Source organism: Triticum aestivum, chromosome 1D (genome assembly GCF_018294505.1).
Source record: "Triticum aestivum cultivar Chinese Spring chromosome 1D, IWGSC CS RefSeq v2.1, whole genome shotgun sequence".
NCBI lineage: Eukaryota > Viridiplantae > Streptophyta > Magnoliopsida > Poales > Poaceae > Triticum > Triticum aestivum.
Genome location: NC_057796.1, coordinates 89,447,865 through 89,519,953, shown reverse-complemented (window position 1 = coordinate 89,519,953; position 72,089 = coordinate 89,447,865).

Genomic DNA, 72,089 nt, shown 5'->3' with positions numbered 1-72,089 from the left:
TGTAGGGCACACCCGTCGGGACGACGTAGCGCAGACTAGTCCAATGGAGGAGCTGGCCCACGACCTCCTCGCCACCGACAACCGTTCATGTGGGTCGTTGGGGCCAACAACCGGGCGCAGCTCCAGCACCGCCTCTGAACACGGCGACCGCAGTGAGCGACACGCTCATATCGTCGCTAGACACGGTCGGTTCAGTGTGCCGAGGGTGGCGTTAGTGCTGTGGCACGACCAACGGTATGTTTGGTTTGTGCCCAAGGTTGCCCCATCAAAGCATTAGGTAGCCAAAATTTTGGTTGAGGTATTGGTTGCCCATGATTTGGCCGTCATTGGCAAGAAAAATGAACTAGAGTTGGCTAGAGTTCATTGGCATGCCAAAGAAATGGCAACCATCCAAACAAACACCAATCTTTGGGTCATGACCAAAATTTTGGTTGAGGTACTGGTTGCCCATGATTTGGCCGACATTGGCAAGAAAAATGAACTAGAGTTGGCTAGAGTTCATTGGCATGCCAAAAAATGGCAACCATCCAAACAAAGACCAATCTTTGGGTCATGACCAAAATTTTGGTAAGGTGCACTTTGGCCACAATCCAAACACACCCCAACACCCGGCTCGTCGAGGATGCACGGGGCGCCGCGACGCGTCCGCGGAGTAGTGTAGCGCGACCAACTGCATCCTCTGGACCTGAGACCATGCCGGGTCATCTTGCTTTTTCAATGACATGCGGGGATTGCATGTGAGCAAAGGGCATCTCCAACGTTGCCACGACCGCAGCTGACTACCCTGGCACACCAAAACCCTCGTCCCTCACGCCGTCGCACGGTGCGTTCCCAGCCGGCGCCAGCTGCCCGCATTCATGCCGTCCGTTCGTATGTCATCGTTAAGAGGCTCGGTGCCTGAGGAACCAACTCCGGCGACTTAATGACGCACCCGGACGCTTGGCCTCACCGGAATGCGCTACTTAAAGCGGCAACGCCCAGCTAACCTCCACACCATAGCGCATCGTCCTCCTACCTGGCACCACATCCGCCATGACCGCAAGCGCAAATGCTCTGTGGGAGAGCTTGTCTTCGGGGATGAAGCTCGAGGTCGCCGCCCTCGCTCAAGTCGCCGCACAAGCGGTGGCCACGCTGGCGGCCGACGACGGGAGCACCGTCAGCCACGCTTCCTACTTGCCGCCATCCATGGATAAGACGATCGAATAATGGCAGAAGGAAGGGTGAAGGCAAATGGAGGAGGGAGGAAGAGCGTGCGACAACAGTTCCAAATCGAGAGGGAAAGGCGAAGAGTCGGTGGACGGTTGCCAGTTTGCCACGGTACACGAAGAGGCACCCCGGCCTACACGTCCTTTCGGAAATTGTACAAAAGGACTCGCAGTCTTCTCACTGACATGTTGGAACGGGACCACATGTCAACGAAACATGGTGTGTAATTTCTCATGCAAAATGCGATCTGGCCGCGTTAGCCCGAGGTGCCGCATTAGTTATCGACCTTTATTTTTAACATACAATCTGAGTGGATAGCTCCTGTGGTCATCACACGTGAGCGGATATATAGGTGGGCTAGGTGGGCAGGCGGCAACAATCTAAGTGCTAAAAGAGTTGATCTGGAAAAAAGAGTTGATCCAATGCTTGGTTTTGTTTGGATTTTCCAACTATGACCATTGGATAGAGTGGATCAATGGCTTACGTTCAAAGTTATTCTCATTCTATAGAATGGTATAGGAACGTGGAGAGATTTGGTTGATTTTATATCGCTGAATAATATAAAATATTATGAGTGCACACGCTCCACCCCGAGGTTTGTAGCTCCTTCTCGGCCGTCGGGAATCTATGTTCTTCCACTCTTTCATTTAAGACATGAGCTTTGTTCATCTTGTTGCCGACACGCGGGACATCTATATGCCTCCATTTTACAAAATCATACTATATGCCTCCATGCCACGCGGGACATCTAGCATCAAGGTGGCGTGTCATGCAAGAAAATGGAGATATGCAGTGCGTGAGTGAGTCATGCACTTCGATGGCACCTAGTACTACGCAATATTTTTTCTCCTCGATGGCACGTGAATAGTGCACGTACTCAATGACAGGGCACGGGATGGTAGCCATGGACATGGTCGGCCCTTTTTGAAGAGAGTACTAATAAATAACTTTGATGTGTCCCGTCAACTCATAGAACGACGAGAAGCTTGCTTACTACGCCTTCTCCCTCGCCAACGCGTGCACGGTGGCTCGCAGCACGAGGGGAGACTTTTTCTTACAAGCTGTGGACGTGCAGCAGTTCATTTGGTGTCAGATTGCCAAAAGTATTACTGTAGTACCATAATTATTGTTCGACTTCCGGAAGAGGAGAAGAGCCAAGCGCAAGGTCACCTACTAACCTAGTACAGTACTACTATAGCCAAAGCTGGTCCACCTTTTTAGAGCATGGTTAATTAATATAGGCGGCTCTTGCAGCGGCACATCATTTAGAGCAAGTACTCTCTTCGTAGGAACAAAGGAAGTGAAACAAAAGTTGGAGTGGATGCTAGATTGCCAATTAAAACATGATTACATAGGAAAAAAATCCTATAGCATTCTATCCTATGAATCAAACGACCAATGTAGGAAAATTATGAGGGGGGTCTCTCCAACAGTGTTCCTTGGCTCGCACCTAGCATCACGGTGGTCGAACTTGGAGTCATTCATCTGGTACACGTGGCATCTCAGATCTGGACACAAGGTGACGCGACCTCTCACTTCCTCCGCCATTTGAAGCGGCGCGCCGGTGGAGGGCTAGCATACTCCAATATTAGGTTGGCTCTATGTGATGTGGCAACTTCATATACTAGCCGGATGCTGGCATACTACTACGGTACTCACACACCAAGAAGTGACTCGAAAACCATTCATAAATTGAGTCTATGACATGCATTCGCAACTGAAATGTACCATTCATTAAATACAACAAGTCATCAACACACAACGACAACGAGGATACATGTTGGATTATAGATTATTTCCAACAAAACATTCTAGCAAATACTAAAGTTTTCATCACACAACAAATAACAAGCAATGAAATGAACTTCAACTCAACCAATCCTCGGTGTTGGAAACACTTGCTTTGAACCATAGGTGCTCTGGGAAGGGCCAGCTATTGTCAATATCAAGAGCAACGCAGGACTGATCATCCAGGCTGAAGCGGCATATATCAGGACCAGGGTAGGGAACCACCGAAATGTCCGAGGTATAGATACAATTGCTTCTCATAAATGGTCGTAACGTTGTGTCAACAGCAGTTGGATTGCCTTTCACCATCATTGGATAGTTTTGTCCAAGGAAGAGCGAGTTTGCTCCAAGATTATCAATACTGAACCAGGGAGAAGGTGTTGGCACTAGCACACTAGTATCCGTCCTGAATACCATGCAACGGGTGTTGGAATAGGTCAGGAGAGGGCGACCATGGGAGACAACACATGCTTCCTCAGTAGTAACAGTCTGAGTGCACTGTATACAGACAAGAAGAGGTGATCCATCGGAATTAGTTGTCAGGCCCACTGAGTATATAAGTTCTGCTCCTCCTCATGCTCGTGATCATCACCATCGTCATCTCCCCCTTGCTTATAAATTTTTTCAAGTATAGGTGGTGGAATGTTCACAGGACCTTGGAAACACAAGAAGAAGGTTAATTAGTAAAGGGAAACTTGCTAACCCGCATGCATGTGGATGAAACAATTATAATTATGGTGGAAGACAAACATACCGAAACTATGAGGATCCCATGCAAAAACAGTGCCACGAGTGGTGGCAGCAAACACAAGATCCTCGTATTCAATTGCATCACCGTACACATCCGTGTATAGAAACTGATTTTTGAGCAATATCCATCCAGTCGAACCACGAAGGACGGCAACAAGCTTGTCGAAGATAGCAACAACTTGATAGTTCTTGTAATTCCAAGAGCGGTTGGGAACTCGACAAATTGCTATCTTCAGTAGACGACAGTCACCATGATCGTATTTGAACGTACGTAGATCATCTGTGTGCTCAACCTCAGGGCACTTTGAGATTTTTGGAAGTGGAATCCGCTGACGAGTGTACACATTCACAAGTTCCCACTCGCAATTGTACCCAATATAAACAACCCAATCTCCATTTGCGCCATCCCAGGACTTACCCTTAAGCGATGGCATCTTGACATCACACGTATCATTATCAAGCGGCATCAACTTGCAAGGCGAGGCCTCTGTCGTCCGCGCCCATGCGAACAGGCTTATAGCGAAGAAGATAAGGGAGATCAAACCGCTCCTGGCCCTTGGGTTCCTTGTAATGATGTTATTAGTTGAGTCGAGAATGGGCTTGAACGAACCTGCCATGCTAGCCGAGGTGATGACGTCGCACCGATCAATGAGTTCCCCCACCACGTCATCTTTCAGATCGGGGCAAGAATAACGGGGTCGTTTCCGGCTTGTTCCCTCCATGGAGAAGACGATCGAACAATGGCAGAAGGAAGGGTGAAGGCAAATGGAGGAGGGAGGAAGAGCGTGCGACAGCAGTTCCAAATCGAGAGGGAAAGGCGAAGAGTCGGTGGACGGTTGCCAGTTTGCCACGGTACACGAAGAGGCGCCCCGGCCTACACGTCCTTTCGGAAATTGTACAAAAGGACTCGCCGTCGTCTCACTGACATGTTGGAACGGGACCACATGTCAACGAAACATCGTGTGTAATTTCTCGTGCAAAATGCGATCTGGCCGCGTTGGCCCGAGGTGCCGCATTATTTCTCGACTTTATTTTTTTAATGGCGTGCCGTTCAGTTTTGAAGCACGACTAACTGGTACTGTTTGCAGAGAAAATATAAACTACTCTACCACTACTCCACCTCTAGTACTAGTAGTATAAAAAAGATATATAGGCTGGAGCTTCAGAGCTTTCTTGCTAAGGGCTGCCCACTTGCTTCTCACACTATCACCCTCTCTCCAGATCTAAAAAAGACGGCCTCTCTCTCCCTCCTCACCGGTGGTCACAGATCCGCCGGGGAAGAAAAGGACGTGCAGTGTTGACGCACTCGTCGTCGGCGAGCGAGGTCACGCACTGACGACAAGGCCGTCCTCTCAGACCTAGCGCCCGCGCGGGATGGCCTCCGTCCCCAAGCTCGCTGTCGTAGTGCGTGTGGAGGACGATGACCACGAGCGAAGCCACTTCCCGCCGACCCTCAGGTATGCTACCTCTTTTCGAACCATACCCTTGTTCTATTGCCCCATCTGCCATGTCGCTGCATGTGGATCTTTTTCCACTCCACCATCTTCCCAATTTGCTATCCTCTGCTCTGCTGGTCACGCAGACGAAAACCTTAATTTGCACTATTAAAGGAAACCCTACTTCATGCAGACTAATCCATGTCTGGGTTGAATAAGGAAAGGAAGGGAGACTGTACTGTCCAAGAGAGTAGGCATCGAACCCGCATCTAGGTTGAGAAGGGGAAAATCAGTAGCTAAGGAACGAGTCTCGTGTCTCTTGGTTGAAGAAGGGTAGAAAGGCATGACAACGCAATAGAGAATGACCAGGTCGATCGGTTTGTTGTCCTCACATAGGAAAAAGGTGGCTAAACATAACAAAAATGGGACGTAATCCACATATGCTGCCTGGATATTTGTTGCTCTGGGCAACCATACCTCCCTCACCACTCTATGCGTCCGTGGAGGTACATCGTACTGGTGCGCCCACTGTCCGAATGGGCCTCGCATGCTCTTAGTCTAACTTTTTTGCTGTTAGTATAACGCCAGCAGTCAAGTCAAGCAATGCTACTGCTAAAGTGATGCCACATTTAACTAATGCCGCACTCAGTCTAATGCCACCGATAAATTTAAGCAATGCCATTTAATGTCACTGGATTATTTCAGGGTTAGCTGTTGATTGTGGATGTATTAAAGATTTTTCAACTAAGGCATTCTAATGATGTTGCACAGCCAGTATACCAACGATGAAACTTGTTACTACCTTCAGATTTTTGCACTGTTAATGCTTATAGATTACATACCTCACTTTCATGAGATAAGTTAATTTTTTTGTACAGTGTCACCAAAATGCCAAGGCGCTGATGTCATTTTATTTTGGTTAAACTGCACAAAAAATTATGAAGACAAGAGGAAAGGTTAAGAGTGGGCACCTCCTCCTCCGGCTGTTCTCTTGATTCGTTCGATCAAGTTTTTATGTTTGATCGATTATCAAGATTGGGATAGCAATTTTTAAGGTCCCCCCGAGTTCGAAATGATATTTACCTTGGAGGTACATGGTTTGCAATTTTTTATACTGTCATTAGTTAATAATGCTAGTTACCTTCAGACTTTTGTATTTGGTTTAATGCTCATGCACAGCTAGTATACCAATGCTGAAACGTGTTACCTTTACATTTTGTATTGTTAATTCTTATAGAAATCTTCCAGTGCCAGAGTTTATTGAAATCTGTTCAGTAAAACCATTGTACTGTACCCTGTAATAAAATAACTACTCTACTGTTGCACTAGCCACTGGATTAGTGTATATTTGTAGTATTCGAAATTTCGAATGGTGTTGCATTAGCGTATGGACATAAATAAAGGGTGGCAAGCTTTCCCAGATATGTGCTCAAGAAAACTACTACCTGTTTTTCTAAATACTAGTAGACGTTTGGGTACTTTAAACTGAACCGCAAAAACCTCTTATATTAAGGAACAGAGGGTGTAGAGTTCACTCAAATTATCCCGGTAAAGCTAGTCACACCTTTGTTAAAATTAATGTTCATTATGTTATCGGAGGAGGTCTGTAAGTTTGTCTCTAATGCCTGTCGACTACATACCTGACATCATGATGTAATGTTAAGTCATTTCCTTTTGTACAGTGTCACTGAATTGTCAAGGCGGTGATGGCATTTTATTTTAGTTGAACTGCACAAAATATGCTTAAAAGAAGAGGAAAGGTCAGGAATCGATCATTCTTTCAGAAAGAACTATATATGCCTTTCTGACATCAGCCTCTGTTGCCTTATTTATTCCTTCAAAAAGGTGGTTAGAAACAGTCTTGCTACCTTTTCCCATTAAGAAATTGGAATGCTTATATTTGTGAGTCTATGCTTCAACTAGTGCCACTTTTATAGTAATCACACTTTCAATATCTATGCAAACAGGGATGCTCGAGTTTAGTGGAACTGCACAAAAAGTCCAACTGGTTCAACATTAGGAGCATGTTTTCTCCCAAACCTTTATATCCAATTGGTGGCACTATGAGCTGTTCATTAAGAAGGTACATGGTTTGCTACTATCTTGCTACTCTTTTTGTACTGTCATTAGATAGTAATACTAGTGGTTTGCATGTGAATTTATTGGCAGGGTGGACCTACATTGGAGGTGCAGGACATGATTCAATGACTGGATGCTCAATTTCGGTTGTATCGATTTCACCTCTTCCATCACTGCGAACATGGATATCCTTGGTCTGATGAAGAATAGGCGCTATATTTCTGCTCTGAACAAGCAAATCAATTCAGTATGAAATTGTCCAGGGCAAAACATGACTGTATCAAATTGTCCAGTGCAAAACATGACAGATCTAAGCGGAAGAGACATGTTTAAACCGAAAATACAAGGTGGGGTATATGTTTACTAGCTGCTTGATATTTGTGCAGACAGAGATGTCTGCCCGTTGCTATTTAGCAAACACACAAAGTGACCGCAATTTTGGTTGAACTGCACAAGAGAATAGTATAGTCACTGCATGCAGTGCCATTTGAAAATAGACACAGAAAGATTGGATAGTCACTTCATGGACTGCAGAAAAGTAGTACTGTACTATTTATTGGCCAACACTAGGTGCTTCATTGCTTTGGTCTGATTATACAATGGGCATCATTTTGCCTAAGTTAAAGTTTGTATTCCGAAAATAGTCTCGCCGTGTGATCAAGAGAAGACCAAATCATATTGCAGTGGATGTTCCTCCATCATGTGTGGTTCATTCCCATGGTTCCAGCTGTTGGTGAAACCACTTACGTTTGCAAGAGGAATTGTAGACTTCACAAACAAATTTGTCATTCAGTCTGTACTGAATGTTGGCCAAGAGAAGCATCCATGTTAGTAGGAAGAACATATGTTTTTTCTAGATCTTTGCTTTTGGAGCTACATATTTGTATATGATCTGTGAATCATTGAGATGCATTAACATGTTGATCTTATGTATGGGAATCGTACTAGTTGGTTTTAGTTGTGGCTGATCTTTGCTTTTGGAGCTACATATTTGTATATGATCTGTGAATCATTGAGATGCATTAACAGTTCCTTATATCTGTTCGCTCAGTGTTTACAAGTTACCGATCGATCACTAGCTAGCCTACTAATGCGCTCCTGGCTGTTTTAGTTGCGACGCAAGATCCGAAGTGGCAGTTTTTTGAATAAAAATGCCTACCTCTGAAGAAACTGACAAGCTGCTCTGAAGAAAATGCCATGCGAATCTGAAGAAACTGCTAGCAAAAACGTTCGCAAATGCCTTATCTCCCAGCTAAAGTTCATCAATTAATGCCCTCGGCTGCGACTCGTTGCATGCTGCTCCGCGTACTGGCTGCGAGCGATTTTGAGTGCCCGCATGCAGCCGGCCGTAATTAAGGCAGCTAACTGATGCGAAAAAAGATGCGCTTTAATTGTTGCGGGCCTTTTAAATCCGTGGAATCATTATTGACAAGGAGGGAGATGATTCGAGTGCACTCGTTTGACCGTAATGCCGGCGTGCGACCCAGCACGGACGGGACGGGACGGCACAGTCAGAATTTCAGTTTCTCTAGTTTTCCACGGCAAGCTGGCGCGCTAAGCCATGCCTGCTTCATTATGCATTGAATTCCGATGACCGTCGCGCTACCTTCCGCTTATAAGTACTGTTTCTCGGCCTTCTATGGTGGCACCGTGACCCAACTCGCCCTATCCTCATAAGCCCCCACCGGCCCGACGTTGCTCGCCACTTATCCTCGCTCTCGCCACGTCCGCCATGCCCCCGCCCGTCCGCGATAGGCGTGGCCGGAGGCGGTCACCGCCGGAACTAGTGTTCGGTTTTTCACCGGAAGGCAGACGGAGGGAGGAGGCATTCTATCGGTCTTTAGATGGCAATGCGGAGATCGAGGACTTGTTGGAGCGCGACCGCCTGGCGGAGGAGCAGGAGTTGTTGGAGCGCGACCGCTTGGCGGATGAGCAGCGTATCGCCGATTTGCGCCGCCAGCGGGACATGGAGCAGCAGCGCACCGACGCTCTGAGTCGCGAGCAGAGCGCCCGCACGTGGGCCGACTACGTGGAGGCCGGCGCCCGGCAAATAGCCCTGGAGGCTGTCGGGCACGCACGCGTTCGCGACGCCGATTTTTACTACCAGCTCGTCAAGTGGGTTTCCCGCTTAGAAGCCGAAGCTTCGGTGGACCACGCCGGCATGGAAAGGGCCAACGCGCGCGAGCAACGCGCCCTATCGCACCTCTGGCAAGTCCGAGGCGAGGCGGAGGACGCCGGTGCCGGCGTTTAGCGTGTACCGCAGATGGCGGCCGGCATCGTCTAGTTAGCTAAGAGTAAGTTAGTACTTGTACGCTACTAGAGTATTAGTGGAAGTAGATAGTTAACTTGGCTATGATGGTTGTCAACGTGGAAGTTCAGTACTCTATATGTGGATCAGACCTGTTACTTTGCTCTGAATGTTGAACTTTCCGTTTGAACATATGGAATGGGCTGTTATTTTTTTAAATGGGTTGTATTTGTCCTCCACGGGTTTAGAGGCTGACTTGTGGGCCTACCAAGTTGACGCGTACACAACCAGGAGATGATTGTACGTGGAGAGGATGACAGCAGGGACCCGCCAAGGTCATGGCAGTACGCAAGCAAAGTGCCTCCTTATTTCAATCCAATAAAAAATGGCTCCTCGTAATGGATTTCTGACATCTGGGTCCCATGCCAATGTCAACATAGTCAATAAATGAGAGAGTTGCACAACGAGCGGCTGACATCAGGGACCCAGCAGCTCGCCCAGTTATTTTTGTTTTGGGTTAATTTGATAAATGCCACTCCAAATCTGGTGTTTCTAAGAAATGCCATTGCAATTTCCAAACTTTGAAATATGCCATTTCATGCCATCCCCAGTGGCATTTTTCGAAGTCTGGAGTGGCGTTTTTCAAAGTTCGCAAATTGCAGTGGCGTTTTCCAAAGTTTGCAAAAATTGCAGTGGCATTTTTCAAAGTTTGGAAATTGCAGTGGCATTTTTATGAATCGCCATATTTGTTGTGGCATTTATCTAATTTGTTTTTGAGATGTAAGCAGGGTGTCAACTGGGCTGTGCGGGGCACTCTGGCATGTCTAGACAGCCTTCTCTTTTATGTTTGCCACAGACCAGCCCAGTAGTTTTTTTTCTTTCTGAAAATGGCTAGCCCAGTTTTTTTGTGATTTGCCAAGTAAGTCGCTTTGTCAGGCCTATTGGGCTGCAAATCTTTCAAGACGAGGAGAGCTTCATTCGATTGGACGAGAAAATGGCCTGTTAGTAATGAGAAATGGGCTGTACATTTTTAAAACACATCAAACCGGCAATTACTTTCAAATTTCTTTTTTTCAGTTCAAGATTTTAAATTGCATTAATTTTTATGCGTGGACAATTTGTTGGATTTTATATTGATAGACATTTATTTTTAAAATCAGTTTGAATGTGACTCGAAATTTCGGGATTAAAAACAGTTCGGACCGCACCGAAATATGTAACATTTCGTATAATTTTTTAACCGTGGCCACAATATGGGCTCCAAAAAAACCTTCAGAATTAGCAAATGGGTTGTGAATTATTAGAAATAATGGTAGATGGGTTGTATGTTGTTTTCCACAGATTTGAGGCTTTCCTAAAAAAAAGGTTGACGCACAAGCAGTGACTGTTGGATGTCCATCCAACGGCCGTCGTGCTTCTTCAATCTCTCCTCTTCCTGCTCCAGCCGCTCAAACAAGCGTCAGCGGGACTGCCTGCTCCCTCCTCCCCGCAGCCGGCTGTGCTGCCGCGCAGGCTTCACCGCCCCACCGTACTCCCATCGCTGGCCTAGCCATCCCTCTACTCACCCACACCTGTTGTTATTCTCCGGCGACGGCAGACGAACCAGTAAACCCTCGTATAGTCGTACTCCCCTCCGCGTGGGAAACAACTGCCGAGTCTTCCCTGCCTCCGTGTCGTTCCCTTCCTAGGCCTCGCCGTCGTCCACCGCCCTGGTGCTCCCGGCGCGGCCTGGTCAACGTGGTCAACGACCGACATGCATCTGAAGTGGACTGTACGTGGAGAGGCTGACAGCTGGGTCCACGGCCGCACGCAAGGAAATGCCTCCTTATTACGCGCAAAATAATGATTCCTCCACCTGACATCTGGGACCCACCGAAAGGGCCTCTGTATTTCACGAAAAAAACGTTACCGCCGCTGACAGCTCGGACCCACCAGCTATATCTTCGCACGCAAGGAAGTGCGTCCTTATTACGCACAAAAAAAATGAATACTCCCCCTGCTAGCTGGGACCCAGTATAGTGGCAGGCTGACTTGTGGGCCTACTAAGTTGACGGGGACGGAGGGCTTTGTCAACTTAGTCAATATGCACGATTCTAGCTCCAGTGACCGTATGATGTCCATCCAACGGCCGTAGTGCTTCTTCAACCTCTGGTCTTGTTGCTCCAGCCGCCCAAAGCAGCGCCGGTCGTGCCGCATGCTCCTGCCTCCCGTGGCCGGCTGTGCTGCCGCGGAGAACTCACCGCCCCCTACTATTCCCACCGCTGGCCAGGCCCTGCGGCGACGGCAGCCTCACACCGCAGCCGAACCAGTGAACCCTCGTACTCCTCTCCGCGCGGGCTTCCACTGCCGCGTCTTCCCCGGCTCCGCGTCATCCCCTTCCTAGGCCTCGCCATCGTCCACCGCCCTGGTGCTCTCGGCGCGGCGTGGTCAACGTGGTCAAGGAACGGCTTCCATCGGACGTGGACTGTACATGGAGAGGCTGACAGGTGGGTCCACAACCGCAGCAAGGAAGTGCCTCCTTATTACGCGCAAAATAATTATTCCTCCACCTGACAGCGGGGACCCACCGGACGGGCCACCGTATTTCGCGAAAAAAAAGTTTCCCCCTGACTGCGGGGACCCACCAGCTACATCTTCGCACGCAAGGAAGTGCGTCCGGGCAAAAAAAATGATTCGCCCCCCTGACTGCTGGGACCCACCAGCTACATCTTCGCAGGCAAGGAAGTGCCTGACAGTCGGGACCCACCTGGTCGAAGCGTACGTAGCATTGTCATTCTGGTCGCGAACGTGTACGTACATACTGGTCGATGTAGAGGCGCGCACGTGTCGTAGTAGAGGCGCGCACGTAGCATGTACACGTACGTACAGCGGCCAGTGTGCAAGAAAGAAAATACGGCCACGTACGTACATACGGGCAGGGTCTCGAACGCCTACTCGCGCATACGTACGGCCAGGGCTCGTGTACATGGCTGGGTCGGAACGGAGAAACAGCGTCGTCGTCGTGTTCATGGGGAGCCAACCGGCTGGGTCGGAACGGAATGCGTCGTCGTGTTCATCGGGAGGGCTTGGACGGAACAGCCGATGGAAACGAGGCCTGGCGTACCGCAGAACGGAGGAAACGGCCTTGTGTTCGACCGGCCACGTTTGAAACGGGATCCTGTTCATCGGGAGGGGTCTGGCGTACCGCAAAACGGAGGAAACGGACCTCCTACGGTCGAAACGGGGGTCCTGTTGATCGGGAGGGGTGTGGCGTACCGCAAAACGGAGGAAACGGACTTGTGTTGGAGCGCTACGGTCGAAACGGGGGTCCTGTTCATCGGGAGGGGTGTGGCGTACCGCAAAACGGGACTCCACGGGATACTGTTCATCTCCACCGTCGACCCCCTCCAGCCTCCATGGGCTACTGTTCATCCACCGTCGACCTCCTCCAGCCTCCACCTGCGACTGTTCATCCACGGGCTCCTGTTCATCCAGCCTCCACCACGCGCTACTCCACCGGCTACTGTTCAACTAACCCTCTCCACGGGCTCCTGTTCAACCACCCCTCCACGGGCTACTGTTCATCCAGCCCTCCACCGTCTACTGTTCATTCTGCCCTCCATGGGGTGGTCCTGTTCATCCTGCCCTCCACGGGGTCCTGTTCATCCAGCCCCAACCGGCTCGATCGATCGGGGTCCTATTCATCCAGAGGCAACACCACGGGGTCCTGTTCATCCACCCCCACCGGGAACTGTTCATCCAAACCCCCCCAGCAACGCTCACTGTTCATCCAGAGGCAGCATCGATCGGCTTCAGTTAGTAGCGGTAGCGAAGGAATCGCTCGATCGGGTTCAGTTAACAGCCATCGATCGATCGCTCAGGTTCAGTAACGCGTAGCCTGCAGTGCAATCACTCGGGTTTGTTAGAGCCCAACGCCTCGCTCGGGTTCAGTTAGAGCCCAATGCCTCACACCCACGCGCGTGCGTGTACGAGAGAAACGCGCATCGCTCGGCCCCGACCACCCACCATAACCGGGAACACCCCGATATTTTCCTCGCCCTCGCTTCTACCACGGTTTTTTCCATCATGGACGGCCGAAAGAATGTCATGCAGCCGCGTCTCCGGCCCGCCCGGGACGAAAAGCCCATTTTCTGTCATGATCTTTTGTCATAGAAGTAGGACCCCACCACATCTATGATGATACTGGGTTTTGTCACAATTATCGTCATAGAAGTGTCATAAGTATGACAGAAAAAAATTCATTCGGCCCAAAATGTCACGGATGTGTCTTTTTTTTTAGTGATGCATTTTTGAACTTTTTGGTAACTTGTTGCCAAAGGGGGAGAAAAATGTATAGATCATAAGCTTCGAGAGAGAGTGTTGCTTTTTTATCTCTCTTGCTATTTTGGTTGAAAACTTTATTGTGTGCTTGTGTGAGATACTACTTTATGTCCTTGTGAGATACTTGTTTGATCATCTGTTTGATCATATGCTACCCTTAATGCTTGTTGGATGATATTATCTTTATATCCTCTTATGATCATTCACTTTGCTTGGTGATGAGTGCATGTGGTTTAATTTCTATCATTTTGAGCGCTCCACCAAGATGTATGTGACATGGAAGAGTAACCCCTGATCCTAATCGATTGTGCATTTGCATTCAAAAGCAAATTTTAAATAATGCACAAATTTAGGGGGAGCTCTTGCTTATCACATACTTCTCAAAGCGACGATGTTTTTCAATCTTATTTATCATTTGTCGAAGCTTTGATCTATATGTTGTCATCAATTACCAAAAAGGGGGAGATTGAAAGTGCAACTATCCCTGGGTGGTTTTGGTAATTCCTAACAACATATAGCTCATTGAGCTAATGCTATTCCAAGATGAATATTTTAGGAAAGCTTAATGATTGGCTTGGCATTGATTAGAAAGTGGACCCTTCAAAATACTAAGGACAAAGATTGGCTCAAGCTCAAAGCACAAGACTCTCCATTTTCTATTTTAGTGATCCAAGATCACATTGAGTCTATAGGAAAAGCCAATACTATTAAGAAGGGATGAGGTGTTGCTTAATGAGGTTCTTGCTCAAAATGCTTAGTGATATGCACCAAAACCCTCCACTACTTTCTCATATCCACATATGTCCCAAACCAAAAAGTCCAACTCGGCCCCACCGAAATTTCATATCCGGAGCCACCGAGTTCAGCTGACATAGCCACTGCCAGAAACCATAGTCTTTTCGATCTCACCGGTAGGGATCTCGGTCTCACCGAGATGGGATTGTAATCTCTCTGTTTCCCTTCGTAACGTTTCGGTTAAACCGAGATGAGTGATCGGTCCCACCGAGATTGCACTGCAAACACTCCGTTTCCTTTTCATAACGTTTTGGTCCAACCGAGATGAGCGAATCGGTCCCACCGAGTTTGCCCGACCAACTCTCTGTTAGTCTATTACCAAAATCGGTCTCACCGAGTTTGCATAATCGGACTCACCGAGATTACGTTATGCCCTAACCCTAATGATATCGGTCCCACCGAGTTGACGTGTCGGTCCCACCGAAACACCTAACGGTCACATTATGAACCAAATCGGTCTGACCGAGTTCTTTGAATCGGTCCCACCGAGTTTGGTGATTTGTGTGTAACGGTTAGATTTTGTGTGGAGGCTATATATACCCCTCCACCCACTCTTCATTCGTGGAGAGAGCCATCAGAACATGCCTACACTTCCAACACATATTTTCTGAGAGAGAACCACCTACACTTGTGTTGAGGTCAAGATATTCCATTCCAACCACATGAATCTTGATCTCTAGCCTTCCCCAAGTTGCTTTCCACTCAAATCTTCTTTCCACCAAATCCAAATCCTATGAGAGAGAGTTGAGTGTTGGGGAGACTATCATTTGAAACACAAGAGCAAGAAGTTCATCATCAACACACCATTTATTACTTCTTGGAGAGTGGTGTCTCCTAGATTGGCTAGGTGTCACTTGGGAGCCTCCGTCAAGATTGTGGAGCTGAACCAAGGAGTTTGTAAGGGCAAGGAGATCGCCTACTTCGTGAAGATCTACCCTAGTGAGGCAAGTCCTTTGTGGGAGACGGCCATGGTGGGATAGACAAGGTTGCTTCTTCGTGGACCCTTCATGGATGGAGCCTTCCGTGGACTCGCGCAACCGTTACCCTTCGTGGGTTGAAGTCTCCATCATAGTGGATGTATGATAGCACCACCTATCGGAACCACGGATAAAAAATCTCCATGTCAACATTGCGTTTGCTCCCTCAAACGCATCCCTTTACCTTCATATGCAATTGTTTTACATTCCGCTGCTATACTCTTAGAATTGCATGTGTAGGTTGATTGCTTGACTTGTGCTAAGTTGCTAAAATCTGCCAATAACTAAAATTGGGAAAAAGCTAAATTTTTATTTGGTCAAGTAGTCTAATCCCCCCCTCTAGAGATACTTTCGATCCTACACGGAAGTACCGCTCCTATGCATTTCTGCGCATAATGGTTGGATTTAAGGGGACCCTATTTAAGGAGGTGCTTCTCCCACCTCCCACCTACCTCTTGCCTCCCTCTCTCCTCTATTAATGCCATTGAAGCTCTCTTGCTCGATCTCTCTCTCTAGCCACTCAAACTTGTTGATTTGCTAGGGATTGAAGGAGGAGACCTAGATCTACACTTCCACCAAAGGATATTTGATTCCCCCATACTTTCTTGTGTGAATTTTGTTACTCTTGGGTGCTTGGTCGCCCTAGACGGAAGAGGTCACTTCAGAGCCACATTCCATTTTGGTGAAGCTTCGGGGTTTCGTTGGGAGCATCCAATTAAGTTGTGGAGAGAGCCCCAACCTTGTTGGTAAAGGTCCGGTCACCGCCTTCAAGGGAACCAGTAGTCGAATCACGGCATCTCGCATCGTGTGAGGGCGTGAGGAGAATACGGTGGCCCTAGTGGCTTCTTGGGGAGCATTGTGCCTCAAAACCGCTCCAACAGAGACGTACTTCCCCTCAAAAGGAAGGAACTTCGGTAACACATCCTCGTCTTCACCGGCTCCACTCTTGGTTATCTTGTACCTTTACTTGTGCAAGCTTATCTTGTGTTGTATCCCTTGCTTGCTTGTGCTCTTGTTGTTGTTGCATCATATAGGTTGCTCACCTAGTTGCATATCTAGACAACCTACTTTGATGCAAAGTTTAAATTGGTAAACAAAAGCTAAAAATTGTTAGTTGCCTATTCACCCCCCCTCTAGTCAACTATATCGATCCTACCAATTGGTATCAGAGCCTCGTCTCTTTATTAAGGACTTTGCCATTCGTAGAGTATGGTTGACACCGTAGACGGTGAGGAGGAGCACCCCGGTGTGATTCCGTCCTTGCCTACTGCCGATGGGGGAACCTCGGTCTCACGCGAGGAGTTCAATGTGGCTTTGGACACATTGAAAACCTCCATGACGGCCAAGGTCAAAGGCATGCATAAGAACTTTCTTGATGGTCTTAAATTATCCACCGCACCGTTGGAAGTGGCCGATCCCACTAACAAGGTGACGGATGCTAACTCCGACAAGGGGGGAGCTACTAATGACAAAGTTCCTTTATCTAGTGGTAGAAGTGGAAATGTCATATTTGCCCATGTGGAACCTCCGCTTACTTATGGTGGACCGATTCCTTCCACTCATTTGAATCATGCCGGTTCTCCCCCTAAGATTGTGAAAAATGAGGATTTTGATGCTTGGGTATTGATACGTCTCCAACGTATCTATAATTTTTTATTGTTCCATGCTATTATATTATCTGTTTTGGATGTTCAATGTGCTTTATTATATACTTTTATATTATTTTGGGGACTAACCTATTAACCGGAGGCCCTGCCCGAATTGCTGTTTTTTTGCCTATTTCAGTGTTTCGAAGGAAAGGGATATCAAACGGAGTGCAAACGGAATGAAACCTTCGGGAACGTGATTTTTGGAACAAACGTGATCCAGAGGACTTGGAGTGGACGTCAAGCAATCAACGAGGAGGCCACGAGGCAGGGAGGCGCGCCTGCCCCCTGGGCACGCCCCCACCCTCGTGGGCCCCTCGTGGCTCTCCTGACCGACTTCTTTCGCCTATATATACTCATATACCCTGGAAACATCATAACAGAGGACAAAACCCAATTTCCACCGTCACAACTCTCTGTACCCGTGAGATACCATCTTGGGGCCTTTTCCGGCGCTCCGCCGGAGGGGCATTGATCACGGAGGGCTTCTACATCAACACCATAGCCTCTCCGATGATGTGTGAGTAGTTTACTTCAGACCTTCGGGTCCATAGTTATTATCTAGATGGCTTCTTCTATCTCTTTGGATCTTAATACAAAGTTCTCCTCGATTCTCTTGGAGATCTATTCGATGTAATCTTCTTTTGCGGTGTGTTTGTCGAGATCCGATGAATTGTGGGTTTATGATCAAGATTATCTATGAACAATATTTGAATCTCCTCTGAATTCTTTTATGTATGATTTGTTATCTTTGCAAGTCTCTTCGAATTATCAGTTTGGTTTGGCCTACTAGATTGATCTTTCTTGCAATGGAAGAAGTGCTTAGCTTTGGGTTCAATCATGCGGGGCTCGATCCCAGTGACAGAAGGGGAAACGACACGTATTGTATTGTTGCCATCGAGGATAAAAAGATGGGGTTTATATCATATTGCTTGAGTTTATCCCTCTACATCATGTCATCTTGCCTAATGTGTTACTCTGTTCTTATGAACTTAATACTCTAGATGCATGCTGGATAGTGGTCCATGTGTGAAGTAATAGTAGTAGATGCAGGCAGGAGTCGGTCTACTTGTCACGGACGTGATGCCTATATACATGATCATGCCTAGATATTCTCATAACTATGCTCAATTCTATCAATTGCTCGATAGTAATTTGTTCACCCACCGTAATACTTATTCTCTTGAGAGAAACCACTAGTGAAACCTATGGCCATGAGTCTAATCTAGATCATATTAATCTCGCTTTATTTTATTTTGCTTTCTTTACTTTTAGTCTTCATCATAAAAATACCAAAAATATTATCTTATCATCTCTATCAGATCTCACTTTTGCAAGTGGCCGTGAAGGGATTGACAACCCCTTTATCACGTTGGTTGCAAGGTTCTTATCTGTTTGTGTAGGTGCGTGGGACTTGAATGTGGTCTCCTATTGGATTGATACCTAGGTTCTCAAAAACTGAGGGAAATACTTACGCTACTTTACTACATCACCCTTTCCTCTTCAAGGGAAAACCAACGCAGTGCTCAAGAGGTAGCAGGTATATCGCTTTAAGTGTCATTTAAACCATGTTAATACTAATCTTTGGAGAATCACTGAAGAAGGTTTCTATCCGCATGATCGAAGCAACTTCACCCCTAGAGAAGCCGCGGATAACCAATTCAACGAGAATGCTCTCTTCATCATCCAAGATGCTATTCCGCCAGAAGACATTGCGCATGTCCGTCCTTTCACCATGGCCAAGGAAGCATGGCACCATGTGGTTTCCATCTACAAGGGAAGCGCAAGCATTCAATGCTCCAACTATGAAGTGGTACAAGATGAAGCTGGCGAGTTTGCAATGAATGAAGATGAAGAACCTCGTGTGCTTTACCGGAGATTAAACACTCTCGCGGTCTCACTCCGAGATCATGGGAGCAAGGATACGGATGACAATTGGATCAAGCACAAGTTTCTCAAGGCTATGATGCCTTACCACAAGGCCATGTCCCCCGTCATCCGTCAAAGGCCGGACTTCCACACCTTGTCCTCAAGTGAAGTGTTGGATGAGTTTGTGGAGATGAGGATCTTGGACAAGACCGCCGACAATGCGGTGTTGCATTCTCAAAGAGCAAAGAAGCCCAACCTTGCTTTGAAGGCCAAGGCAAGTGTGGAAGAAGAGGATGAAGAGGAAGAAGAGGAATAAGAGGAGAGCAACTCAGAAGATATAAAGTATGATTATCATGAGCACCTGGCTCTCGCTTCACGGCAATTTTGGAGCAAGAAGAACACAAGGCCCAACTTCAACAAGAGTAAGTCAAGTGGCACGAAGGGCAAGCAATGTGTGAGAACTTGCTATAATTGTGGCAATGTGAGCCACTTTGTTGCGGAATGCCCATATGAGAAGAGGGAAGACAATGGTGGCAAGCTCATCTGAAAAGACAAGGCCAAGTCCTTCCCCAACAAGAGCAACTTCATCAAGAAGACGCCTCCCAAGGGGTTGGTGACACAAGAAGAGTACAATGAGGATGATGATGATGAAGACGGTGAGTTAGTTGCCATGGCCTCCGTTGCCATTGCGACAACTCCTCGTGTGTCACTCCTCAAATCACCCAATGAGAACATCACCGCCAAGTGCCTCATGGCTAAAGCCACCAACAAGGTAACCCCCAACATCAAAACCACCATCATCACTAATCCTTCTTTGACGGATTGCATTGATGAAAACGAGGGGTCTAATGAGGAGGTAACTGAATTTGAGTCATTCATGAGTAAGCTTAAGGGTAAATCCAAGAAGCACTTTGTTGCTCTCTTGGAACAACTTGGTGAAGCCAATGACATGATCGAGCCTCACGAAGAAACCATCTCTAAGATGGAGGGGCATAGTCGTGACTATGCCGATGAGATATCGGAACTCTCTAATGCTCTTGAGGAAGAGTGTGGTCACCGTTTGGCGCTTGAGGAGTCACACAACGACGACCATGCTAAATTAAAGAAAGATCTTGATCATGCTCTTGTTGTATCTCGTGTGCTAAATTCCGAGAAAGCCAAACTTGGGGTTGATCTTGCTAGACTCAAGGAAGAGTTTGATATACTCGACAAGGCTCACAAGGTCTTGAGGGGTACTCATGCTAGTCTTAAAGAGTCTCATGATCAACTCCAAGTGAAGCTAACCAAGGAGAAAGACACTTTTCCTCATATGGTCTTAATTGATAATGCAAATGCTCCTAACCCTTGTTGTGAGCATATGCACCTTGTTGAGGAGAATGCAAAGTTGAAGGAGCAAGGCCTTGTGTCTTGCATACAAGGTGAGAAGAACCTCAACGACCTTTTGAGCAATCAAAAGGAAGTTGTGGCCAAGGAGGGAATTGGGTTCGCACCCAAGTCCAAGAACAAGAAGAAGAATGACAAGGCCAAACGACCTCCTCCTCTCAAGCAAACTTTTGTGAAGGAGGGAGAGGGTGCTTCTAAGGAGAAGAAGAACAATGTGAAGGGTGGCGGTGTCAAGAAGGGCAATGCCACCCCTTCCAACAAAGCCGGCGACTTTAACCCTTCTTATGTGTTATGTCGTGCTAGTGATGGACATGTTTATGCTAAATTTGTTGGTTCTCCTTATGAGTACATTGAATGGTATATTTGGGTTCCTAAGACCCTTGTTACTAACATCAAAGGACCCATTACAAAATGGGTACCTAAAACCAAGCATTGATCTCTTGTAGGTGTTTGCTTCCGATGGGGGATCATGGTTGCTCGATAGTGGAACCACTAATCATATCACCGGAAACAAGGACTTGGTGGTGGACGTGCACAAGATTCCATCTATGCCCACCAATGTCGAGTGGGGTGATGCCTCGTCTTCTAAGGTATTGGGACTTGGCAAGGTTGTCATTTCTCATGGTCTCACGATCGAGAAGGTCATGCTTGTTGAGTCCCTTGCATACAATTTACTTTCCGTTCGTCAACTTGCAATCATGGGCTTTGCCACTTTCTTTGATATTGATACCGTGGCCCTCTTGTGGAGCAAGACTCTTAAAGTAGCCTTTGTTGGGTATGTCGAGAACGGTCTCTATGTGATTAACTTTTTAGAGCAACCCACTAAGACCGCGGCATTCCTAATGGCTAAAGTTGACGTGGGATGGCTTTGGCATCGCCGTTTAGCCCATGCCAATATGAGATCTTTGCAAAGTCTTCTCAAGGGGGACCATGTCCGTGGACTAACAAATGTTAGTTTTTCCAAAGATCGTGCTTGCAGTGCTTGCATTGAAGGAAAGCTACATGAGAAGGCTCACCCTCCCACGACTATCATTTACTCTAAGAGGCCTTTGGAGCTCCTTCACTTGGATCTCTTTGGGCCTCCATCCTTTGATAGTCTTGGGGTAGAAAGTATTGCTTGGTGATTGTGGATGACTATTCAAGATACACTTGGGTGTACTTCTTCAAGAGGAAGAGTGAGACCCAACAGACCGTCATTGACTTTGCAAATGAAGCTCAACGCCGACACAATGCAAAGATCTTGACAATACGAAGTGACAACGGCACCGAGTTCAAGAACTACACCTTGGATGAGTTCCTTAGTGATGTGGGGATCAAGCATCAATATTCCGCACCTTACACGCCTCAACAAAATGGTGTAGCGGAGAGGAAGAACCGGACGTTGATGGATGCGGCAAGGACCATGATGGCAGAGTTCAAGTCTCCATACAACTTTTGGGCCGAAGCCCTCAACACTTCGTGTCATGCATCCAATCGGCTCTATCTCCGCAATGGCTTGAACAAGACTCCATATGAGATGCTCACCAGTAACAAGCCCAACCTCAAGTACTTCCGGGTGTTCGGGTGCAAGTGTTTCATTCTCAAGAAAGGTGTTCATTTGTCTAAATTCGAGGCTAGAGCTTATGAGAGCATATTTGTTGGTTATGCTACAAACTCTCATGCTTACCATGTCCTCAATAAGTCCACGGGACTTATTGAGGAGACGTGTAACGTGGAGTTTGATGAGAATAACGGCTCCCAAGTGGAGCAAAGTGGTACTTGTGATGTAGGTGATGAAATTCCTCCTCAAGCCATAAGAAGAATGGGTGTTGGTTTTATCCTACCCATTAAGGAACCCCTTATGGCCGAAGGAGAAGGACAATGTTCCACTCAAGTGGAACCATCACCAACTCAAGACCCACATGCTTCCAAAGAACAATGTGAAGGCCCTCATCCTCATGAACAAGACCAAGGGCAAGATCAACCTCAAGATGGCATTGAACCTCCAAGTGATGCCCAAGGTCAAGTTCTCTCCTCGGTGCAAGTTCAAGATCAAGAGATTCCTCAAGATCAAGAACAAGCTCATGACGATGCTCAAGATGATCAAGTTTCCGCTCCTCAACTCACTCCTGAGGAAGAATTGGAGCATCTTGCCGCCAAGATTGCTTCCAAGCTCTCTACCAAGGGTCATCTCGTGACGAATGTGTTTGGAAGCATTCGAAAGGGGGTAAGCACTCGTAGACAATTGGCAAACTATTGTGAACATCACGCGTTTGTCTCTTGTGTTGAACCCCAAAAGGTCTATGAGGCGCTCCAAGATCCGGATTGGCTTAATGCCATGCATGAAGAACTCAACAACTTCGAGTACAACAAGGCCAAGGCCAACAGGGAATCATAATGTCATTGGAACCAAGTGGATATTCCAGAACAAGCAAGATGCTCATGGGATCATCGTTTGCAACAAGGCGAGATTGGTAGCACAAGGCTACTCCCAAGTCGAGGGTATCGACTATGGTGAAACCTTTGCTCCAGTTGCTCGCCTTGAATCCATTCATTTGTTGATTGCTTATGCATCTCATCATAACTTTAAGTTGCAACAAATGGATGTGAAGAGTGCTTTTCTTAATGGTCCTATTAATGAGTTGGTGTATGTCAAACAACCCCCCGGGTTCGAGGATCCCTATTTTCCCGATCATGTGTACCAACTCGATAAGTCACTCTATGGCCTTAAACAAGCCCCACGTGTGTGGTACGACCACCTTACCGAGTTGATGCAAGATCGTGGGTTTGAAATTGGGAAAATCGACCCCACTCTTTTTACTAAGAAGGTCAAAGGGGAGTTGTTTGTGTGCCAACTATATGTTGATGATATTATCTTTGGTTCCCCTAACAAAGCTTTCAATGAAGAATTTGCCGCTCTCATGACCTCAAAGTTCAAGATGTCCTCGATGGGAGAGTTGACGTTCTTTCTCGGGTTCGAAGTCAAGCAAGGAAATGAAGGAACCTTCATCAACTAAGCCAAATACAGTCAAGACATGCTCAAGAGATTCAAGCTAAGTGATGTCAAGCCGGCTTCCACTCCAATGCCCGTCAAATGCCAACTTGACTTAGATCCCAATGATAAAGCGGTGGATCAAAAGGTATATCGCTCCATGATTGGCTCCTTGCTTTACCTTTGTGCATCTAGACCGGATATCATGTTGAGTGTGGGAATTTGTGCACGGTTTCAAGCCGCACCGAAGGAAAGCCACTTTGTGGCGGGCAAGCGAATCTTTCAATATTTGGCTCATACCCCAAACTTTGGCTTATGGTACCCAAGAGGAGCAAACTTCAAGCTTGTAGGGTATTCGGACTCTGATTGGGCGGGAGACAAAGTGGATAGGAAGTCCACTTTCGGAGGGTGCCAATTTCTTGGTTGCTCTTTGGTGAGTTGGTCTTCCAAGAAGCAAAGTTGTGTATCTCTCCCATCCACCGAAGCGGAGTATGTGGCTGCCGGTAGTTGTTGTGCACAACTTCTTTGGATGAGGCAAACTTTAAAGGATTACGGTGTCATTTGTGACAAAGTGCCTCTTTGGTGTGACAATGAAAGTGCCATCAAGATTTCTCTCAACCCGGTGCAACATTTCAAGACGAAGCATATTGGGATTCGGTATCACTTCATCTGGGATCATATTAGGCGAGGGGAGATCAAGCTCAACTATGTCAACACTCATGATAACCTTGCAAATATATTCACAAACTCTTTGGATGAAGCAAGATTTCGCGAGTTAAGGCATGAGCTAAATATCATTGATTCGAGCAATGTGGCTTGAACCTTTGCACACCCCACCATACTCATTATGATGTCTTGTTCTAGGTGTAGGCATGGACATAAGGGGAGTATTGTTCTCTCAATGAACTCTTCCTCCCCCCATTATGCATAAATTGATCAATTCTTTCACATTAACCATTTTTGATGGCACTTGTGCTTCAAAGATGAGTTTTGGTCATGGGCCCAAGGATAATTCTTCGTGGTGCCATACCATTTGACTCAAACATAGGTGGCTCCAGCCACCGCCCTTGTGCAAAGGTGCTTTTACTTGTTGTGTGTTTCCTTTTGCCTTGCTCCTTTGGTTCTCCTAGATGTTTGAATTCTCTAAAGAGTGGCTTTTAGTATTTGCTTCTTGCACTCTTGAGAGTCTTCATCATCATAATACAGTGTCTTGCTTCCATCCTAAGCCTTCTCATCCCAAGCGATCTTTTCCAAATGTACACAAGTTTGATCTCTTTGTGCATGGGCTGATGCAACTTGGCGGTACAACCGGTGGTCAGAGCGGTTCTACCGTTCGTCCATGAAGTTGTGTAGTCCCAGTGGTACTTCCGGTCTTGCACGAGCGGTTCTACCGCTCCTGCCTACACCTGTGCCACTGGCCGGTACTACCGGTATTTGGAAGCGGTACTACCGCTGCTTCTGGAGCGAAAGTACCGCTCTCAAACGTCGGGTAGCTACAGGACCGGTACTACCGCTCCTCGGAGCGGTACTACCGGCTGACATCTGGGCGCATATATAAAGAGTGTGGGCTGAAGGGTTTTTTCTTTTTCCATTCGCGCTCGTCCCTCATCTGAACCCTAGCCGCCGGTTGCTCCGCCCATTGCCCCGGAGCACCCTCAGGCCCTCCGGATCGATCGGCCCTTCATCGGATCCGCTCTGTTGAGGTCGCCTCCTCTTCGATCTCCTCCCATGGATACCGGTAATTCCCTGTTTCTTCTCGTTCTTAGGGTTCCTCTTGTTGAATCCTTTCTCTAGGGCATTTCTTGTACTCCCGCATTTTTGGCCAAATGTTTGGTGGGAGAGATCCGTATAAACTCCTCCTGTTTCCTGTGCGTAGTTAGAAGTAGGAATATTGCATCTAGATTCGAGATAGGGTTGTTCCTGCTCTTCCACTCGGCAGATCCGCTCTCGGAGGTACTACCGCTCCCTGCGAGCGGTACTACCGCTCGAGCGGTTCTACCGGTCGAACAACCGGAACAACCGCCTTCTCTGAACCCATCTGCACTGTTCTTCTTCTATTTACATACATGAGATGTATTCCTCTGATCTTGTGTACATTCTTCTCATCTTTGCTGGGGTTTCTGTGTGCTCTCTGTGTGCGTTTGCAGGTGGCTCTAGCTCTCGTGCTGCTCGGAAGCTTCAGAACACCAAGAAGAGGGCCCGTAGGGGCAGACCTTCAGATGATGATACGTCTCCAACGTATCTATAATTTTTTATAGTTCCATGCTATTGTATTATTTGTTTAGGATGTTTAATGGGCTTTATTATGCACTTTTATATTATTTTTGGGACTAACCTACTAACCGGAGGCCCAGTGCAAATTGCTATTTTTCTGCCTATTTCAGTGTTTCACAGAAAAGGAATATCAAACGGAGTCCAAACGGAATGAAACCTTCGGGAGAATCATTTTTGGAACAAACGCAATCAAGGAGACTTGGAGTGGACATAAAGGAAGCCACGAGGTGGCCATGAGGTAGGAGGGCGCGCCCAGGGGGTAGGCGCGCCCCCACCCTCGTGGGCCCCTCGTAGCTCCACCGACCTACTTCCTTCGCCTATATATACTCTTATACCCTGAAAACATCCAGGAGCACCACAAAACCCTATTTCAACTGCCGCAACCTTTTGTACCCGTGAGATCCCATCTTGGGGCCTTTTCCGGTGCTCCGCTGGAGGGGGAATCGATCACAGAGGGCTTCTACATCAACACCATAGCTTCTCCGATGATGTGTGAGTAGTTTACCACAGACCTTCGGGTCCATAGTTATTAGCTAGATGGCTTCTTCTCTCTTTTTGGATCTCAATACAAAGTTCTCCTCGATTCTCTTAGAGACCTATTCGATGTAATACTTTTTGTGGTATGTTTGTCGAGATCCGATGAATTGTGGGTTTATGATCAAGATTATCTATGAACAATATTTGATTCTTCTCTGAATTCTTATATGTATGATTTGATATCTTTGCAAGTCTCTTCGAATTATCAGTTTGGTTTGGCCTACTAGATTGATCTCTCTTGCAATGGAGAAGTGCTTAGCTTTGGATTCAATCTTGCGGTGTCCTTTCCCAGTGACAGCAGGGGCAGCAAGGCACGTATTGTATTGTTGCCATCAAGGATAAAAAGATGGGGTTTATATCATATTGCTTGAGTTTATCCCTCTACATCATGTCATCTTGCCTAATGCGTTACTCTGTTCTTATGAACTTAATACTCTAGATGCATGCTAGATAGCGGTCGATGTGTGGAGTAATAGTAGTAGATGCAGAATTGTTTCGGTCTACTTGTCACGGACGTGATGCCTATATACATGATCATGCCTAGATATTCTCATAACTATGCACTTTTCTATCAATTGCTCGACAGTAATTTGTTCACCCACCGTAGAATTTGCTATCTTGAGAGAAGCCACTAGTGAAACCTATGGCCCCCGGGTGTACTTTCCATCATATAAGTTTCCAATCTATTTTGTTTTGCAATCTTTACTTTTCAATCTATACAACAAAAATACCAAAAATATTTATCTTATTATCTCAATCAGATCTCACTTTTGCAAGTGGCCATGAAGGGATTGACAACCCCTATGTTGCGTATGTTGCAAGGTTCTTAATTGTTTGTGCAGGTACTAGGGATTTGCGTGTAGTCTCCTACTGGGTTGATACCTTGGTTCTCAAAAACTGAGGGAAATACTTACGCTACTTTGCTGCATCACCCTTTCCTCTTCAAGGAAAAACAAACGTATGCTCAAGAGGTAGCAAGAAGGATTTCTGGCGCCGTTGTCGGGGAGATTTACGCACAAGTCAAGACATACCAAGTACCCATCACAAACTCTTATCCCTCGCATTACATTATTTGCCATTTGCCTCTCGTTTTGCTCTCCCCCACTTCACCCTTGCCGTTTTATTCGCCCTTTTTCCGTTCGCCTTTTTTCGCTTGCTTCTTGTTTGCTTGTGTGTTGGATTGATTGTTTGTCACGATGGCTCAAGATAATACTAAATTGTGTGACTTTTCCAATACCAACAACAATGATTTTATTAGCACTCCGATTGCTCCTATTACCGATGCTGCATCTTGTGAAATTAATGCCGCTTTGTTGAATCTTGTCATGAAAGATCAATTTTCTGGCCTTCCTAGTGAAGATGCCGCTACCCATCTAAACAACTTCGTTGATTTGTGTGATATGTAAAAGAAGAAAGATGTGCATAATGATATTGTCAAATTGAAGCTATTTTCATTTTCGCTTAGAGATCGTGCTAAAACCTGGTTCTCTTCTTTGCCTAAAAATATTATTGATTCATGGAATAAGTGCAAAGATGCTTTTATCTCTAAGTATTTCCCTCCCGCTAAGATCATCTCTCTTAGAAACGATATTATGAATTTTAAGCAAATTGATCATGAGCATGTTGCACAAGCTTGGGAGAGGATGAAATTAATGATACGTAATTGCCCTACACATGGTTTGAACTTATGGATGATTATACAAATTTTTTATGCCGGATTGAATTTTGCTTCTAGAAATCTTTTAGATTCGGCCGCGGGAGGCACTTTCATGGAAATCACTTTAGGAGAAGCTACTAAACTCCTAGATAATATTATGGTTAATTATTCTCAATGGCACACCGGAAGATCTACTAGTAAAAAGGTTCATGCGATTGAAGAGATTAATGTTTTGAGTGGAAAGATGGATGAACTTATGAAATTGTTTGCTAATAAAAGTGTGTCTTCTGATCCTAATGATATGCCTTTGTCCACTTTGATTGAGAATAACAATGAATCTATGGATGTGAATTTTGTTGGTAGGAACAATTTTGGTAACAACGCATATAGAGGAAAATTAATTCTAGGCCGTTCCCTAGTAATTCCTCTAATAATTATGGTAATTCCTACAACAACTCTTATGGAAATTTTAATAAGATGCCCTCTGATTTTGAGACTAGTGTTAAAGAATTTATGAATTCGCAAAAGAATTTCAATGCTTTGCTTGAAGAAAAATTGCTTAAGATTGATGAGTTGGCTAGGAACATGGATAGAATTTCTCTTGATGTTGATTCTTTGAAAATTAGATCTATTCCACCTAAGCATCATATCAATGAGTCTCTCAAAGCCATGAGAATTTCCATTGATGAGTGCAAAGAAAGGACCGCTAGGATGCGTGCTAAAAAGGATTGCTTTGTGAAAGCGTGTTCATGTAGTGTTCATGATAATAATGATGAAGATCTAAAAGTGATTGATGTGTCTCCTGTTAAATCTTTGTTTTCCAATATGAATCTTGATAATGATGGGACTGGAGGTGAGTCTACTTTAGTTAAAAGGCGTCCCAATGATTCGGAGTTTTTAGATCTTGATGCAAAAATTGGTAAAAGTGGGATTGAAGAGGTCAAAACTTTACATAGCAATGAACCCACTATTTTGGATTTAAAGGAATTTAGTTATGATAATTGCTCTTTGATAGATTGTATTTCCTTGTTGCAATCCGTGTCAAATTCTTCTCATGCTTATAGTCAAAATAAACCTTTTACCAAACATATCGTTGATGCTTTAATGCAATCTTATGAAGAAAAACTTGAATTGGACGTTTCTATCCCTAGAAAACTTTATGATGAGTGGGAACCTACTATTAAAATTAATATTAAATATCATTAATGCTATGCCTTGTGTGATTTGGGTGCTAGTGTTTCCACGATTCCAAAAACTTTGTGTGATGTGTTAGGTTTCCGCGAATTTGATGATTGTTCTCTAAATTTGCATCTTGCGGATTCCACCATTAAGAAACCTATGGGAAGGATTAATGATGTTCTTATTGTTGCAAATAGGAATTGTGTGCCCGTAGATTTTATTGTTCTTGATATAGATTGCAATCCTACATGTCCTATTATTCTTGGTAGACCTTTCCTTAGAACGATTGGTGCAATTATTGATATGAAGGAAGGGAATATTAGATTCCAATTTACGTTAAGTAAGGGCATGGAACACTTTCCTAGGAATAAAATTAAGTTACCTTATGAATCTATTATGAGGGCCACTTATGATTTGCATACCAAAGATGGCAATACCTAGATCTATTCTTCCTTGTATGCCTAGCTAGGGGCGTTAAACGATAGCGCTTGTTGGGAGGCAACCCAATTTTATTTTTGTTCCTTGTTTTTTGTTCCTGTTTAGTAATAAATATTTCATCTAGCCTCTAGTTAGATTTGTTTTTATGTTTTAATTAGTGTTTGTGCCAAGTAAAACCTATAGGATCTTCTTGGATGATAATTATTTGATCTTGCTGAAAAAGTCAGAAACTTTCTGCTCACGAAAACAATTGTTAAAAATCACCAGAAAGTGATAAAATACTGATTCCAATTGCAGTAGATCAATAAACAAATTATCTAGGTCCTCCTATTTTGGTAGATGTTTCTGAGTTACAGAAGTTTGCGTATGATACAGATTACTACAGACTGTTTTGTTTTTGACAGATTCTGTTTTTCGTGTGTTGTTTGCTTATTTTGATGAATCTATGGCTAGTATCGGGGGGTATGAACCATAGAGAAGTTGGAATACAGTAGGTTTAACACCAATATAAATAAAGAATGAGTTCATTACAGTACCTTAAAGTGGTGGTTTGTTTTCTTTCGCTAACGGAGCTCATGAGATTTTTTGTTGAGTTTTGTGTTGTGAAGTTTTCAATTTTTTGGGTAAAGATCTGATGGATTTTGGAACAAGGAGTGGCAAGAGCCTAAGCTTGGGTATGCCCCGGAAGGAATCCCCTCTTTCGTCTTCATCTATCAGTAACTTTACTTGAGGCTATATTTTTATTCACCACATGATATGTGTTTTGCTTGGAGCGTCTTGTATGATTTGAGTCTTTGCTTTTTAGTTTACCACAATCATCCTTGTTGTACACACCTTTCGGAGAGACACACATGAATCGGAATTTATTAGAACACTCTATGTGCTTCACTTATATCTTTTGAGCTAGATAATTTTGCTCTAGTGCTTCACTTATATCTTTTTAGAGCACGGTGGTGGTTTATTTTATAGAAATTATTGATCTCTCATGCTTCACTTATATTATTTTGAGAGTCTTTTTGAACAGCATGGTAATTTGCTTTGGTTAAAAAAGAATTATTCCTAATGTGATGAGCATCCAAGATAGGTATAATAAAAACTATCATATAAAGTGCATTGAATACTATGAGAAGTTTGATTCTTTATGATTGTTTTGAGATATGAAGATGGTGATATTAGAGTCATGCTAGTTGATTAGTTGTGAATTTGAGAAATACTTGTGTTAAAGTTTGTGATTCCCGTAGCATGCACGTATGGTGAACCATTATGTGATGAAGTCGGAGCATGATTTATTTATTGATTTTCTTCCTTATGAGTGGCGGTTGGCCGGGGACGAGCGATGGTCTTTTCCTACCAATCTATCCCCCTAGGAGCATGGGCGTAGTACTTTGTTTCGATAACTAATAGATTTTTGCAATAAGTATGTGAGTTCTTTATGACTAATGTTGACTCCATGGATTATACGCACTCTCACCCTTCCACCATTGCTAGCCTCTCTAATACCGCGCACCTTTCGCCGGTATCATACACTCACCATATACCTTCCTCAAAATAGCCACCATACCTACCTATTATGGCATTTCCATAGCCATTCCGAGATATATTGCCATCCAACTTACCACTGTTCCGTTTATTATGACACGTTTCATCATTGTCATATTGCTTTGCATGATCATGTAGTTGACATCGTATTTGTGGCAAAGCCACCTTTATAATTCTTTCATACATGTCTCTCTTGATTCATTGCATATCCCAGTACACAGCCGGAGGCATTCACATAGAGTCATATTTTGTTCTAAGTATTGAGTTGTAAGTAAATAAAAGTGTGATGATCATCATTATTAGAGCATTGTCCCAAGTGAGGAAAGGATGATGGAGACTATGATTCCCCCACAAGTCGGGATGAGACTCCGGACTAAAAATAAAAAATAAAAATAAAAAAAGAGGCCATAAAAAAAGAAAAAGGCCCAAAGAAAAAAAAGAAAAAAAAGAGAGAAAAAGAGAGAAGGGACAATGTTACTATCCTTTTACCACACTTGTGCTTCAAAGTAGCACCATGATCTTCATGATAGAGAGTCTCCTATGTTATCACTTTCATATACTAGTGGGAATTTTACATTATAGAACTTGGCTTGTATATTCCAATGATGGTATTCCTCAAATTGCCCTAGGTCTTCGTGAGCAAGCGAGTTGGATGCACACCCACTTAGTTCCTTTTGTTGAGCTTTCATACACTTATAGCTCTAGTGCATCCGTTGCATGGCAATCCCTACTCACTCACATTGATATCTATTGATGGGCATCTCCATAGCCCCTTGATACGCCTAGTTGATGTGAGACTATCTTCTCCTTTTTTCTCTTCTCTACAACCACCATTCTATTCCACATATAGTGCTATGTCCATGGCTCACGCTCATGTATTGCGTGAAATCTAAAAAAGTTTGAGAACATCAAAAGTATGAAACAATTGCTTGGCTTGTCATTGGGGTTGTGCATGATTTAAATATTTTGTGTGATGAAGATAGAGCATAGCCAGACTACATGATTTTGTAGGGATAACTTTCTTTGGCCATGTTATTTTGAGAAGACATGATTGCTTTATTAGTATGCTTGAAGTACTATTACTTTTATGTCAATATTAAACTTTTGTCTTGAATCTTTCGGATCTGAACATTCATGCCACAATAAAGAAAATTGCATTGAGAATTATGCTAGGTAGCATTCCATATCAAAAATTCTGTTTTTATCATTTACCTACTCGAGGACGAGCAGGAATTAAGCTTGGGGATGCTTGATACGTCTCCCACGTATCTATAATTTTTGATTGTTCCATGCTATTATATTATTTGTTTTGGATGTTTAATGGGCTTTATTATGCACTTTTATATTATTTTTGGGACTAACCTACTAACCGGAGGCCCAGTGCAAATTGTTGTTTTTTGCCAATGGAATATCAAACGGAGTCGAAACGGAATGAAACCTTAGGGAGAACCGTTTTTGGAACAAACGCAATCCAGGAGACTTGGAGTGGACGTAAAGGAAGCCACGAGGTGGCCACAAGGTAGGAAGGCGCGCCCAGGGGGGTAGGCGCGCCCCCACCCTCGTGGGCCCCTCGTAGCTCCACCGACCTACTTCCTTCGCCTATATATACTCTTATACCCTGAAAACATCAAGGAGCACCACGAAACCCTATTTCCACTGCCGCAACCTTCTGTACCCGTGAGATCCCATCTTGGGGCCTTTTCCGGTGCTCCGCCGGAGGGGGAATCGATCATGGAGGGCTTCTACATCAACACCATAGCCTCTCCGATGATGTGTGAGTAGTTTACCACAGACCTTCGGGTCCATAGTTATTAGCTAGATGACTTCTTCTCTCTTTTTGGATCTCAATACAAAGTTCTCCTCGATTCTCTTGGAGATCTATTTGATGTAATACTTTTTGCGGTGTGTTTGTCGAGATCCAATGAATTGTGGGTTTATGATCAAGATTATCTATGAACAATATTTGATTCTTCTCTGAATTCTTATATGTATGATTTGATATCTTTGCAAGTTTCTTCGAATTATCAGTTTGGTTTGGCCTACTGGATTGATCTTTCTTACAATGGGAGAAGTGCTTAGCTTTGGGTTCAATCTTGCGGTGTCCTTTCCCAGTGACAGCAGGGGCAGCAAGGCATGTATTGTATTGTTGTCATCGAGGATAAAAAGATGGGGTTTATATCATATTGCTTGAGTTTATCCCTCTACATCATGTCATCTTGCCTAATGCGTTACTCTGTTCTTATGAACTTAATACTCTAGATTCATGCTGGATAGCGGTCGATGTGTGGAGTAATAGTAGTAGATGCAAAATCATTTCGGTCCACTTGTCACGGACGTGAGGCCTATATATATGATCATGCCTAGATATTCTCATAACTATGCACTTTTCTATCAATTGCTCGACAGTAATTTGTTCACCCACCGTAGAATTTGCTATCTTGAGAGAAGCCACTAGTGAAACCTATGGCCCCCGGGTCTACTTTCCATCATATAAGTTTCCAATCTATTTTGTTTTGCAATCATTACTTTTCAATCTATACAACAAAAATACCAAAAATATTTATCTTATTATCTCTATCAGATCTCACTTTTGCAAGTGGCTGTGAAGGGATTGACAACCCCTTTATCACGTTGGTTGCAAGGTTCTTAATTGTTTGTGCATGTACTAGGGATTTGCGTGTAGTCTCCTACTGGATTGATACCTTGGTTCTCAAAAACTGAGGGAAATACTTATGCTACTTTGCTACATCACCCTTTCCTCTTCAAGGGAAAACCAACGGATGCTCAAGAGGTAGCAGATGACAATGAGGATACTCACGAGGTGGTGATCCCTACCAAGGCCACTCGTCGGGAGAAGTCTGTTGCTGTCAAGCAACGTGTTGCGTTGCCAATGCACAAATGGAAGATGCCAGACTGGCAAAGGTTTCGTTTCCAGGATCCCTACACTGTAGCACCAAATCCTCGTTGGAGCAACCCTTAGTTCCGGAATGAGTTATAGATGAGGACTATGTCAGAAATTTTCGAGCGTCACAAGAACAAGTTCACCCGGATGTGGTCCATTGACATCAATCATTGGAGGAACAACCTTGATTACTTTGGAGAAGCTCTGGCGATCTGTGAGGAGTTTGATTTGATCAAGCTCATGACCGTGAATTGTGACTTCGATGTGCAGCTCATCCATCAGTTCTATGCTACAGTTCACTTCGGCTCTGATGATGAGAGCCACCTCTCCTTTATGTGCCGTGATGAGTTCTTTCATGTCCCGTGGAGAGCTTTCTGCAATGCTCTTGGCTATGAGGATACCAGGGTGGAGGGTCAAGGTGGCCTCCGTCCTCACGACCGAGCTCACCCCATGGATAAGGTGAAGCTTGCCCCTCTGTACATCCCTGGACATGGTATTGTGGGTAAGTCCAGTGATCTTCTGCCCGTTTATGACATTATGCATCGTGTGTTCCGCTGTGTGCTGCTTCCCAAGGTTGGGAATCAAGATGATATTTATGGTTATCTGGTGGATCTACTCGTGGCCATGAAGACCAAGAGGGGATCCGGTGCCACGTTTGATGTCTCCAAGTGGATGTGGGAGGAGATGTACAATATGGTGTGGTACCGCAAGGTACGGATCTATGCTCCATTTGTGATGCAGTTTCTAAACACCGTTTGGGCAGTCCATAGACCAGGAGAGCCTCTCACCACTCCTGCCAACCTCACGGAGCATGAGGTTAAGGTGTTGAGGAATAAGAAGCATAAGACTCCTCGTTTCTCTACGGGCAATCAAGAGGATGTGTTTGCTACCTCGGACGACGAGGACTTTGAGCTGGAGCCTGGGGCCCAGCCCACGTGGGTTGAGAAGCTCACTTCCAAGATCAAGAAGACCTTTTGCTTGCAGACTCATATTCAAAAGAAGCTCTACAAGGCCCATGTTGCTGAGAAGATGGCGCGTTGCAGGCAGATTCAGTTGATGAGGCACCTCAATGTGCCAGACGTGAAGAGTGGCTCCAAGAAGACCATCACTCCTGAGGTTACGTGGTGCTTGGAGAACTGTCAGTTGTCTGATGAAGCGCCTGCTACCTCTTCTGTCCGTGGTCCTGTGGCGGCTACAGCGGGGTCTGAGGAGTCTGAGGAGGCTGAGGAGCCTGACGATGCTGATGATGATGATGCTTCTGACAGCTCTGCAGCAACTGAGCCCCGGGGCGCTAGCTTCGCTCTTTTCCTTTTTGGTGTCTTGATGCCAAAGGGGGAGAGAGCTCCATTAGGTCACAGGAGTTTCATGGGGGTTTATTTGCAGTTGGTCTTGTGAGTTCATTTGCAGTTGCTCTTTCTAGTGTCTTGTGAACTTATATTGTGTTGTGACCTTGTGCATGGTGTAAGACATGCGTCCCTTATCTATTTTGTTGTGACCTTGTGCACGGTGTAAGACATGCGTCCCTTATCTATTTATCTTTGCACTCATCTATCAGCAGAGTTTGCGTGTTGTTGGTGCCCTTATCCTTGACTCTACTGCTTTATGTATGGTTTTTTGTTTTGCTGTCACTGATTGGTCTATAAAATCTAGGGGGAGCATTAATCCTAGTGTGAGCACTTTGCATTCCAAAAGCAAACTCTAAATAGTGCTCACACTCAGGGGGAGCCCCGTCTATATTTTCTACAGCTTTTCGTGTGGTTGTCATCATCCACCAAAAAGGGGGAGATTGTAAGGGCATCTTCTGCCCTAGAGTTTTGGTGATGATGACAACACACGTGTGGACTAATCGTGCGCCATAGTTTTCTCAGGTACACATTGTGTGGCGCAAGACGGTTAGGCCTTCCCTCTATGCGGAAAAGATCGAAGACGGAGTTTTCGACGTTTTTATTCCTTTGGTCGTAGGATATCCGTACTATTAAGAGGGAATCCACATCGGAAGGTATTGAGTGTATCACTTCACGTACACATTCTCTGCACCCACCATATACCCTCCGTTCGAGGAGAGAGAGGTTCCCCAAAGTCCTCTATCCTGTGCAGTTCTGCCCATGGCGGTAGTACCGCTCCATTGAGCAGTTGTACCGCTGGCCGGTAGTTCCGGTCTTACCACCGCTCCAAGTACCGCTCAGGGGTGACTCCCTTCTGTACCAGGTATGGTGGTAGACCGGTGATGGAACGGAAGTTCCGGTTTGTCTTGACAAACCGGTACTACCAGTGTTCAGGGCGGTAGTACCGCCTCGGACTCCACCACCCAGGGACTACTAGCCCAGCGGTAGCTCCGGCCCAACCACCGCTCTAACACTAGTAGAAAAAGGGCCTTTTGTCCTGGTTCATAAGGGCCTTTAGTCCCAGTTCTGGAACCGGGACTAAAGTGTCGTTACTAATGCCCTGGGCCTTTAGTCTCGGTTCTTACATGAACCGATACAGATGGGCCTCCACGTGGCCCGTGCGGCGAGCCCAGGCAGGAGGCCCTTTGGTCCCGGTTGGTGGCACAAACCGGGACCAATAGGCATCCACGCATCAGCAGCTGGCAGGAGCTGAGGTTTTTATTTGAAAGGGGTGGTTTAGGGGTTTTGGGGGGTTAATTTAGGTGTTTCATATATTGTGTTATCTAGCTAATTAATAGAGAGAAGTGTCCTCTCTTATCTTCGTGCTTGGTCGACGTACGCTACGTATTATACGTATAGAGAGGACTCGACACGCTAGCTAGTAAGCAAATGAAGGAAACAGAAGATCGTCATGAACATATGCATACAGAGAGAAGTGATATCGACCACCTCTCCTTCTCCAAGAGATTGGTCGAACAACAAGTTCTCGTATATCTATCCGACACTACTGGCTACATATATACAATATAATTATCTCTTACAATATAATCTCCTAATTATATACGGATTCAAGGTCCACATGGTATTCTCCGTCTTTAGCGATCACGTGGTCAAGGAAGAATGCCACCAATTCCTCTTGAATTGCTCGCATACGATCTGGTGGTAGGAGTTCATCCCGCATCCGAAAGATCTAATTTGAAGAAGGGGGTCAATACATATATATATGAATAAATGAAACTCAACACAAATGATGGTAATAAAATAAAATTGTGAATATTAATTATTGCTTACGCACTTCATATTGTTCGTCAGAGTAGCCCCGCTCATAGGTCGTGTGGCGGATGGACTCGCAAACATAGTATCCACGGTAATTATTCCCGGCTTCCTGCCACAACCACTTTACAAGAAATAGAGGTCAATCAAACTGATAAGCAAGCATGCTATAAATGGTATTGATGAAACTAGCACTTGAATCACTAGGAGATGCGCGGAACATGCTAGTAGTACTTACTTTCGGGTGTCTAAATTGCAGCTTCTTCGGCAGTCTCGGAGCTTTTTTGGTGAATTTTGTCCAAACCCTGCCAGACAAAGAAAACAATTACTTGATATCAGGAAATGAACAAAGTTGCTGATATGGTGCAATAATGATCGATTTAACTTACTTCTCGAGCATTTCAGTCATGTCCGCATACTCCTTAGGATCTTTTCGTCTCGAGTCTAAGACGGTTGCTAGTCCCTGCTCAAGCTTTATCTCTAGGAGAATATAGTGGAAGCTACGCATGCATGCATAACTCATCAATTACATTACTATAACCTGGACTAATAAGGGAAACCGAATATGCACAAGACAGTAACACTCACTTGAAGTTGTAAGGAAAGAGTATTATATCTTTGTTTTCATTTATTACGAACGATCGTAGCAAGTTGGCATCGGTATTTCTGGCATGAAATTTAACCTCATTTGCATCTATGAGATTTGTGTCAATGAACCCAATATCACTAATTTGTCTTTTCTTCAACTCGGCGATCTTCAATCTGCATAATATAGTGAGGATAATTATAAATACATGCAATGAAAGAGCTGACCTATATATAGAGACTTAATGACAGAAGTAGTACTTACAGACAGTAGCAAGTGATCATTGATTTATCGAGGGCCTGTTGATTGAAAGACTGGAAGAACTCCTCAAATGGAACATTCAACAGTTCAATTCCAACGAGGTCATGCTCCTCTTTAACTCCCAGCGTCAAACTATTCGTCCCCCCAGACTCTCTGCAGGTTTTCATGTACCAATCATGGAATCTTCGCATCATCGTTGTTAGAGATTTTTCATCTTTCACGAGAGGCTTCCCGTACTCGTATCTGTGTTCGTCCACCTCCAAGAAATCATAATGTACATCGTCGGGCAGGTAATCTCCAAGATTGCTATAACCGGGCACCATCCTCGGATCATTAGCGACGATGTCGCTAGACACCTTGAGCGGGGGGCACGATTGGTCCGCTTGTTCGCCGAGCTGGGCAATTTTTTCCCAGCTCGTTGTTCTGCTCACCTTTGATGACTGATAGTACTTCCCGACTGCTTCGCTTCGAGAAATGACTTTTCAATAATGGGGTCATAGTTGGTTTTCGGCGGAGACTTTGGTGGTTTCTTCAGGGCATCTAGAGTGCGCTTCGCTTTCACCGGATCTATCTTCTCCTCCGGAGGTGGATGTTTCTTTGCTTTCACCCCTTCAAAGAATTTCGTCACTTCGGCTCGCACGATATTCCTGTTTCCTCCTCGGTCCTCTCGTATGGTAACTTCTCTGGAGTCTTCAGAGAAGGACCATATCTGTATTGCCTCCCGCCTCTGGCTGTACTGCTAGACGCCGGAGCAGATGGAGCGGCTGTGGCTGTCTTCTTTCGTGCTTGCTTATGAGGCGGAGGAGAAGGACTACGACGCTCCGGAGCAGCCGGAGCGGCGGCGGGTCTCTTCCGCCCTTGCTGGCGAGGCGGAGAAGGAGGAGGCTGGCTGCTTGGGCGCGTCGGCGCACGCGGAGAAGGAGGCGGAGTGCCGCCACGCGCCGAAGAAGGAGGCTGAGTGCCCTGATCACTCGCCGGAGGAGGAGGCGGAGTGCCCTGACTCGCCGGAGGAGGCGGAGGCATCCAGTTTGGCAGGTTGATGAGCTCCTTCCGCCATAGGCATGGAGTCTTCAGAGAAGAACCCAGCCTAGTCTCCCCTTCACCCGTAGGGTGGTCAAGCTGGAGGTCCTCAAATCTGTCCGTTATTTGATCCACCATCACCCTAGCATATCCTTCTGGAATCGGCCGGCTGTGGTAGGTTGCGCCAGGTTCAGTAGGTAAAACAGAGCCAACAACCGCCTTGACTTTGAAGTTCTGCCATTGCGTCATAAGGTGGCAATGTTGAGACTCTGTGATAGCATCCACGGGGTAGCTAGCAGGAGCCGTGAAGACAGGCTCCTGCTGAAGCAGCTTGGTGGAAGCCACGCTGCTTCTCCGTTGAGATGGCGGGGTAGCTTCGGGGGAAGCTTCGGCAGGTCGTTTGCTGCGATTTGCTTCTCGTTCCTCTATCGCTAGTACCCTTGCGTGCAGCGCCTGCAGTTGGGTATGCTCCACTATCTTCCTCCTGTCCTGGCATTTGTAACCGCCTGCGTCCGGAAACCCAGCCTTCCACGGAACGGAGCCTGGCGTGCCTCGTGTCCGTCCAAGGTGCTCAGGATTCCCGAGGGCCATTGTGAACTCGTCGTTCTCTCTGTCTAGAACGAACGTCCCTTTCTGGGCTGCATCGATATACTCCTGAAGCCTCGTGACTGGTATTCTTATTTGCTCGTCCGTCCAAACGCACTTCCCTGATACAGGGTCCAAGGTTCCGCCAGCCCCGAAGAACCAAGTCTGGCAACGGTCTGGCCACCTGAATGCCTCTGGTTCGACCCCTTTATCAAGCAGGTCATTCTCAGCCTTGGCCCACAACGGTCGGGCTTTGAGGTAGCCACCTGACCCCATGCGATGGTGAAGCTTCTTCTTCGTGGCATTCTTCTTGTTTGTCACTGACATCTTCTTACTCTTGTCCGATGTCTTGTGGGCCACAAATGCGGGCCAGTGATCTCTGATCTTCTCATACCGGCCGATGAATTCCGGTGTCTCTTCTTTGTCGACAAATTTTTTCAGCTCATTCTTCCACCTGCTGAATAGTTCTGCCATCCTCTTAAGAGCATGAGACTTGATCAATTGCTCTTTAACTGGCTTCTCCGGATCCTCCTCTCGCGGTAGGGTGAAATTTGCCTTCAGCTCGGTCCAAAGATCATCTTTCTGCATATCGGAGACATAAGACACTGGTACCTCAGGGTCTTCTTTAGCCGGCTTTAACCATTGGTGGATGCTAATCGGGATCTTGTCCCTAACAAGAACCCCGCACTGAGCAGCAAATGCTTCCTTTGTCCGGATGGGTTCAATCGGCATGCCATCGCGCGCGATTTCTATGATCTGAAACCTTTCATCTGAGCGCAACTTTTTCTTCGGGCCTCGTCTCTTTACCGAAGTTGTGCTCGATCCGGAGGGCTAGAAAAAAGAAGAAAGATGAGAGTTCATTAATATATGTGTACATACCAAAAAAAATTAATGCATCAATTAGCTAGCTATAGTCAGCACATGCTTAATTAATATATATACCTGGACGGACTCCGTTCGGTCACCGGAGCCGTCATCACGGTGTCCTTCTTGCACCGGCATTGGGTCACCGGAGCCATCATGATCATGTCCTTCCTCCTCCATTGTTCGATCACCGTAGTCTGCTTCTTCACTACCCTCTCCTTCCAGACCATCGGTGTCGTTGAGAAATGACAAGACGACCTCACTTCCGTGTGCGATTATGTCCCCCAACATCGCTTCTTTTGCTTCGTCTCGGGGGTCCATAGTTTCTGCAAATTTTTACAACATGGCAATTATTATTCAAACATGACAGATGGATATATTAGTGGCAAACGTAGAACTAGCTAGCTAATCACAATAAGGAATCATATTAATTAGAGGCCTCAACGCTGCTTCTCTAGGGTTTGGGGTGGCCACGATCGGCAACGCTTCAAGGGTTTGGGGTGGCCTCGACAACGCTTCAAGGGTATGGGGTGGCCTCGACGACAACGCTCTTTTAACTTGGTAAATTTGGGTGGCCTCGAGAGAGTTTGTTGGGTAGGGGCGCGGCGGGAGGGGGTAGGAGACCGACATCGTTTTTTCTACGGTTTGGGTGTCCTCGAGAGTTTTGGTCGAGCGAGAGGGCCGGGGGGTGCTCCCGTGGTATAAGTTATCACGGTCGAGAGGGGGTATATATATCGACCGCCCATCCTATCGAAGTTATTTTGGAACGGAGTTCCCGATAAAAATTTAGAAGAGGAAGTAGAAGATAAAAAAGAGGAGAAGAAGAAAAAAAAGAGGAGAAGAAGAAGGAATAGAGGAGAAGAAGAAAAAATAGAGTCCTATTTTTTCTTCTTCTCCTCTTTTTTTTTCTTCTTCTTCCTCTTCTTAGTTCATTCCTTCTTCCTTTCTTCCTAGCTAGATATATAAAACTTTTCTAAACAATGTTATCGGGGAGGGGGTATATCGACCTCCCCTCATGTTGAAATTATCGGGGAGGGGGTATGTCGACCCCCACCCCCCTCATCATGCATATATAGCTACCACATACATATATACATTGAAAAAAATTACATATATGCAACAAAAACATTAATACACATATTGAACAAAAAAATACATATATGAACAAAAACATGCTGTGAACAAAAAAATAATGTAATAAATCTAATAAAAAACATGCTCTGAACTTACATATAGCCACATACATACAAATATACATTATATATATATATGAACAAAAAATTAATCTAATACAAAATAAAAACAGAGTCGGACCGGCGCGGCGGCTCACAGCGGGGGCGTCTGGCGATGGCGACGGCGGGGGAGGCGAGGGCGCCGGCGCGCGGGGGCGGGCCGCGGGAAGGGGCTCGGGCGCGGGGCAGGGGCCGGCGCGGCGACGGCGTGGTCGGGGGTAGGGGCGGCGCGGCGACAGCGTCAGAGGCAGGGGTGGCGTGACGACGTCGTCGGAGGCAGGGTGGCGCAGCGACGGCGTCGGAGACAGGGGCGGCGCGGCGACGACGTCGGAGGTAGGGCGATGACGGCGACGACGACGAGGAGCAGCGCTGGGGCGTCGGGCACGAACTGACGGTGAAATTGTGAAATTTTCACAAGTCCAGCTTATATACCTAGAGCATTGGTACCGGTTCGTGGCACCAACCGGTACCAATGCCACCTTTAGTCCCGGTTGGTGCCACCAACCGTGACCAAAGGTCAGTTTTCGGCAGCCCAAAGGGCGGGAAGCGGCGGCTGATACGTCTCCATCGCATCTACTTTTACAAACACTTTTGCCCTTGTTTTGGACTATAACTTGCATGATTTGAATGGAACTAACCCAGACTGACGCTGTTTTCAGTAGACTTTCCATGGTGTTAGTTATGTGCAGAAACAAAAGTTCTTGGAATGACCTGAAACTCCACGGAACATCTATTTGGAAAATAAGAAAAATACTGGAAGAAAAATCCACGTCAGGGGGCCCACACCCTGGCCACGAGGGTGGGGGCGCGCCTGCCCCCCCCCCCCAGGGCGCGCCCCCTACCTCGTGGGCCCCCTGACGCTCCACCGACCTCAACTCCAAATCCATATATTCACTTTCGGGGAGAAAAAAACCAGAGAGAAGGATTCATCGCGTTTTACGATACGGAGCCGCCGCCAAGCCCTAAAACCTCTCGGGAGGGCTGATATGGAGTCCGTTCGGGGCTCCGAAGAGGGGAATCCGTCGCCGTCGTCATCATCAACCATCCTCCATCACCAATTTCATGATGCTCACCGTCGTGCGTGAGTAATTCCATCGTAGGCTTGCTGGACGGTGATGGGTTGGATGAGATCTATCATGTAATCGAGTTAGTTTTGTTAGGGTTTGATCCCTAGTATCCACTATGTTCTGAGATTGATGTTGCTATGACTTTGCTACGCTTAATGCTTGTCACTAGGGCCCGAGTGCCATGATTTCAGATCTGAACCTATTATGTTTTCATGAATATATGTGAGTTCTCGATCCTATCTTGCAAGTCTATAGTCACCTACTATGTGTTATGATCCGGCAACCCCGAAGTGACAATAATCGGGACCACTCCCGGTGATGACCGTAGTTTGAGGAGTTCATGTATTCACTATGTGTTAATGCTTTGTTCCGGTACTCTATTAAAAGGAGGCCTTAATATCCCTTAGTTTCCAATAGGACCCCGCTGCCACGGGAGGGTAGGACAAAAGATGTCATGCAAATTCTTTTCCATAAGCATGTATGACTATATTCGGAATACATGCCTACATTACATTGATGAATTGGAGCTAGTTCTGTGTCACCCTATGTTATTACTGTTACATGATGAACCACATCCGGCATAATTCTCCATCACCGACCCAATGCCTACGAGCTTTTCACATATTGTTTTTTGCTTATTTACTTTTCCGCTGCTACTATTACAATCACTACAAAACACCAAAAATATTACTTTTGTTACCGTTACCACTACTATCATATTGCTTTGCTACTAAACACTTTGCTGCAGATACTAAGTTATCCAGGTGTGGTTGAATTGACAACTCAACTGCTAATACTTGAGAATATTCTTTGGCTCCCCTTATGTCGAATCAATAAATTTGGGTTGAATACACTACCCTCGAAAACTGTTGCGATCCCCTACACTTGTGGGTTATCAAGACTATTTTCTGGCGCCGTTGCCGGGGAGCATAGCTCTATTCTTTGAGTCACTTGGGATTTATATCTGCTGGTCACTATGAAGAACTTGAAAGACGCTAAGACAACAATTTATCCCTCAACTACGAGGGGAGGTAAGGAACTGCCATCTAGCTCTACACTTGATTCACCTTCTGTTTTGAGTAAGCTTGCGACACCTAAACGTGCTTCTGCTATATGTTCTGATATGTCGCACGTTATTGATGATGCCACTTCTGCTATGCATGATACTTATGATGAAACTACTTCTATGCTTGATACTACTGTGCCACTTGGTGAATTTCTTGATGAACAACTTGCTAGGGCTAGAGAGAATGAAATTATTGAAACTGATAATATTGATGAAAGTGATGATGAAGACTCTTCCCCTAATAAATATGAATTGCATGTTGTGCCTGAGGGCTATGTTATGGATGAAGCGATTGCTAAAGATATTTTTGCTTGCAAGGATAGATATGATTTAAAGAGGTCATTAGCTAAATGGAAGCAGCAATCTCTTAATGCTAGAATGAAACCTGACCCTGCTTTTGCTACTTCACCTATATGTGTTACTGATAAGTATTATGAATTCTCTGTTGATCCTGATATAATTACTTTGGTTGAATCTAATCCTTTTCATGGCTATGAATCTGAAACTGTTGTGGCACATCTTACCAAATTAAATGATATAGCCACCCTGTTCACTAATGATGAGAGAACCCGCTACCTTTATATCCTTCAAATATTTCCGTTCTCACTAAAGGGTGATGCTAAGATATGGTTTAATTCTCTTGATCCTGGTTGTGTGCGTAGTCCCCAGGATATGATTTATTACTTCTCTGCTAAATATTTCCCTGCTCATAAGAAACAAGCTGCTTTAAGGGAAATATATAATTTCGTGCAAATTGAAGAAGAGAGTCTCCCACAAGCTTGGGGGAGGCTTCTCCAATTACTTAATGCTTTGCCTGATCATCCTCTTAAGAAAAATGAAATACTTGATATCTTTTATAATGGACTAACCGATGCTTCCAGAGATTACCTGGATAGTTGTGCTAGTTCTGTTTTCAGGGAAAGAACACCGGATGAAGCTGAAATTTTATTGAATAGTATGGTGACAAATGAAAATAATTGGACACTTCCTGAGCCAATTACTGAAACTATTCCTAAACCAACTCCGAAGAAAAGAGGTGTTCTATTTCTCAGTCCTGAAGATATGCAAGAGGCAAAGAAATCTATGAAAGAAAAGGGTATTAAAGCTGAAGATGTTAAGAATTTACCTCCTATTGAAGAAATACATGGTCTTAATTTACCGCCTGTTGAAGAAACATATGACCTTGATCCATTACCTATTGAAGAAACTCATGGTCTTGATAACCCGACACAGGTAGTAAAGGTAAATTCTCTCTATAGATTTGATGAAGGTGATATTCCTCACTATAAGTCTGCTAGACAATGCTTAGAAGAGTTTGGTAATTTTATTGTCAAACAAGAAAACTTCAATGCTTATTTTGGTTGACAATTGAAATACAATTCCGATACGCTTGAACGTTTGGGTGATTATATGTCTAGAGTTAAAGGTGAACTTAAACTCATTACTAAACATGCTTCAATGGTCACCACTCAAGTAGAACAAGTACTTAAAGCTCAGAATTATTTGCTCAATGAATTGAATAGTAAGAATAATGATTATCCTGTTAGAGTGGCTACTAGAACTGGTAAAATGACTCAGGAACATTTGTATCCTGAAGGCCACCCTAAGAGAATTGAACAAGATTCTCAGAGAAATAATATTGATGCACCTAGTCCTTCTAAAAAGAAGAAAAATAAAAATGATAGGACTTTGCACGCTTCTAGTGAACCTATTGCTGAACCACCTGAGAATCCAAATGATATTTCTATTTCTGATGCTGAAACACAATCTGGTAACGAACATGAACCTAATGAAAATGTTAATGATGATGTTCATGATGATGCTCAACCTAGTAACAATAATGATGTAGAAATTGAACCTGCTGTTGATCTTGATAACCCACAATCAAAGAATCAACGTTATGATAAAAGAGACTTTGTTGCTAGGAAGCACGGTAAAGAAAGAGAACCATGGGTTCAGAAACCCATGCCCTTTCCTCCCAAACCATCCAAGACAAAGGATGATGAGGATTTTGAGCGCTTTGCTGAAATGATTAGACCTATCTTTTTGCGTATGCGATTAACTGATATGCTAAAAATGAATCCTTATGCTAAGTATATGAAAGAAATTGTTACTAATAAAAGAAAGATACCGGAAGCTGAAATTTCCACCATGCTTGCTAATTATACTTTTAAGGGTGGAATACCTAAGAAACTTGGAGATCCAGGAGTACCAACTATACCATAATCCATTAAAAGAAACTATGTTAAAACTGCTTTGTGTGATCTTGGAGCCGGTGTTAGTGTTATGCCTCTCTCTTTATATCGTAGACTTGATTTGAATAAGTTGACACCTACTGAAATATCTTTGCAAATGGCCAATAAATCAACTGCTATACCTGTTGGTATTTGTGAGGATGTGCCTGTTGTAGTTGCAAACGTTGCTATTTTAACGGACTTTCTTATCCTTGATATTCCTGAGGACGATAGTATGTCTATTATTCTTGGAAGACCTTTTTTGAATACTGCCGGGGCTGTTATTGATTGCAACAAAGGCAATGTCACTTTTCATGTTAATGGTAATGAGCATACGGTACACTTTCTGAGGAAACAACCTCAAGTCCATAGTATCAATTCTATTGGAAAAATTCCATCGATTATTTTTGGAGGTTTTGAATTTCCTCTTCCTACTGTCAAGAAGAAATATGATATTCTTATTATTGGGGATGTGCATATTGATACGTCCATTTTGCATCATGCTTTTATATCGATATTTATTGCATTATGGTCTGTTATTACACATTATGTCACAATACTTATGCCTATTCTCTCTTATTTTACAAGGTTTACATAAGGAGGGAGAATGCAGGCAGCTGGAATTCTGGGCTGGAAAAGGAGAAAATATTAGAGGCCTATTCTGCACAACTCCAAAAGTCCTGAAACTCCACGAAAGTTCTTTTTGGAAATAATAAAAAATATTGAGCGGAAGAAATACGTCAGGGGGCCTCCACCTGGCCACGAGGGTGGGGGGCGCGCCCTACCCCCTGGGTGCGCCCCCTGCCTTGTGGGCCCCCTGTTGGCCCTCCGGTGGCCATCTTCTGCTATATGAAGTCTTTCGTCCGAAGAAAAATCATAAGCAAGCTTTCGGGATGAGACTCCGCCGCCACGAGGCGGAACCTTGGCGGAACCAATCTAGGGCTCTCGCAGAGCTGTTTTGCCGGGGACACTTCCCTCCGAGAGGGAGAAATCATCGCCATCGTCATTACCAACGCTCCTCTCACCGGGAGAGGGCAATCTCCATCAACATCTTCACCAGCACCATCTCCTCTCAAACCCTAGTTCATTTCTTGTATCCAATTCTTGTATCATAGTCTGGGATTGGTACCTGTAGGTTGCTAGTAGTGTTGATTACTCCTTGTAGTTGATGCTGGTTGGTTTGGTGGAAGATCATATGTTCAGATCCTATATGCATATTAATACTCCTCTGATTATGAACATGAATATGCTTTGTGAGTAGTTATGTTTGTTCCTGAGGACATGGGAGAAGTCTTGCTATTAGTAGCCATGTGAATTTGGTATTCGTTCGATATTTTGATGAGATGTATGTTGTCTATCCTCTAGTGGTGTTATGTGAACGTCGACTACATAACACTTCACCATTATTTGGGCCTAGAGGAAGGCATTGGGAAGTAATAAGTAGATGATGGGTTGCTAGAGTGACAGAAGCTTAAACCCTAGTTTATGCGTTGCTTCGTAAGGGGCTGATTTGGATCCATATGTTTCATGCTATGGTTAGGTTTACCTTAATACTTTTGTTGTAGTTGCGGATGCTTGCAATAGAGGTTAATCATAAGTGGGATGCTTGTTCAAGTAATAACAGCACCCAAGCACCGGTCCACCCACATATCAAATTATCAAAGTACCGAACGTGAATCATATGAACGTGATGAAAACTAGCTTGACGATAATTCCCATGTGTCCTCGGGAGCGCTTTTCTCTATATAAGAGTTTGTCCAGGCTTGTCCTTTGCTACAAAAAGGATTGTGCCACCTTGATGCACTTTATTTACTTTTCTTACTTGTTGCTCGTTATAAATTATCCTATCACAAAACTATCTGTTACATATAATTTCAGTGCTTGCAGAGAATACCTTGCTGAAAACCGCTTATCATTTCCTTCTGCTCCTCGTTGGGTTCGACACTCTTACTTATCGAAAGGACTACGATAGATCCCCTATACTTGTGGGTCATCAAGACTCTTTTCTGGCGTCGTTGCCGGGGAGTGAAGCGCCTTTGGTAGGTGGAATTTGGTAAGGAAAAATTTATATAGTGTGCTGAAATTTACTGTCACTTGTTACTATGGAAAGTAATCCTCTGAGGGGCTTGTTCGGGGTATCTTCACCCCGACCAGTAGAGAAAAGAGTTGCTCCTCAACCTACTGAACCTACTGAAAATGAAAATTTCCACTTTGAGATTCCTTCGGGTATGTTAGAAAAACTGCTAGCTAATCCTTTTGCAGGAGACGGAACAAAGCATCCTGATCAGCACCTAATATATGTGGATGAAGTTTGTGGATTATTTAAGCTTGCAGGTGTACCCGGTGATTTTATTAAGAAGAAGGTCTTCCCTTTATCTTTGAAGGGAGATGCATCGACATGGTATAGGCTATGTGATGACACGGGATCATCGAACTACAAACGATTGAAATTGGGATTTCATCAGAAATTTTATCCTATGCATCTTGTTCATCATGATCGCAATTATATATATAATTTTTGGCCTCGCGAAGGAGAAAGCATCGCTCAAGCTTGGGGGAGGCTTAAATCAATGTTATATTCATGCCCCAATCATGAGCTCCCAAGAGAAATAATTATTCAAAGTTTTTATGCTCGGCTTTCTGATAACAATCGCACCATGCTCGATACTTCTTGTGCTGGCTCTTTTATGATGAAGACTATTGAATTCAAATGGGATTTATTGGATAGAATTAAATGCAACTCTAAAGATTGGGATCTCGATGAAGGTAAGGAGTCAGGTATGACACCTAAGTATGATTGTGTTAAATCTTTTATGGATACCGATGTTTTCCGTAAATTTAGCACTAAATATGGACTTGACTCTGAGATAGTAGCTTCTTTCTGTGAATCCTTTGCTGCTCATATTGATCTCCCTAAGGAGAAGTGGTTTAAATATCATCCTCCCATAGAAGTAAAAGTAGCTGCACCTATTAAAGTTGAAGAAAAGACTATCACTTATAATGATCCTATTGTTCCTACTTCTTATGTTGAGAAACCACCTTTCCCTGTTAGAATAAAGGATCATGCTAAAGCTTCAACTGTGGTCCGTAAAAGCAATATTAGAACTTATACACCTCCTGAGGAAATTAAAGTTGAACCTAATATTGCTATTGTTAAAGATCTCTTGTCTGATAATATTGATGGGCATGTTATTCATTTCTGTAATGAAACTGCTAGAATTGCCAAACCTTGTGCTAAAGATAAACATAGACATGTGGTAGGCATGCCTGTTATTTCTGTTAAAATAGGAGATTATTGTTATCATGGCTTATGTGATATGGGTGCTAGTGCTAGTGCAATACCTATTGACTTATACAAAGAAATTAAGCATGATATTGCACCTACTGAGTTAGAAGATATTGATGTCACAATTAAACTTGCCAATAGAGATACTATTTCACCAATGGGAATTGTTAGAGATGTTGAAGTCTTGTGTGGGAAAACTAAATATCCTACCGATTTTCTTGTTCTTGGTTCCCCACAAGATAGCTTTTGTCCCATTATATTTGGTAGACCCTTCTTGAACACTGTTAATGCTAGGATAGACTGTGAAAAGGATGTTGTTACTATTGGTTTGGGTGATATGTCTCATGAGTTCAACTTTTCTAAATTTAGTAGACAACACCGTGAAGAGGAATTGCCTAGTAAGGATGAAATAATTGGTCTTGCTTCTATTGCCGTACCTCCTAGTGATCCTTTAGAACAATATTTGCTAGACCATGAAAATGATATGTTTATGAATGAAAGAAGGGAAATAGATGAAGTATTCTTTAAACAGGAACCCATCCTGAAATACAATTTGCCTGTTGAAATCCTAGGGGATCCTCCTCCACCCAAGGGTGATCCCGTGTTTGAGCTCAAACTGTTACCTGATACTCTTAAATATGCTTATCTTGATGAGAAAAAGATATATCATGTTATTATTAGTGCTAACCTTTCAGAGCATGAAGAAGAGAGATTATTGAAAACTCTGAAGAAGCACCGTGCTGCTATTGGATATACTCTGGATGATCTTAAGGGCATTAGTCCCACTTTATGTCAACATAAAATAAATTTGGAGGAAGATGCCAAACCAGTTCGTGATCATCAACGACGGCTGAATTCTAAGATGAAGGAAGTGGTAAGGAAAGAAATACTAAAGCTTCTACAGGCAGGTATAATTTATCCCGTTGCTGATAGTCAGTGGGTAAGTCCTATCCATTGTGTCCCTAAGAAGGGAGGTATTACCGTCGTTCCTAATGATAAAGATGAATTGATCCCACAAAGAATTATTACAGGTTATAGGATGGTAATTGATTTCCGCAAATTAAATAAAGCTACTAAAAAGGATCATTACCCCTTACCTTTTATCGATCAAATGCTAGAAAGATTATCTAAACATACACATTTTTGCTTTCTAGATGGTTATTCTGGTTTCTCTCAAATACCTATGTCAGCCAATGATCAATCAAAGATTACTTTTACTTGCCCTTTTGGTACTTTTGCTTATGGACGTATGCCTTTTGGTTTATGTAATGCACCTGCTACCTTTCAAAGATGCATGATGGCTATATTCTCTGACTTTTGTGAAAAGATTTGTGAGGTTTTCATGGACAACTTCTCCGTTTATGAATCCTCTTTTGATGATTGCTTGAGCAACCTTGATCGAGTTTTGCAGAGATGTGAAGAAACTAATCTTGTCCTGAATTGGGAAAAGTGCCACTTTATGGTTAATGAAGGTATTGTCTTGGGGCATAAAGTTTCTGAAAGAGGTATTGAGGTTGATAAAGCCAAGGTTGATGCTATTGAAAAGATGCCATGTCCCAAGGACATCAAAGGTATAAGAAGTTTCCTGGGACACGCCAGTTTTTAGGAGGTTCATTAAGGACTTCTCAAAAATTTCTCGGCCTCTGACTAATTTATTACAAAAAGATATACCATTTGTCTTTGATGATGATTGTGTAGAAGCATTTGAAATACTTAAGAAAGCATTGATCTCTGCACCTATTGTTCAGCCACCTAATTGGAATTTACCTTTTGAAATTATGTGTGATGCTAGTGGTTATGCTGTAGGTACTATTCTAGGGCAAAGAGTTGATAAGAAATTAAATGTTATTCAATATGCTAGTAAGACTCTAGACAATGCTCAGAGAAATTATGCTACTACTGAAAAGGAATTCTTAGCAGTCGTATTTGCTTGTGATAAGTTTAGACCTTATATTGTTGATTCTAAAGTAACTATTCACACTGATCATGCTGCTATTAAATATCTTATGGAAAAGAAAGATGCTAAACCTAGACTTATTAGATGGGTTCTCTTGCTACAAGAATTTGATTTGCATATTGTTGATAGAAAAGGAGCTGAGAACCCCGTTGCAGACAACTTGTCTAGGTTAGAAAATGTTCTTGATGACCCACTACCTCTTGATGATAGCTTTCCTGATGAGCAATTAAGTGTCATAAATACTTCTCGTACTGCTCCATGGTATGCTGATTATGCTAATTACATCGTTGCTAAATTCATACCACCTAGTTTCACATACCAGCAAAAGAAAAAGTTCTTCTATGATTTGAGACATTACTTTTGGGATGACCCACATCTTTATAAAGAAGGAGTAGATGGTGTTATTAGACGTTGTGTACCTGAGCATGAACAGGAATAGATCCTACGCAAGTGTCATTCCGAGGCTTATGGAGGACACCACGTTGGAGACAGAACTGCACATAAGGTATTGCAATCCGGTTTTTATTGGCCTACTCTCTTCAAGGATGCCCGTAAGTTTGTCTTGTCTTGTGATGAATGTCAAAGAATTGGTAACATTAGTAGACATCAAGAAATGCCTATGAATTATTCACTTGTTATTGAACCATTTGATGTTTGGGGCTTTGATTATATGGGACCTTTTCCTGCCTCAAATGGATACACACATATTTTAGTTGCTGTTGATTACATTACTAAGTAGGTAGAAGCTATTCCAACTAGTAGTGCTGATCATAACACTTTTATTAAAATGCTTAAAGAAGTTACTTTTCCGAGGTTTGGAGTCCCTAGATATTTAATGACTGATGGTGGTTCACATTTTATTCATGGTGCTTTCCGAAAAATGCTTGTTAAATATGATGTTAATCATAGAATTGCATCTCCTTATCACCCACAGTCTAGTGGTCAAGTAGAATTGAGTAATAGAGAGCTCAAATTAATTTTGCAAAAGACTATTAATAGATCTAGAAAGAATTGGTCCAAGAACCTTGATGATGCATTATGGTCCTACAGAACTGCATATAAAAATCCTATGGGTATGTCTCCGTATAAAATGGTTTATGGAAAAGCATGTCATTTACCTCTCGAACTAGAACATAAGGCATATTGGGCCATTAAAGAGCTCAACTATGATTTCAAACTTGCCGGTGAGAAGAGGTTATTTGACATCAGCTCACTTGATGAATGGAGAACCCAAGCTTACGAGAATGCCAAGATGTTTAAAGAAAAAGTTAAAAGATGGCATGACAAAAGAATACAAAAGCGTGAGTTTAATGTAGGTGATTATGTATTGCTATACAACTCTCGTTTAAGATTTTTTTGCAGGAAAACTTCTCTCTAAATGGGAAGGCCCTTACGTTATCGAGGAGGTCTATCGTTCCGGTGCCATAAAAATCAACAACTTTGAAGGCACAAATCCGAAGGTGGTGAACGGTCAAAGAATCAAACATTATATCTCAGGTAATCCCATAAATGTTGAAACCAATGTTATTGAAACCGTAACCCCGGGGGAATACATAAGGGACACTTTCCGGAACGTTTCAGACTCCGAAAAGGAATAGGTATGTGGTACGGTAAGTAAACCGACTCCAAAACAATTTTTATGGCAATATTTCTCTGTTTTGGAATATTTAGAAAAATAGAAAAATAAGAAGCAGTCCGGGAAGGACACGAGGACTCCACGAGGGTGGAGGGCGCGCCCTAACCCCCTGGGCGCGCCCCCCTACCTCATGGGCACCTCGTGTGCTCTCCGGACTCCGTTTTTTGCACGATACGTATTTTGGTCGGTAAAAATTCATTATATATTCTCCCGAAGGTTTTGACTCCTGTATCACGCAAATATCCTCTGTTCTTGTTTAGAGCTGTTTTTCTGACAGATCTAGATCATCATGATGTCTCCAAGTGCCCCCAAGGAGACATAATCACATGGGTATGGGCACTCCCCTTGGCAAACTGCCAAGCTTCGGGGAGATGCCCCGGTATCGTATCACCATCACACTCCTATCTTTACCGTTTTTCTTAGTTCGATCCTTTTAGTAGTATCTCGATCTAGTAGAATAAAGTTTTGGTATGATCTAGTTTTGAGTTTTGCTTTATGATCCCTTTATGTAATCGAGTCCGTGAGCTATATATAATAAAGATTAGTGTTGAGTCAAGGGCTTGATTATTTTGCCATGATCTTGAGGGAATAAAAATAAAAGAGAAAAGAATAAAAAGAAACAAAGAGATCATAATGATCTTATTGAGAGTAATGACTTCACATAGAAAGAGTATGATGATTAAAAATTGTTGAGAGTTGGCAAACATAGCTTTGGTCATCGTTGCAATTAATAGGAAGTAATAAAGGAAGAGAGGTTTCACAAGGAAGACAATGTAATGGGTTATGTTTTCTTATATCTGAGATAAAGTATATTGTCATGGATCATCCAACATGTTGAGCTTGCCTTTCCCGCTCATGCTAGCCAAATTCTTTGCACCAAGTAGAGATACTACTTGTGCTTCCAAAAACCCTTAAACTAGTTTTGCCATGAGAGGCCACCATATCTACCTATGGATTGAGTAAGATCCTTCAAGTAAGTTGTCATCGGTGCAAGCAATAAAAATTGCTCTCTAAATATGTATGATTGATTGGTGTGGAGGAAATAAGCTTTATACAATCTTGTGATGTGGAAGAAATAAAAGCGACGGACTGCATAATAAAGGTTCATATCACAAGTGGCAATATAAAGTGACGTTCTTTCGCATTAAGATTTTGTGCATCCAACCTTGAAAGCGCATGGCAACCTCTGCTTCCCTGTGCGAAGGGCCTATCTTTTACTATTATCTTCTACCTTATGCAAGAGTCATGGTGATCTTCACCTTTCCTTTTTACATTTTATCCTTTGGCAAGCACAGGGTGTTGGAAAGATCCTGATATATATATCTAATTGGATGTGGGGTACATTGAGTTATTATTGTTGACATTACCCTTGAGGTAAAAGGTTGGTAGGTGAAACTATAAGCCCCTATCTTTCTCTGTGTCCGGTTGAAACTCCGTAACCACAAGTATTGCGTGAGTGTTAGCAATTATGAAAGACTAAATGATAGTTGAGTATGTGGACTTGCTAGAAAGCTCTGACATAGACTCTTTCTGATGTTATGATAAATTGCAATTGCTTCAATGACTGAGATTATAGTTTGTTAGTTCTCAATAAAGTTTCTGATTCATACTTTGCATTGTGAATAGATTATTACATGAGCATAAGAAATCATATGACAATATCCATATATGTTGCTGTTATGAGAATAATCATGATGCCCTCATGTCCGTATTTTATTTTATCGACACCTCTACCTCTAAACATGTGGAAATATTTATCCTTATCGGCTTTCGCTTGAGGACAAGCGAGGTCTAAGCTTGGGGGAGTTGATACGTCCATTTTGCATCATGCTTTTATGTCGATGTTTATTGCATTATGGGCTGTTATTACACATTATGTCACAATACTTATGCCTATTCTCTCTTATTTTACAAGGTTTACATAAGGAGGGAGAATGCCGGCAGCTGGAATTCTGGGCTGGAAAAGGAGCAAATATTAGAGACCTATTATGCACAACTCCAAAAGTCCTGAAACTCCATGAAAGTTATTTTTGGAAATAATAAAAAATATTGAGCGGAAGAAATACGTCAGGGGGGCCTCCACCTGGCCACGAGGGTGGGGGGCGCGCCCCCTACCTCGTGGACCCCCTGTTGGCCCTCCGGTGGCCATCTTCTGCTATATGAAGTCTTTTGTCCGAAGAAAAATCATAAGCAAGCTTTCGAGACGAGACTCCGCCGCCACGAGGCGGAACCTTGGCGGAACCAATCTAGGGCTCCGGCAGAGCTGTTCTGCCGGGGACACTTCCCTCCGGGAGGGGGAAATCATCGCCATTGTCATCACCAACGCCCCTCTCATCGAGAGAGGGAAATTTCCATCAACATCTTCACCAGCACCATCTCCTCTCAAACCCTAGTTCATCTCTTGTATCCAATTCTTGTCTCATAGTCTGGGATTGGTACCTGTAGGTTGCTAGTAGTGTTGATTACTCCTTGTAGTTGATGCTAGTTGGTTTATTTGGTGGAAGATCATATGTTTAGATCCTATATGAATATTAATACTCCTCTGATTATGAACATGAATATGCTTTGTGAGTAGTTACATTTGTTCCTGAGGACATGGGAGAAGTCTTACTATTAGTTATCATGTGAATTTGGTATTCGTTCGATATTTTGATGAGATGTATGTTGTCTATCCTCTAGTGGTGTTATGTGAACGTCGACTACATAACACTTCACCATTATTTGGGCCTAGAGGAAGGCATTGGGAAGTAATAAGTAGATGATGGGTTGCTAGAGTGACAGAAGCTTAAACCCTAGTTTATGCGTTGCTTCGTAAGGGGCTGATTTGGATCCATATGTTTCATGCTATGGTTAGGTTTACCTTAATACTTTTGTTGTAGTTGCGAATGCTTGCAATAGAGGTTAATCATAAGTGGGATGCTTGTTCAAGTAAGAACAGCACCCAAGCACCGGTCCACCCACATATCAAATTATCAAATTACCGAACGCGAATCATATGAACGTGATGAAAACTAGCTTGACGATAATTCCCATGTGTCCTCGGGAGCGCTTTCCTCTATATAAGAGTTTGTCCAGGCTTGTCCTTTGCTACAAAAAGGATTTGGCCACCTTGCTGCGCTTTATTTACTTTTGTTACTTGTTGCTCGTTATAAATTATCCTATCACAAAACTATCTGTTACCTATAATTTCAGTGCTTGCAGAGAATACCTTGCTGAAAACCGCTTATCATTTCCTTCTGCTCCTCGTTGGGTTCGACACTCTTACTTATCGAAAGGACTACGATAGATCCCCTATACTTGTGGGTCATCACATATCCCCGTTGAGGTAACATAGTGTCATTCGAAATTTCTCCGGTTCCATGTTATTCGGAATGAGTTTGTTAACAAGACTTGATCAACCTTGTTAGTGGATTCCTTTTGATGAGCATGAGATGGATGAAACTAGAAGGCACAACCTTCTGTACTCTCTTTCTACTTTCTGTTATTTAGTTGAAATAAAGTAAAAATAGTATTTTTTCTGTCTGTTTTCTGATTTATCCATGCAATATAAAAATACCCTAGAAATAAAAGTTCTCCAAATGCCCTGAAAATGAAATATGATTTTTTCTGGAATATTTGAGAATATCTGGCACTGAGAACACAGCAGGAGGGGCAAGCACCTGGCCACGAGGGTGGAGGGCGTGCCCTACCCCCCTGGGCGCGCCCCCCTGCCTCATGGGCCCACGGTGGCTCCCCTCCACTTATTCCTGCACCCACACACTTCTTATTCCTCCCAAAAAATCACCATCCATCTCAAGCACGAGTTCTAGCTCATTTTGCTACGATTTTCGATCTCCTTGCTCAAAGCACCTCTCACAAAACTGCTTTGGGTGATTTTTCCTTGGTATGTGACTTCCTGAGCCAACTCCTGAGCCTATTCCTAAACCAACTCCGAAGAAGAGAGGTGTTCTATTTCTTAGTCCTAAGATATGCAAGAGGCAAAGAAATCTATGAAAGAAAAGGGTATTAAAGCTGAAGATGTTAAGAATTTACCTCCTATTGAAGAAATACATGGTCTAAATTTACCGCCTGTTGAAGAAACATATGATCTTAATTCATCACCTATTGAAGAAACTCATGGTCTTGATAACCCGACACAGGTAGTAAAGGTAAATTCTCTCTATAGATTTGATGAAGGTGATATCCCTCACTATAAGTCTGCTAGACAATGCTTAGAAGAGTTTGATAATTTTATTGTCAAACAAGAAAACTTCAATGCTTATTTTGGTAGACAATTGAAATACAATTCCGATACGCTTGAACGCTTGGGTGATTATATGTCTAGAGTTAAAGGTGAACTTAAACTCATTAGTAAACATGCTTCTATGGTTACCACTCAAGTAGAACAAGTACTTAAGGCTCAAAATGATTTGCTCAATGAATTAAATAGTAAGAATAGTGATTATGTTGTTAGAGTGGCTACTAGAACTGGTAAAATGACTCAGGAACCTTTGTATCCTGAAGGCCACCCTAAGAGAATTGAGCAAGATTCTCAGAGAAATAATATAGATGCACCTAGTCCTTCTAAAAAAAGAAAAAGAAAAATGATAGGACTTTGCATGCTTCTAGTGAACCTATTGCTGGACCACCTGAGAATCCAAATGATATATCTATTTTTGATGCTGAAACACAATCTGGTAATGAACATGAACCTAGTGAAAATATTAATGATGATGTTCATGATGATGCTCAACCTAGTAATGATAATGATGTAGAAATTGAACCTGCTGTTGATCTTGATAACCCACAATCAAAGAATCAACGTTATGATAAGAGAGACTTTGTTGCTAGGAAGCACGGTAAAGAAAGGGAGCCATGGGTTCAGAAACCCATGCCTTTTCCTGCCAAACCATCCAAGAAGAAGGATGATGAGGATTTTGAGCGCTTTGCTGAAATTATTAGACCTATCTTCTTGCGTATGCGATTAACTGATATGCTCAAAATGAATCCTTATGCTAAGTACATGAAAGAAATTGTTACTAATAAAAGAAAGATACCGGAAGCTGAAATTTCCACCATGATTGCTAATTATACTTTTAAGGGTGGAATACCTAAGAAACTTAGAGATCCAGGAGTACCAACTATACCATGCTCCATTAAAAGAAACTATGTTAAAACTGCTTTATGTGATCTTAGAGCCGGTGTTAGTGTTATGCCTCTCTCTTTATATCGTAGACTTGATTTGAATAAGTTGACCCCTACTGAAATATCTTTGCAAATGGCTGATAAATCAACTGCTATACATGTCGGTATTTGTGAGGATGTGCCTGTTGTGGTTGCAAACGTTACTATTTTAACGGACTTTGTTATTCTTGATATTCCCGAGGACGATAGTATGTCTATTATTCTTGGAAGACCCTTTGTGAATACTGCAGGGGCTTTTATTGATTGCAACAAAGGCAATGTCACTTTTCATGTTAATGGTAATGAGCATACGGTACACTTTCCGAGGAAACAACCTCAAGTCCACAGTATCAATTCTATTGGAAAAATTCCATCGATTATTTTTGGAGGTTTTGAATTTCCTCTTCCTACTGTCAAGAAGAAATATGATATTCTTATTATTGGGGATGTGCATATCCCCATTGAGGTAACATAGTGTTATTCGAAATTTCTCCGGTTCCATGTTAGTCGGAATGAGTTTGTTAACAAGACTTGATCAACCTTGTTAGTGGATTCCTTTTGATGAGCATGAGATGGATGAAACTAGAAAGCACAACCTTATGTACCCTCTCTCTACTTTCTGTTATTTAGTTGAAATAAAGTAAAAATAGTATTTTTCTGTCAGTTTTCTGATTTATCCGTGCAATATAAAAATACCCCGAAAATAAAAGTTCTCCAAATGCCCTGAAAATGGAATATGATTTTTTCTGGAATATTTGAGAATATCTGGCAATGAGAACACAGCAGGAGGGGCAAGCACCTGGCCACGCGGGTGGAGGGCGCGCCCTACCCCCCTGGGCGCGCCCCCTGCCTCGTGGTCCCACGGTGGCTCCCCTCCACTTATTCCTGCACCCACACGCTTCTTCTTCCTCCCAAAAAAATCACCATCCAGCTCAAGCACGAGCTCTAGCTCATTTTGCTGCGATTTTCGATCTCCTTCCTCAAAGCACCTCTCACAAGACTGCTTGGGGAGATTTTTCCTTGGTGTGTGACTCCTCAATTGGTCCAATTAGTCTTTGTTCTAGTGCTTTATTCATTGCAAATTTGTGCTACCTAGGTGACCATGTTCTTGAAGAAATTCTAGAAGTTCTCAAGACGTGGTCGCTTTGGAAGACCCTCAAGGAGCAATGATTCCTCACCATGTGACTACAAGAAGAGGCTTTGTCACAAATGCAAGAAACCCGGACACTACATTCAAGATTGTCCTCAGTGGGAAAAGGAATCAAAGAAGAAGAAATACAAGGATTACAGTTCTGATGATGTGAAGAAAAAGAAGAAATCCTCAAAATCTTCATCATCAAAATCCTCAAAGTCTTCATCTCACAAGAAGAGCAGCTCCAAGAAGGCTCGGGCATTCATTGGCAAGGAAATGGAATCTGAGGCTGAATCTGAAGAAAATGAGGAAGAGGAGGCATCTGAGGATTCCGAATCTGGTGTGGCAAGCCTAGCCCTCGCTACTGCATTCGTCAGCAAGTCTATCTTCAACACTGAAGAAAATGACCTCACCAACAAGGCTAATGAAGGCAATGATGACTACGCTCCCACCTATTGCTTCATGGCAAAGGGTGCCAAGGTACTCAAATATACCTCCTCTGAATCAAGTGAAAATGAATCTGATGAAAACCTTAAGCCCAGCTATTCTAAACTTGCTAAGATTGCTGTGAAACAACAAAGGGCCTTTGAAAAGGTTCAAAACATGCTAGACAAAAGTGATGATATGTTGGGTGAAGAAATGGATCGCACTAAAACCTTGACTGAAAATCTTCAGAGACTTCAGACTAGGTTTGACAACCTTCAAGGTCATCATAACACTCTCTTGTCTGATCATGAGAAGCTTTCTTATGAATTTCTTCAAAAAAAGCAAGATCTTGAGAAGCTAAGCGTGAGTTATGAAGATCTTCAGAAGGAGCGCGATTCATTACTTGCTCAACAAATCAGCGCTGCTCAGGAAGAATTTGTTCCTCCATGTTTGAAATGCATTGAACGTGAATTTGCTAATTCTTCACCTGAATGTTCAAATGCTTCTAATGCTACAAATTCTTCAACTGTCTCTGCTATCACTAATTCCTCATCTGAGGACATTGCTAGTATCACTGACGATGCAGGGTTGAAGGAATTGTACATGACAGGCATGTACAAAAGCCTCAAAGGGCATCAGACTCTTTGTGATGTGCTTAAAAAGCAGATCCTCAACAGAAACCCTAGGAAAGAGGGTATTGCCTTTGAGAGGAAACTCAATGCTGATGGTACATATTGGAAGCCTGAGCAGTACCCCAAAACCTCATGGGTTGCTGCAAAGGGACCTCCAGTTGATCCATCTAATTTATCTGGCTTTACATGTGAATCTTCTCATTCTTCTGATGAGTCATTTGACTCCACTATAAACTGTTTAAAAATCAGAATGGTGAAGTATTTGCTAGATATGTTGGCACTAACTGCAGGAACGGTTCTCCTATGAAGAAAATCTGGGTTCCCAAAAGGTGCCTTGAAAGTCTTCAGGTGAATGTCCTCATGACACCACCTGTGAAGAATAGGAACCCCAGATCAAATTCTTCATATGGACCAAATTCTTCATATGGATCCAAGTCCTCATACGGACCAAATTCCTCACATGGATCATGTTCCTCAAGAGGATCAAAGTCCTCATATGAACATCATCATGCTAACAACTCTGTTTCGCAGGGAAGAGCCAAGGGCTATGAATATGAGCATTATTCTTCTAATCATTATGTTCATAAGTCCTCGAAGAATTTCTCTGCTTATTCATATGCTTACCCTAACTTCTCTTATGTGAAACGGAATGGATTGGCTTCTATGCCACCTTTCTCGTATGGAGCTCGCAGAGTGATGAACTCTTTGCCACCCCTTCAGATGTGGGTGGTGAAGAAAAAGAACTAATCTTTTATGCAGGGTTAGGTCTCCAGACGTACTTAAACATCTGAAGAATTTGCTGGAGACCTAAAAAGTGCCTGAAAGGACGCAGGCTAATCATGAAGAAATGAACTTTCATTTCACACGTCCTCATACTGTTTTAACTATTGCACTGCTTGATGAAATTGGTCTGATGAATTGTGATGTCATATTCTTCACTGATGAAGTATATGAAGTTCATAAGCTGCACTAATTCATCTGCAGGATGATCAACCCAAAGCCACTGAGTGGGTCCTCGATAGTGGATGTAGTAATCACATGACTGGTGACAAGAATCTATTGATGGATGCACCCTTATCACCATCGCATCTAAAACATATCATCTTCGCTGACAAAGGCAAAAGTCAGGTATTGGGTCTAGGTAAGGTTGCGATCACAAAGGATCGACACATGGACAAAGTCATGCTCGTCGAGTCCTTAGGATACAACATCATGTCTGTCTCAATGCTTTGTGATCTTGATATGGTAGTTGTCTTTCGCAAGTATCGTTGTGTTGTGGTTATGGAAGCTAACAATTCCAAAGTCTTTGAAAGCTTTAGGAGAGGAGACTTGTATATTGTTGATTTTTCTACAGGACCGCAACCAGCCGTGTGCCTACCTGCAAAAGCTTCAGAAGGGTGGCTATGGCATCGACGACTTGGTCATGCAGGCATGAGGAATTTGCACACGCTTGCGAAGAAGAAGCATGTCATTGGCATTGAGAATGTCAAATTCCTCAAGGATCACTTGTGTGGAGCTTGTAAAACTGGAAAGATGACCAAGGCTAAGCATCCAGCGAAGACTATCATGACCACTACTCGACCATTCGAATTGCTTCACATGGACCTCTTTGGTCCTAACCATTACTCAGCTGTCACAAATGATGCATCTCTCTATGGCCTTGTTATTTTGATGATTACTCTCGTTACACATGGGTACACATTGTTACTTACAAACATGAAGTGCAACAAGTCTTCAAACGATTTTCCTCGAGGGCTTCAACCAACTTTGGTGTGAAGATCAAGCACATCAGAAGTGACAATGGAACTGAGTTCAAGAATTCTGGTCTTGATGACTATGTTGATGAACTTGGTATTACTCATGAGTTATCTGCTCCTTATACTCCTCAGCAGAATGGCGTCATGGAGCGCAAGAATAGAACTCTTGTTGAGATGGCTCGCACTATGCTTGATGAGTACAAGACGCCTCGTCACTTCTGGATTGAGGCAATTTATACTGTGTGCCACATCATCAACAGGGTATATCTTCACAAATTCTTCAAGAAGACTGCATATGAACTCCTCACTGACAAGAAACCCAATGTGAGTTATTTCAAAGTCTTCGGTGCTAAATGTTGGATTAGAGATCCTCATCACAATGCTAAGTTTGCACCGAAAGCACATGAAGGTTTTATGCTTGGTTACGGAAAGGACTCGCACACCTACATAGTCTTCAACAACATTCTTCACAAGGTTGTTGAAACTGTAGATGTGCGGTTCGATGAAACTAATGGCTCGCAAAGAGAGCACCTACCCTCTGTGATAGATGAACCAGCACCTGTGGAAACTATCAAGTTCAAGGCTACTGAGGATGTCATTCCTACCGAAGAATCTGCTGAAGAATTCATTCCAGAACATGAAGAACGTCGAGCTAATGCACCTAAAGAAATTGCTAAAGAAAATGGTGCTGAAGAAAATGCTGATCAAATTCCTCGACAATAACCTACTCATCCTCGTGTTGCAAAAGAAGTGCAAGTTGAAAAGATCATCGATGACATTGAAGCACCAGGTCCTCTCACACGCTCAAAAGCTTCACATTTATCTAACTTTTGTGGGCACTATGCCTTTGTCTCTATCACAGAGCCCACTAAGGTAGATGAAGCATTTCTGGAGCCTGAGTGGATTCAGGCCATGCAAGAAGAATTACATCAGTTCAAGCTCAACAACGTTTGGGAACTGGTCAATCGTCCAGATCCTCGCAAACACAATATCATTGGCACAAAGTGGATCTACCGCAACAAGCGAGATGAAAATGGCCTTGTGGTGAGGAATAAGGCACGGCTTGTAGCTCAAGGCTACACACAAGTTGAAGGAATTGATTTCGATGAAACTTTTGCACCTGTTGCTAGACTTGAAGCTATTCGCATATTACTTGCTTATGCTAACCATCATGATATCGCTTTATATCAAATGGATGTGAAAAGTGCATTCCTCAATGGTAAACTTGAGGAAGAAGTATATGTTGCTCAACCCCCAGGTTTTGAAGATCCTAAGCATCCTGACAAAGTCTTCAGACTCAATAAGGCCCTCTATGGCCTCAAGCAGGCCCCTCGGGCATGGTATGATACTTTCAAGGAATTCCTCATGAAGAAAGGCTTCGAACCCGGTTCACTGGGCCCTACTCTTTTCACTAAATCATATGATGATGAATTGTTTGTGTGCCAAATATATGCTGATGATATCATCTTTGGCTGTACTGACCAACGTTATAGTGATGAATTTGCCTATATGATGAGTGAAGAATATCAAATGTCTATGATGGGAGAGTTGAAATTCTTCTTAGGTCTTCAAATTCGTCAACAGAGAAATGGCATATTCATATCTCAGGAGAAATACCTCAAGGATGTACTTAACTCATTTTCAGCGTTCCTCGAAGAAAAGTTGCATACTTCTTCAGAGAGTTCAATTGTTCAAATTCCTCAACTGAAGAAAATGGTTGATGGAAAGAAGCCACAGAAAGGAGGAAAGAGGCCTGAAATCAATACTGCCTTTGAAATCTCTGAGGACATTTATGCTGGGTATTGCACACCCCCTGAGGAAGATAAGAATCAGCGCAAGGTGCACATTCAGAGGATAGAAAGGATATGGGCAAAAGAGTGGAGGGAGTACAGGTATGTGACTCCAAAATACATGAAGAAATTCGCTGTTACTCCTCCATGCTCAAGACCACCATTGGCACCTGGCCAAGAGGCAGATCCCACTAGCATCAAGCGCGGTGAGGATTTTCCTGAAGAATGGGCCAAGCGCCAGGCCAAGCTGGCCAAACAGGCAAAAGATGCAGTGAAGAAATTCAACAAAGACTCCACTGCTGCTGCTGCTGAGGCCTTTGTAAGGCCGAAGAAATCCATGGCAAAGAAGCATGTGCACAAGCCAAGTGCCTCTTCTTCAATGCCCTCACGGCCAATCTCCTCAGCTAAGCCCTCACGGCCAATTCCTCAAGCCGCTCCTGCTCCTCCAAAGTCCTCAGCTGCTCCGACCAAATCCTCAGCACTTGTGCATCTTGCCACGTGCCAAAGGACAACAGGCATCTCTATTGCCTCAGGAGCTTCAGCTAGTTCCTCAGCGGCACCAAATTCTTCAACAGGACCCTCTCTGCTGAAGACAAAGACCACTGCTGGATGAGGCTCTCGCCCAAGTCCTCACAAGAGGCAGGTCGCCTTCCAAGTGCCGTCTGAAGAAGACGAAGCTGATGATGAAGAACTTGCTGAAATCATCAGATATAGGCAAGTCAGGGCTGCTAGAGCCAAGGGCACAAATGTGCCACTGCTTTTGGATCCAAAGTTGATCCTCGACTATATTGATCTCTGGCACAAGGACCAAAACACTCCTATGCCTGACTTCAAGCTGACTCCTGGTCAAAGTCATATGCTGACTGCTTTCATCCAAGAAGAAAAATGGAAATTTGAGAAGGCCAGACAGCTCAAGAAAGCGCAGTACACGAAGAAAAAATTCCTGAAGAACAACGTTGTCTCTATGACAACTGATGAACTTGTGAAGATCCAGTCTGAAATCAAAGTCCTCAATGATGATTTCAATGCTTACTATGCTGATTGGAAAGGAGCCAAGGTCAGGTTTGTTAAACTGACTAAGATGTTCACCTCAAATGTTGCAGCCCCATCGCAACAAGAAATTCCTCAGGTTGAAGCATCTGCTCAGCCGACTGAAGAACATGCCAGCACCGTTGATGACAATCAGGCTGCTGAAGAAAATGTAAGTTCCAGGGCTGATGACTGCATTCCAGCCGCTGATAAAATTGCTAGGGCACCCACTAGTGGTGCGCCTGAAGAAAATGAAGAGGTCAGGGCAACTGCATCAGTTGTGCCTGAAGTAAATCAACCACATTCCTCTGCTCCTCCTGCGCCTGCCCCAACTCCAATCCTTCCATCTGCATCAGATGTGAAGAAGACCAAGGCTGCAGAGCATGCAGCAGTGAAGAAAAGGAAAGCATCAACTTCTTCAGATTCTTCAGCACCGAAGAAGATGAAGAAATTGACAAGCTCATTTGCTAATCCAATTGATGCTGTTCCAGTTTCCTCCATGCCATCAAAGGAAAACGTCCCTTTTGATGAAGAATATGTGATCCCTAGCGGATCTGATGAAATAAATCCTTCTGCTGCTTCGTCAGAGCAGATGGATGAAGAAATTGAAGTGGACAAAATCCCTTCAACCCCCACAGTTTCCTCGCCTATGCCTCAGTTTACTGCTGAAGAGGCTGGCGTTGAAGAAATGGAAGATGAAGATGTGGACATTGGCTGTACCACACCAGCGATGAATGATGACTTTTGGGAAAGTCAGCACCCCAATTCTCCACTCTTCACTCCATTGCAACAAATTCCTCAGTCCCCAGCTACTACAGTTCAAATGGGATCTGATGAAGCTCATGAAGACATTCCAGCCGCTAGTGCTGAAGAAAATGAAAATGAAGAATTGAAGAACCAGGCTGCCACTGAAGAGGAACCAGAAATTCCTCAGCCTAAAGAACCTGAGATTGCGATTCCTGAGGTCATCATGCAACTGACTGACACTCCTCTGCCCAAGCTAAAGGATCCATTCTCAAGGAAACAAAAATTCAAGGCTGATGATTTCTTCAGCGAGCACGTATTCTTCAGTGATTACAACCCCTATGACTCTGCTCGCATTCGGAAGAGGCGTTTCTGGACTACCAGCCAGGCAAATTTCTATTCCTCGGTGTTGTTCAACAAAGACAAAGTCTTCGATCATGAGCACATTCCTCACGTGGATATGGAATCTCTGTCATGCTTCGGGCCAGTCCTCAGTGTTCTTTACGACGCTGGACTGTTAAATTTCTGCACAGATATATGTGATTGGAATGAGGAGCTCATTCTTCAATTTTATGCAACTCTGCACATTACCGGAGACTCTGAAGATGTGAATTCATGGGTGCTGGACTGGATGTCTGAAAATACTCACTACAAAGCACCAGCTACTGAATTGCTTCGTGCTTTGCCTCTCAGTCCTCCCCTTGAAGGTGCTTGTTGCGTCTACAATGAACCTGAGCTTACCGATCACTATATGCAAGTGCTGATGAAGCCTTTGAAGCCAGGTCAGGCCCCAAGAACAAAGTTCCTTGTGAAGGAATTGTTGTATGTGCCTCGGACTATCTATCGCATTCTGACGAAGACATTGAGTCCTATCAAGGGCCACGACTCGAATGAAGAAGAAGTCGTTGGCATCATGAAGAATCTGCTTTTCAATATCATTCATGGTGTTCCTGTCAACTTCCATGATTTCTTCATGAGGACTCTGGCCAATGTCGCAATGTCACCATTTGAGTTGAAGCCTTATGCACCGTGGATTATGAGATTCATCAGAACAAGGTCTTCACTCAACTACAAAGCTGATACACTGAACCATTGCAGCTACTTGCCCCCGATTGAAGTCCTCAAACGGACATTTTCCTCAGCTGATGAAAAGGGCAAGGCTACTGCTGTAATTGATGAAGGCATTCGTCCATTGGATGGTCAATTTCGCAAGGCTGCATCCTACTCCACCAATGATGACTCTGCCACCCATGACTCTGCCGCCAACGCACCCAAGCAAAATCCTCAAGGCACAGCACCCAGGGTGATGACTGACCGTGAGCTTCTCCTCAGTCTTCACCAGAAGGTTGATCGCAATCACAAATGGGTCAAGCGTCAGTTTGGTTCAATTCTTCACAACATGACTGCTACCCACAATGCAGTGAAGAAAAACCATTACTACCTTCATGAAACCCACAACCGCACCTGGGCTGTTCTGTCGCACATATATGGTGAAGAAGATCTGAAGAAAATGGGTCTCAAGGAAGATTTTGACTGGGCTGCACATCCTCCGAAAAAGTACAAGAAGGTCAAGGTTCCTTCCTTGGTGGCCAGCTCCTATTCTTCATCACGTGACACTGATGAACATGAAGACTTGGACGACACTGCGGCAGGCCCTACTACAACAAACGACCCCAACAACGCTGACGCTCCTTCATCACCTTGATATTCTTCAGGGGCGTTAGTCCTCATTTTCGACCCTTTTGGTCATTTGATGACAAAGGGGGAGAAATTTGAGTTAGTCTTCAAGCGGGTCTATCTTATATGGGCTTTTTTTAAGTTACAACTCTCGTTCTTCTGATGACTTTGTTGGATCGAGTTGTAAACTTAAACTCTATGGTGGCCTGATACTTTTGCTGTTTCTTCTGCATGCTTATTCCTCGTTAATGTTATTGCACGCATGCTGAATTACATCAGTCACCATATTTCATCATGCATTTCAAATTCTTCATATATTATGTCAAATGCGTGTATGAATTACAAGATATAGGGGGAGATCTCCATGATTCAACTCTTCAAGTGTGCATTGCTTCAAAAGCAAATTCCTCACTATGCACATCTTCAGGGGGAGTTCTTCTATATCTTGCAATCAAATTCCTCAATATCAGTATTTACACTTCATATGTTTATCCCCGTTGAAAACTTAACCTATATTGTCATCAATCACCAAAAAGGGGGAGATTGTAAGTGCATCTAGTGCCCCTTAGTGATTTTGGTGTATTGAAGACTTATAGGTTAAGGGACTAATGTGTTTATGAGTGTACACAGGTCTATAAGTCTATGAGGAGTTTGATATTTACAGAGAAAGTCGACCCCTAAAAATGAAGTTCTTCGACTGAAGACTTTGGATTTCTGAAGACTTTCTGAAGACTTTGAAAGTGAAGAAATTGGTGTGACCTTGAAGACTTGGTATTCATTTGAGGAACATGAAGCGTGAAGACTTTTGTTTTCGTAGTTTCATTTTCTCTTTCTTGAGTCATAGGAAACACCGTACTGTTAAAGGGGGTCGAGGAAATACTAAGGAAAAATTTCCATGTGATGCTCAACTCAAAATCCTACACCTACCAATCCCTTCGAGTGAAGCCATTGGAAATCTCATACAGTTCAGTCATATTCTTCAGTGACAGAGACGAAGTTCTTCTGGTCTCTGAGGAATTTGTTCTGACTGAGGAGTTAGGAATTCGCCAGTGCGGATTGCCTACACAGTGAGGAACATGATAGCCCTGAGGAATTTGATACTCAAATTTCCGACCGTTGCTGTGCTATGCGCCAGCTGTCCCAAAATATCTACCCACCTAACGGTCATATCATTGAAGGGCATTTATGTCTTATCATGACGGGCTGCTCCCTAGGCTATAAATAGCCGCCCCCTACAACCACTAGCTGGTTGGCTGCTCCGAGAGAAACTGACACTTGTCAATTGAGAGCATCCCATCCTCCGAGGACTTTGAGCGAAAATCATCAAGTGAGGAAAACCCAAACCCAAACACCTACAAACCCCAAGTGATTGAGCATCACTGAAGAGATTGATCCTGCGTGGATCCGACGCTTGTTACCTTTGAAGACTGTGCTTCTTCCAGACGGTTAGGCGTCATGGTCTAGAGCATCCAAGAGGAAATTGTGGATCGCCGAGTGACCGAGTTTGTGAAGGTTTGGAAGTCACCTGAAGACTTACCACGAGTGATTGGGCGAGGTCTGTGTGACCTTAGCTCAAGGAGAATACGGTGAGGACTGTGTGTCCGGGACTGTGTGTCCTCAGGTTTAAATACCTAGCCGCTCCAACCAGACGTACAACTGAGACAGCAGTTGAAACTGGTCTACCAAATCATTGGCTTCACCAAGCTTACTGGTTCTATTTCCTCAACTCTTTCATTTCCTCATTACTATGTTGTATGCTTGTTCATATCTGTGTTTGAAGACTTTGACTGAAGAAATTCTCACTTTTGTCAGTTCATTTTCTTCAGTCTGTTTGTATTCATCCTGTGTTATCCTGTGTTTACGCTTTCTGTACTCTGTGCTTGTCTTCATTTCATCATGATGACCATGCTTGTGTTCTGCTATGCATACTTTTGAGTACTTATTCTGTTGCAAGTAGTTCTTCGCTAAGGAATTTACTCACCCAAAAATTCCTCAGTGAAGAACTCATAAAAATCGCCTATTCACCCCCCCCCCCTCTAGTCGATATAACGCACTTTCAGGACCACTCCCGGTGATGACCATAGTTTGAGGAGTTCATGTATTCACTATGTGTTAATGCTTTGTTCCGGTACTCTATTAAAAGGAGGCCTTAATATCCCTTAGTTTCCATTAGGACCCCGCTGCCACAGGAGGGTAGGACAAAAGATGTCATGCAAGTTCTTTTCCATAAGCACGTATGACTATATTCGGAATACATGCCTACATTACATTGATGAATTGGAGCTAGTTCTATGTCACCCTAGGTTATGATTGTTACATGATGAACCGCATCCGGCATAATTCTCCATCACCGATCCAATGCCTACGAGCTTTTCACATATTGTTCTTCGCTTATTTACTTTTCCGTTGCTACTGTTACAATCACTACAAAACCCAAAAATATTACTTTTGCTACCATTACTGTTACTTCCATATTACTTTGCTACTAAATACTTTGTTGCAGATACTAAGTTACCCAGGTGTGGATGAATTGACAACTCAACTGCTAATACTTGAGAATATTCTTTGGCTCCCCTTGTGTCGAATCAATAAATTTGGGTTGAATACTCTACCCTCGAAAACTGTTGCGATCCCCTATACTTGTGGGTTATCAAGACTATTTTCTGGCGCCGTTGCCGGGGAGCATAGCTCTATTCTTTGAGTCACTTGGGATTTATATCTGCTGGTCACTATGAAGAACTTGAAAGACGCTAAGACAACAATCTATCCCTCAACTACGAGGGGAGGTAAGGAACTGCCATCTAGCTCTACACTTGATTCACCTTCTGTTTTGAGTAAGCTTGCGACACCTAAACCTGCTTCTGCTATTCGTTCTGATATGTCGCATGTTATTGATGATGCCACTTCTGCTATGCATGATACTTATGATGAAACTACTTCTATGCTTGATACTACTGTGCCACTTGGTGAATGTCTTGATGAACAACTTGCTAGGGCTAGAGAGAATGAAATTATTGAAACTGATAATATTGATGAAAGTGATGATGAAGACTCTTCCCCTAATAAATATGAATTGCCTGTTGTGCCTGAGGGCTATGTTATGGATGAAGCAGTTGTTAACGAATTTTTTGCCTGCAAAGATAGATATGATGTTAAGAAATTATTAGCTAGATGGAAGCAGCAATCTCTTAATGCTAGAATGAAACTTGATCCTGCTTTTCCTACTTCACCTATATGTGTTACTGATAAGGATTATGAATTCTCTGTTGATCCTGATATAATTACTTTGGTTGAATCTGATCCTTTTCATGGCTATGAATCTGAAACTGTTGTAGCACATCTTACTAAATTAAATGATATAGCCACCCTGTTCACTAATGATGAGAAATCTCGCTACCTATATATCCTTAAAATATTTCCATTCTCATTAAAGGGTGATGCTAAGATATGTTTTAATTCTCTTGATCCTGGTTGTGTGCGTAGTCCCCAGGATATGATTTATTACTTCTCTGCTAAATATTTCCCCGCTCATAAGAAACAAGCTGCTTTAAGGGAAATATATAATTTTGTGCAAATTGAAGAAGAGAGTCTCCCACAAGCTTGGGGGAGGCTTCTCCGATTACTTAATGCTTTGCATGATCATCCTCTTAAGAAAAATGAAATACTTGATATCTTTTATAATGGACTAACCGATGCTTCGAGAGATTACCTGGATAGTTGTGCGGGTTCTGTTTTCAGGGAAAGAACACCGGATGAAGCTGAAATTCTATTGAATAATATGTTGACAAATGAAAATAATTTGACACTTCCTGAGCCAACTCCTGAGCCTATTCCTAAACCAACTCCGAAGAAGAGAGGTGTTCTATTTCTCAGTCCTGAAGATATGCAAGAGGCAAAGAAATCTATGAAAGAAAAGGGTATTAAAGCTGAAGATGTTAAGAATTTACCTCCTATTGAAGAAATACATGGTATAAATTTACCGCCTATTGAAGAAACATATGATCTTAATTCATCACCTATTGAAGAAACTCATGATCTTGATAACCCAACACAGGTAGTAAAGGTAAATTCTCTCTATAGATTTGATGAAGGTGATATCCCTCACTATAAGTCTGCTAGACAATGCTTAGAAGAGTTTGATAATTTTATTGTCAAACAAGAAAACTTCAATGCTTATTTTGGTAGACAATTGAAATACAATTCCGATACGCTTGAACGCTTGGGTGATTATATGTCTAGAGTTAAAGGTGAACTTAAACTCATTAGTAAACATGCTTCTATGGTTACCACTCAAGTAGAACAAGTACTTAAGGCTCAAAATGATTTGCTCAATGAATTAAATAGTAAGAATAATGATTATGCTGTTAGAGTGGCTACTAGAACTGGTAAAATGACTCAGGAACCTTTGTATCCTGAAGGCCACCCTAAGAGAATTGAGCAAGATTCTCAGAGAAATAATATAGATGCACCTAGTCCTTCTGAAAAAATAAAAGAAAAATGATAGGACTTTGCATGCTTCTAGTGAACCTATTGCTGAACCACCTGAGAATCCAAATGATATATCTATTTCTGATGCTGAAACACAATCTAGTAATGAACATGAACCTAGTGAAAATATTAATGATGATGTTCATGATGATGCTCAACCTAGTAATGATAATGATGTAGAAATTGAACCTGTTGTTGATCTTGATAACCCACAATCAAAGAATCAACGTTATGATAAGAGAGACTTTGTTGCTAGGAAGCACGGTAAAGAAAGGGAGCCATGGGTTCAGAAACCCATGCCTTTT